The sequence below is a fragment of the Mya arenaria genome, chromosome 1 (genome assembly GCF_026914265.1).
Source record: "Mya arenaria isolate MELC-2E11 chromosome 1, ASM2691426v1".
NCBI lineage: Eukaryota > Metazoa > Mollusca > Bivalvia > Myida > Myidae > Mya > Mya arenaria.
The window spans coordinates 923,388-995,476 of NC_069122.1; the positions used below are offsets into that span (position 1 = coordinate 923,388).

At 35.1% G+C, this 72,089-nt stretch overlaps 4 protein-coding genes across 4 annotated transcripts; 2 read left to right on the top strand and 2 right to left on the bottom strand.

The window, feature by feature from the left end:
• Window positions 1–5,663: 5,663 nt before the first annotated feature.
• Window positions 5,664–24,312, bottom strand: LOC128234950 (transmembrane channel-like protein 1). The gene is made up of 19 exons (XM_052949604.1): window positions 24,233–24,312; window positions 23,931–24,018; window positions 23,356–23,452; window positions 22,418–22,514; window positions 21,904–21,973; window positions 21,573–21,645; window positions 20,850–21,022; window positions 20,319–20,449; window positions 18,286–18,430; window positions 17,771–17,874; window positions 17,125–17,203; window positions 16,122–16,214; window positions 15,153–15,285; window positions 14,327–14,394; window positions 12,642–12,755; window positions 10,748–10,953; window positions 8,601–8,780; window positions 6,337–6,415; window positions 5,664–5,784 (listed from the first exon to the last, which is right to left on the bottom strand). Exons 1-19 carry the CDS (start codon window positions 24,310–24,312, stop codon window positions 5,716–5,718), a joined length of 2,079 nt encoding a protein of 692 aa, XP_052805564.1. The 3' UTR covers window positions 5,664–5,715.
• Window positions 24,313–25,628: 1,316 nt separating this feature from the next.
• On the top strand, window positions 25,629–36,671 carry LOC128236803 (alpha-aspartyl dipeptidase-like). The gene is made up of 7 exons (XM_052951917.1): window positions 25,629–25,789; window positions 26,031–26,119; window positions 28,274–28,348; window positions 31,282–31,535; window positions 31,773–31,832; window positions 33,643–33,725; window positions 34,690–36,671. Exons 1-7 carry the CDS (start codon window positions 25,698–25,700, stop codon window positions 34,754–34,756), a joined length of 720 nt encoding a protein of 239 aa, XP_052807877.1. The 5' UTR covers window positions 25,629–25,697; the 3' UTR covers window positions 34,757–36,671.
• Window positions 36,672–40,620: 3,949 nt separating this feature from the next.
• LOC128235201 (uncharacterized) lies at window positions 40,621–49,938 on the bottom strand. Its single transcript, XM_052949961.1, has 6 exons — window positions 49,817–49,938; window positions 46,171–46,202; window positions 45,694–45,825; window positions 45,198–45,438; window positions 44,837–44,909; window positions 40,621–44,159 (listed from the first exon to the last, which is right to left on the bottom strand). The coding sequence occupies exons 1-6, from the start codon at window positions 49,874–49,876 to the stop codon at window positions 44,005–44,007; spliced, it is 693 nt and encodes a 230-aa protein (XP_052805921.1). The 5' UTR covers window positions 49,877–49,938; the 3' UTR covers window positions 40,621–44,004.
• A 783-nt stretch (window positions 49,939–50,721) lies between these two features.
• On the top strand, window positions 50,722–51,528 carry LOC128234967 (uncharacterized). The gene has a single exon (XM_052949626.1). The coding sequence runs from the start codon at window positions 50,722–50,724 to the stop codon at window positions 51,526–51,528; it is 807 nt and encodes a 268-aa protein (XP_052805586.1).
• The last annotated feature ends 20,561 nt before the right edge of the window (window positions 51,529–72,089 follow it).

The window sequence follows — 72,089 nt, forward strand, 5'->3', positions numbered from 1 at the left end:
GATCTTTAAGTCTTAACGCATCACGATGAGACCATATCTAACAGTAATGACAAAACCCATATTAATTCTCTTTGAAAAAAGAATTATGTAAGATCAGTCATCTTGCACAAAATCACACTACAATTATTGGGCTGGTTAGACTTACCAGTATCATGACCTCCTGCTCCACAAATCAAAATGCCTGCATGAGTGGGATTGATTTGAACCACTGCTTAAACCCCATATTTTTTTAAAACACAGCCATTGTGATACCATCCACATGATCAGTAGCTTCAAGTGTTCATATGAATCCCTGAAACATGAGAAATATGTCCATTATAACTTAGTCTGAAATATTATACAAGTCTCAAACCAAGAGGATCTCAAGTGGAAGCCAACATCAAAGATGATAATCAGTCAGATTTTAAATTTTTGACATTATATTTAAGCTTTAGACTAATATTCAGGAAATGGACACACAATACTGGAATTATAAATATTCTGGTTTTTCACTGAAGCTAATCTTCTGGTACAAACAAAATTTAAGCCTGGAATTACAAATATTCCATTTTTCCCAAGCTAATCCTCCAGTACAATCAAAATTATACCGTTTTAATATACACATGTTACTTCAAAAACATAATAAAGAGTCATTGTATTGTTACATGAACATTAATAGCTAGAATTCACCTTTTATTTGTACCGGCATGGGAAAACCCAGTTATTTGAATTCCAGGATATATATATATTGTAATGCTATGTAGTCTATTCCATTCAAACTGTTAGTTTAGCTTATACAACTCAGCATAACCAAAATACACATTAATTATTCTTTGTTTTAACAAAATACATTAACCAGCTGAACAATTCTTGTATAAACAGAATGACATGTGGCTTTAGTCATTAGAGTGTATGCTGTACTTAATACTGTATGAGCTTGTATGTAAGCATAAGTAAATCGGGCCACAGACATTACGACTATGGTTGGGGCATAAAAGACCATATTTCGAGAGATTACGTCGCTAATTTATAATTTTACTTTAAGTTTGTTTTAACTTTATAATGAACCATATTTGCAGACATTACAGAATACAGACCATGATTTATAATTTTATTTACAAGAATTTTATCAATTGGAATTTTACTGGAATTTTTCACAATTAAAAGACATTAAGCAGGTGTCATATCAAAATGGGCATTCATTATACAAGCATTTTTAATGTATGAAGACTGGGGGAGATTATAGTTAAAAACAAATGTTAATTACATAATAAATCATGGTTCATTATTTTTCTCTAGAGTGTCTGTAATGTCCCGAAATATGGTCCGTAATGTCCCAAAATATGGTCCGTTATGTCCCAAAACATCGTCCGTTATGTCCCAAAATATGGTTCGTTATGTCTGGTCCATAATTCAATAATTCATATCAAGGATGAATTAACTAAAAGGATTGTATCGATGAAACAGAAATTATGCACTCCTTTGTACCAAAGGTTTAAAGCCAAATTTTGATGAATAAAAAAGGGGAATTTGTACAGTCAACAATTACCCTCTTCACAGATTAACAAATCACTGACATAAATGTAAAGCCCGTGGGCAAGCGCCTATGACAAGACTAACAACCTGAATTTTATGTCATCTGAGTCTGCAAAGTCTTATCAGTTTTCAAACAGCAAGAAAAAACTAGAACCTGACCCAACGACTTAGCCGGAGACAAATAACGACACTAGCTTTATGGCAAAAACATAGCTCCTTTTAACACATAAAAGATATTCAGAACTAGTCATCGTTAAAACATACCGATACGGACAAAAAAATAATCTGCTCTACATTATTGTGGCCACTTAAATTTCATGTAAACATTTCCGAGGGCATTTCAACAGTTATTCATCAAAAGTTCATGCTATAATTCCATACCATTATTTATTCCTAGAACAATCTAGTAGATTTTGACATTTCTGTTCTGAATTGTTTTTATTCCAAGGGTTTTAAGCATTAGACATCAACATTTTGATCTCAACATCTCACAATATTTTAACAATAGCCTGCTTGATCAGAAAAGATGACTCACTTACACAGTCTCAGTTTTACATATATATATAAAGGGAATAGATATTAAAAATATCATTCATTTCTTCCATTTCTCAAATTGTCATATTTGTTTTACTTCGGTCATTTTTACAAATAAATGATCATTCTTATTTTAAAATTTGATGATCATGTTTTCTTTCTGTCTTTATCAAATGCAACAACAGAAATATTGATTGCAATTCATAGTTATCCAAAACATACATGTTGGTTGATTTGCTGCAAAAATTCAATTTCATAATTAAGAAAAAATATATAAAATCAGGGGTATACTTGTCCGCCACTGGAGAAACCATGAATAGGATCAAAAAAATAAATAATATCAAGGAAAATATATAATTCATTTGATAATTTCATAACCACTTAACGGTTAAACCACATGCCAATATTTCCAGTAAGATTCTTTGACAAAAATCATAGAAATATTTGAATATATAACAATATTCAATCTGTAAACATTTATACAATATATGGTGCTCACTTACTTGCACACTATTATTTTTTCCTGTTTAGATCTTAAAACAATATCTTCATTTATATTGAAAACAATATGTGACAAATTAAAATCACAATTATTTATAAACAAAACTCACCTGTTTTAACAGACAGCTTTAAAATACAATTTCATTTCCACAGACTTTCACAGTTGCTTTTAAGTATATCACCACAGTATGTTGAAATCAAGTCTGACATGACAAACAGCTCAAACACCAATAAACTAATAAAGCATCCCTAGAGGTTTAACTCTCTGGGCCAATCAGATACTACAGGAAATGGTAAGAAGAATGTCTGGCTGCCTGGCATGTTAATCCTCTGCATCTGTATGACCCCTTTATGGCCCTGTTCTCACAACATGGTGCATTCCTTTACTTGCATGGGTTTTACCAATTAATAGTGCTATGGCAACACTGTTTTATTGCTATATGGCACTCTTAAATCAACAGGGATTTATAAATCTCTTCCTGTGCAGTGTCAATCAGCCAGAAAATCTCCTACTTGTGGGAACAATATGACAAGTCAATTTACATTATGATGTTTGTTTCATCATTTGGACAAAATATAAACCAAATATATACAAACTATTGTATAGAAAATTACATCAAAATGCAAATATTATTATCTTTGATATGTGACACTACTCAATCTATGAAGACACAAAAGAAAAGAAAATTTAACTATTTTTCCGCATAAAATATTGTTATTTCAATTTAAAACCAGTGTGAATAAAAGATTCTGATGTCCTTCATATGAATTTAATTCCATATTGTATTTTGTCTTTCACAAATTAAAGCAGTTATGTTTATACCCAAAATAAATAAATTGGAAACATAAATATGAACAAGACGCCAAAACTCTTGATTTTATTACATAAAATGAAAACTTAAATGCATAATTGTAAACGCACACCCAATGACCGCCCACCCGCCCAACTTTCGCCATTCTATAACCCGTAATTTTCCAATGAAAAATCCGGCTAAAAATGCAACCTGATCTCAATGTCAGCAGTATTTATTATTTCACTGATTACCGGCATCCAAAAATTGGCTCATTTGAAAACAAAATTAAATAAGTTGTCAAAACAGTCAATCTGTGCCCCCCCCCCCGCTATTCCCTTGACCTGGGGGGGGGGGGGTTTAACCTGGTCCAGTTAATGACTAACTTACTAGCATGTATGATAAATCACATCAATTACACTTTTAAACTAGAAAATAGACACCATTGAACATAAAATTTATCAAACATTATCATACAAAAGAAATAGTTTCTTACATTTATCATACAACTATCTGCAGATATAGAAGGTCAGTTGATATTTTATGCAAATAACACTCCACACCAATTCAACACTGTCCATGTCAAAATTAAAACTAAGGGAAGTAACTAACAGATAAAAACTCAGATATAAAACTCTATTCTTTCGGTTGGAAACAATATTATATGGGGTGAGGTACGGATAATATCCCCCCCCCCCCCCCCCCCGGATGATTGCCCCCCCAGACATTAGCCCCTAGGACCACAACCAGAATGTATTTGGTTTAAAATGTTGGAAGGGGGGTTTGTGGGTGCTCCCCCTTGTTAACAATTTCTAGTCTGAAATTCTGAAATGGTGCATTTTGAACATATTATTATTACTTCTTATCAACATCAAAAGTTAACTTGGACGATTTTGTTTGGGGGGGGGGGATAGGGGCTTACATCTGTGCACTGCCCAGCCCCTCCACAAATGGATAACTCCCATGAATAAGACCTAGACTATCGTTTTTCATCTTATAGGTTATTTTTGGCAAAAAATACACCGGGTATAAATTCAAAATATAAACAAGAAATGGTTATATATGTAATTGTACTAAATTGATTTCTTGCACGAGGGTGACAAACCACTTAAGTCAGATATAATATATGAACTTGTTAATCATATGCCCTATGCCGATAATTGTGTATGTGTAATCGGGTATTCAATGTGTATATATAGCGGCACTCTGGCTATTGAGCTATAGCTTTTATAGCGACACGGTAGAGTACTGTCCGTCTGCAGAGCGAGAGGTCGTGGGTTTGAACCCCGAAAGGTTCACATAGCAATTTGTGCAGTCTGTTACATATGTTTCACGTTTAATTCCTCATACTGAGTCATGACCAATGTTCATTACGACATCAAGGCTTTCTCAATACATCTCCATACATGTATATCTCAACATTTATATTGAATAACAAATTGGCAACTAGAACTTAAAGATTGTCAGCAATACACTATTGAAGCATTATAATAATTGTATACACAAATGTACCTAAGTTTGTACTAGTATGTCTATGAGGTGAAATAAGCAATTATTTTGAATGTCTTTATCTTATATCAAGTCCGAATGTTTAAAAAACATTCAAAAACAATTTCAGCTCCAAAACAGGAAAAATAGCAATTTGTTCATAACTGCAGATGTTTACAGTGTAAAAGTACAGTGTCAATGTTAGTCCACAACTCAAAGTTGTGACTAACATAGAACAAGGCAGTTAGCATAAGAATGATACATGTTCATCATTTCCAAACACATGAGTCACATCCTCTCCACAACTACTCCCTCATGCTGTGACTTCTTCAACAACTCAATTTACTTCTTATATACATTCAATGTTAAAGCTGCACTCTCACAGATTAAACATTTTGGCAACTGTTTTATTTTTTTGTCGTGGAACGACCCAATTTGTTCGAAAATGCATGTAAACCAGTCATTTAAGACTGCTGACAAAAAGAGATTGCAGATTTTTATATTGAAGTTCAAAAAATGATTAAAGCCATAAACCATTAACTTAAGAACAGATAAATGAAAATCTGCAATCTGATTTTTTGTCAGCCATCTTTTATCATTGGTTTGCAGATATTTACGCAAAACTTTGCTCTTTCCATGACAAAAAATAAAAGAGTTGTAAATCTGTGAGAGTGCAGCTTAAACACAGTCTCTCCACAACTTCCCCCAATGTTTTCAACAATCCCATTGATTTGTTAACACAGTCTCAACACTTGTACTCCCATACTTTGTTATATATTCAACACCTACATTTACTAGTATTATTCACATCTGAAGTCAACACAGTGTCTCAACATCATTTCAATATTTTCTTTTTGTTCTTATTCACGTCCAAGGTCAACACGAGTCAAAGTCTCTCTACAGCTACCCCCATACTCTGTAACTTCTTCAGTAGTTTTTCATTCTCTTCTCTTTCCTGTCAGAAAAAAAAGACATCAACCAAAATATATTTAGTCTTTACACAAACAATAAATGAGACCTTTAAATTTCAAGGAGTATCCTAGTTACTGCAGTCATACCAAACTTCTACACTGTGGTTACTTCCCTTAGCTGGCAGTATTGAGTAATCTTGTGACTTCCATCACTTATATCACGTGATGATGATTGTCTATATATTCAAGTCTTAGATATGAAAAATGCAAAATGTCTTCAACAAAACAGCTATAAGGTAAATGAAATGATTTCTAAAAAAGTATGAAATCCTGATTTTTTTTTTCAGAAGTTGTCCTGCTCGACAAGGGAAATTACTATGAAGGAAAAGGGGACACACCCTAAACAGTTTAGCCAACAAAGTTTTCACTAGTGCTGTTGTTATTATTATTATCATTGTAATTATTATTCCATTTTTTTTATTATTATTATTATTATTATTATTATTATTATTATTAGTTATTATTTTATAAGTCCTGAATGGGTTTGGTTTCTAGCTTGTAGTGGATACATTTTGAAATAACTTTATAACACAAACCTGTTGCAATTCAGTATGAATTATGACATTCTGCTGTTTTTCGAGGCCAATCCGCTGGTTCAGGTGAAACAGTATTGATCTTGAAAAGACAAAATGATACAATATAAACATGAAATATGATTTTAATATATATCAAAGAGTATCATTAATATCATTGCAATTATCACTCTAGTACTAAAAGTCAGAAAGACATATTTTGAAGGAGTGAGAGTTGTTTAGGTGGAATGATGACCACCTCTCACCCAACTAATGGTGGAATTGAGCCTTACCAGGGCAAGAGCGGTCTTATGGTTAAGGTGTGCATCCTGGATGATGATCAAACATAATAAAGCAATCTCTGGAGTGATCAATGTCAGCCTAAAGCTGTCTTCACAATCCAACCAAAATAAAATAGTATGTCTTAAAGGGACTAGACACCAGACAATACAATTGCAAGAACAAAAAAAATGCCAAAACCTTGCATAACATTGATATTATTGTGTACAATGCATTGAATCTTACCAACAAATGTATCACATAGCTTACAACCCTCTGTCTGTTACAGTATTTGCACAGTTTTCCAATTCAAAATTTACTGGGGTTGTCTCCCACGTAAATCCCAGTAAGTTTAACAAGAGTTGTCATATGACAGCGCACTCAACCATTTGTCTTAGAAATGAATCAATAATGATGTACTATATGCGCCTTTCAAAAGCAATTATAAAAAAGATAAATTAAAAAGTAAGCAAAAAAATGTTGCAATGCAATAAAACCAGGTTTTCAATGACTGACAAAAGAACTTCAGTCTTCATTGTAAGATTCAATTTTAATTGTTTGGTTTTTTACTATTTGTATTCACAGTGACCTTGTCCTTCGTCCAAGGGGCCTCAAATGCAACCAAATGTTAAGCATCAATAAACACTTCCTACATTCAAGATTGGTCAACCCTAACAATATGTCAACCCTAAATCAGTTATTCAGTATCAAACATCTATTTTAAGTAAAAGTTAACTTGACGTTGACCTTGACCCTAGGGTCCCAAATGCAATCCCATTAATGGTATCCATAAACTCTTCCTATGTACCAAGTTTGATTGCAATATGTCAACCCCAACAAAAGTTGTTCAGTACCAACAGTTTTTTTTACTATTTCCAATCCAAATGTTATTCCATGAAAGTCTGCATACTGCATAATCTCTTCCAATATACCAAGTTTGGTCACCATTTGTCAATCCTAACTAAAATTACTCAGTACAAACTACTTTTCTATTGTTTAGTTACATTGACTTTGACTTTAGGGGCCCAAAGCGTAATCCCATAAAAGGTTGACATAACCTCTATCTGTATACAAAGTTTGGTTGCAATATGTCAACTCCAACGAGTTATTTAGCGCCAACCACTTTCTATTTTTAGTAACCTTGACCTTAGCCTAGGCTTAGGGGACTCGACCACAAACTCATGAAAGGTCTGAGGCGAGTTTGACAGCGCCCTCATGCCGGCACACTCCAACAACAGCATAGGGTACATCATTCTAATAACCAGTTTTCACTTTGGTTGAAATGTAAAAAAATGTTCCTGTCAAAAGCAATAAAAAAACAACACCTATCAAGGGTTATTGAGTAACCTGATTGCTTGGTGGCAGTAAACAACTTTGTGAAGTATTCAGTCAATTGATTGAAGGGTATTGAACAAATTAGTGAAAATGCCAACTTGCCCTAAAACTTTAACCTGACACATTGTGCACTAAAACTTTAACTTTTATCCTTTAGTCAATTTTGGGCAATAACTTATTTAGGATCATATGGAATGATACAACCTCAAAGTGTGATAGTCCTGAACAATTGTGTGAAGTTTTAAGGGAATTGAATGAAGGGTATTGGAGTATTAAGTGTAAATGCTGACCTGCCTGATGCCAACGTGGATGAGAGTAGTAAAGCCTCCTTATTCTTTGAATAGTCAATGCACAAAGTGTCAGTATATTTATCTGTAATCATATACAGACATGATTTAAACTGAGAAACCATTCTACGCTAGTTTTAAATAGGGAAGTATAGATGAGACAACATCTATTGCATTTATTAATTTAGTTATGAAATATCATGTAGTATACTATAATCAGCCTCTAACTAGCTCGCATTGCCAATTCTATGCTTGTTTTGAGCAAACACTGTGTATGCTGTTTTTTTTACCATATGATGTCCTAAGTCCCTATAGAACTAAAGAAGCTTAAGAGCAAATACTGACAGTAGTGTTCACGTTGATAGTACAAAAAACATAGGCACTTACAACAAAACGAAGAAAGCGGGTATCAGCACAATCTCCGAAACGAGGTATTTCAGAGTGGCCTGTAACCAGGGCACCTGCTGTTCCCAGAAATTTGTATAGGACCTGGTTGGCTTGTCCGCGCCCCAGGGGCCGCAGAAGGAGTCAGGTCGCTCCGTGTGACCTAGATTCACTACCTCTGAACTGGAAAAGTAGTTCAGGAATTTCAATGCAAAGGTTGAGCATCATATTTTAGCAATGAAAATAATTATAGTATGTGACAGTTCAGCAAGAGCATCAAAGAAAACAGTAGTGTATAATTATACACTTATACACATGTCTTTTCAGCAGGAGCATAAAAAGAAATATTAGCTTCTTTGAATTTTTTTTATAAAAAGAGATGAATTTATTTTTTTTACATATATATATTATTTTTTTACATAATGTTTGCAAAAGCTTAAAATCAATTATCAATAAAGAACAGGTCATGAATACTTCAAAACTTGTTGATTTTGCTTTAAAACTTCAGTGTTCCAGTTTTAACATGGTCAAAACAATATGTTACAATTTATTGTAATACTATAATTAAATATATATGTATTGTTATTTCAGTCCAGTTTGATTACATTTGTTAACGAAGTGTATTATTTCTGAAAGCAAGTATGTTTCTTGTTACTCTGATTCCAAATTATTACCAAAATGTTGAAAAATACATGAAATAAAAAATTCCCACTTGTGTGATGTCCTTTTTATCAAACAAATCTAAAATGGGGATACGTCTTCTCCAATAAATATTCTTTTTTGCCCCGTTCGTCTGTAGGACTGTATGTCACACTTTGTTTCCGCTCAATAAATTGAGAATGCTATGACCCAGAAACTTCATATTTGGGATGCAGGTTGGTCATGCTCAGTAGATTACCGCTACCAATTTTGCGATCAGAAGGTCAAAGGTCAAGGTGAAAAATTGGTTTCTGAGCAATCACTGAAGATCTTTTGAGCCCAGGAACTTCATACTTTGTATGCAAGGTGGTCATGACCAGTAGAACAAAGGTCAAGGTCCTGGTGACCTTCAGGTGACAAACGATATGTTGGCGGGGACCTAAAGCAGAAAAGTGTTTACCACTCAAGAACTATAGAATGCTTGCACCCAGGAACTTCATACTTTGTATGTCAATTGGTCACGATGGGTAAATGACCCCTATTGATTTTTAGATCAGAAGGTCAAAGGTCACAGTCGCAGTAAAAACACAAACGGTTTCCGCTTAATAACATATGAATACTTGCAACCAGGATCTTCATACTTGGTATGTCTGACTTGTCATGACTAGTTGATTATCCCTATCAACTTTGAGATCAGTAGATCAAAGGTCATGGTCATGACCTTGAGGTGAAAAAATGGTTTCTGGCACCCAGGGTCATCATACTTGGTATGCCAGTTGGTCATGACAAGTTGAAGATACCTATTGATTTTGAACACTTGCACCAATGCAGTATTTTCAAACTTGGTATGCCAGTTGGTCATGACAAGTTGATAACACCTACCCCTATTGATTTTGGAAGCAGTAGATCAAAAGGTCAAGGTCAATTCAGGCGAAAAATAAACAGTTTCCTGTTTTATAACTAAAGAACGCTTACACCAAGGAACTTAATAGGTGATATGCCAGTTGGTCATGACTAATTGAAGACTCTTCTTGATTTTGGGATTAGTAGGTCAATGTCACAGTGACGTTGAGGTGAAAAAATGGTTTCCGCTCAATAACTAAAGAAAGCTTGCACCCAGGAACTTCATACTTGGTATGCCAGTTGGCAATGACTAGTAGATGACCCCTATTGATTTTCAGGTAAAAGGTCATGGTGACTTTGAAGTAAAATAACTGTTTCTGCTGAATTATTAAAGAACTGTTGGACCCAGAAACTCCATTGTAGGTTTGCTAGTTATTTGTGACTAGTAGATGGCCCAATAAATTTAGAGGTCAGTAGGTCAAGAACACTGTGAACTCATTTTTTTTTATTTGGGGTTAAACTGGTTTCATAGCACTTAACCACACATTTCCAAAGTATTTATTTGGGGCTAAACTGGTTTCTGAGCACTTAACAGAACATGTCAAAAGTATTTTAGGGGGGTAATCAGTCTTTATGCAAATATAACCCAATACTTTGGAAGAGCCTACCTGCCTATGATGACGGAGAATGGCAGAATGAGTAGAACCACACTGGCGAGGAGGAAATAGGAGAAAAATGCTGTGTTTCTTGACTGGTTCCAGCGTTTTATTGGGGGTTTACACGTGTAGGAGACAACTGTATAGTTCACGGCCATGAAGATTAAGTTTGATAGCAATCCTACCAGTGGCATCACAGGGCAGGCCACAGTACCAACCTGCAGTTGTAGAAAAAAGGGTGAGTACAATTTGTATGATAAAACAAAACTAGAACTCCGCGAGTCGGATGTGTCGCCTGACGAATTATTTACTGTCGACATTATAGCTGTTAGATTGGCATTTTATTCATTTATAGAAAATGATGTTGCCATTTAACTTTCAAGTGTAGGTGGCATTTGAACCCTCAATCAGATATACCTACGGAATAAGTTTCAGGTTGAAACCTCCTATAGTTTACGAGATATGCCACGGACAAAACCTAAGCAAGAAAATTAACAAAAAGCCCAATAACTCTAAAAATATGGCAGCAAGAGTAACGGTTCTTGTGCACTGCACTTGCCCTCAATAAGATCTATCTAGCTATGAAGTTTCAAGTTGATACCTCTTATATTCTTCAAGATATGCCCCGGACAAATCTTTAAGCATGAAAATTAACAAAGGGCAATAACTTTAAAACTAAGAAAGCAAGAGTTACTGTTATTGTGCACTGCACTTGCCCTCAATGAGATATATCTAGCTATTAAGTTTCAAGTTGATATCTCTTATATTCTTCAAGATATGCCCCGGACAAAACTTTAAGCATGAAAATTAACAAAGGGCAATAACTTTAAAACTAAGAAAGCAAGAGTTACTGTTATTGTGCACTGCACTTGCCCTCAATGAGATTTGTCTAGCTATGAAGTTTCAAGTTGATACCTCTTATATTCTTCAAGATATGCCCCGGACAAAACTTTAAGCATGAAAATTAACAAAGGGCAATAATTTTAAAACTAAGAAAGCAAGAGTTACTGTTATTGTGCAGTGCACTTGCCCTCCATGAGATCTATCTACATATGTAGTTTCAAGTTGATAACTCTTATATTCTACAAGATATGCCCCGGACAAAACTTTAAGCATGAAAAATAACAAAGGGCAAAACTCTAAAAATATGGAAGCAAGAGTAACAGTTCTTGTGCACTGCACTTGCCCTCAATTAGATCTATGTACATATGAAGTTTCAAGTTGATACCACTAATAGTTTAGGAGATATACCCCGGACAAGCGAAAATGGGACGCGGACGCCGCCGCCGCCACCGCCGCCGACAAAAGTAACCCCTATATGTCGTCTTTTCAGGCGACACAAAAATTGTCCTTAAGAGACCATGGATATACATCTAAGACGTGTCTTCAGCCTGTTACTGAAAAGATTTCCATCTTGAAGAACTTAAAACGCACTCCAACTGATTTCGCGTTGGCAACATATTTTTTTAAACATTGTTTAAATTATTTAACTTACTTTTACTTTTCGTCACATATTTAAGAAAGAATCAAGTACTGCAGCCACGTTTATAAAGGTTTATTGAATGGTCAATATTCATTGAATAATTACTATTACCAATAAAATGATGTGCAAACTTATCGAAAGACAACCTGTAGACAACTTAACCAAGTCTGAAACAATTGTCTGCAGGGCTCTTTTATAAACTGTTAAATAATATGGTTTATGATTTATCATTCAGTTAAGCACTGTGGTCGAATGCAGACAAAAACATGACCCTATAAAATGTGAGTCCCGGCTTTGAACAAAGAAAAGATTGATTTTCACTTTGGTTGAAAAACAAAGCAATATCACTTACGATAAGTTATTTTTGAATTGTTTAAAAACAAAAACAACATCAACAACTGACGAAAACCAAGTTCTTCCTACCCACACTAGAGCCTGTCTATACACAAGCACCAGGACTGCAGAGGAGATGTCAAACTCAGTCTTCTGTTTTGTCCATAGGTACTTGCCGAATGTTACTGACAACTGTGTCACTGTCTGATGAAGAGAAGCATGGCTTATATTAACACAATGTGAGGCAGAGTGAACTTCTTAATTTCCTCCATAAGTCAATGAAGTATTGGAAAACACTACAGAAAACATTTTCCAAAAAAAAACTGAAGAAAAAAACACATATTTTTCCCCCCTTTCACAAGAAGAACTGGAAAAAAAGGCCCTGAAGAAAATGTTTGATGGCAAATTATAAGTTAAACATGCACATTTCCTTATAATATACAAAAATTATCCCCTTTCTTACTTAAACGTTGTGAATGTTTACCCTTCCCAAAGGCTGCAGACCCTTTTCCCAATTTCAGAAAAAAAGAACTGAAGGTGTCGATTTATTTAGGAATCCTTGGATCAAGTTCATGCCAAAGGGAGAAAAAAACAGTGTGATTCAATTGTTAAACAAGAGATTGCTTTTTTGAAAAAGCACTTGTCTTCCTCATTGTGTGGTCGTAGATGAGAAATAATCAATGATGGACATAAAAATTGTACTTTTGGACTGGAGACGAACAAACATAGCAGTCATCTACTGGTCATGACCAACCTGCATACAAAGTATGAAGTTCCTGGGTCAAAGTATGAAGTTCCTGGGTCCAAGCTTTCATTAGTTATTGAGCGAAAGAAGTGTGACGTATGGACTGGTGACCAAAAAATTGTTTTTTACCTGAAGGTCACTTTGACCTTGACCTACTGACCTCAAAATCAATAGGGGTCATCTTATAATCAAGACCAACTAGCAAACCAAGTATGAAGTTCCTTGGCCAAAGTGTTGTTTAGTAAATTAGCGGAAACAGTTATTTTACTTCAAGGTCACCTTGACATTTGACCTACTGACCTGAAAATCAATAGGGGTCATCTACTAGTCATGATCCACTGGCATTCCAGGTATGAAGTTCCTGGGTGCAAGCGTTCTTTAGTTATTGAGAGGGAAACCGTTTCTTCACCTCAAGGTCACGGTGACCTTGACCTTTGACCTACTGAACTCAAAATCAATAGGATTCATCTACCAGTCATGACCAACTAGCATTCGAAGTATGAAGTTCCGGAGTACAAGTGTTCTTTAGTATTGAGCAGAAATCATTTTTAAGCTTAAGGTCAGCGCTAACATATCGTTTTTTTACCTGAAGGTAACCGCGACCTTGACCATTTGATCTCAAAATCAATAGGGGTCATCTACTAGTCATGAACAACTAGCATAACAAGTATGAAGTTCCTGGACCCAAAGGATCTTTAGTTATTGAGCGGAAACTGTTTCTTCACCTCAAGGTCATGGTGACCTTGACCTTTGACCTACTGATCTCAAAATCAATAGGGGTCATCTACTAGTCATGACCAACCAGCACACCAAGTATGAAGTTTCTGGGTCTAAGCGTTCTTTAGTTCTTAAGCGGAAATGAAGTGTGGCGTACAGACTGACGGACTGACTGAGGGACAGGGCAAAAGCAATATATAATATGTCTCCCCATGAATGGGTCTCCTAGGTACGAAATTGCTCCTAGGATTCCTGATGAATCGACAAAGAAGGAATACGGTATATGGTAACCCAGGTTTCAGTAGATACGTACATGCAGAATGGTGTCCATGATGACGACCTTGTACATTTCCTGCCCAAGAATGGTTCCAGCACAGCCTTCTATGGACTGAAACAAAACAGACTGAGTAAACTCCAAAAGTAAAAGCCACTTGCTTAGTATACTTTCAGGTTTATTCTCCAATTAATTCTCCTTATTTAGCAGGAACTAAATAAAAAACTGTCTTGAAAGTGTGAATTATTGAGATGCAATTTTACATTCTATAATGCAATAGCAGCTGCACCCAAAACCAGTGTTATGGTATTGATATACCAGGTTAGTGGTTGAGGTGACTGTTTTGTACCATGTTGTCTAGGGCAACTGCAATAACTAGCATGCAGATATATGTTTGTAGCATTCTTATTTAGCATCCCTGTAGATATTGCATGGTTAATCTCAACCTACATGTTGTTGGCCTGTTATGGGAGTTATAAATTTAGACAAAAACAAAATAAACTCTATTAAATTGCACAAATATATTGCACCCTGCCCCTTTTTGTTAACAGACACCAGACCATTTGTGGATAAAATTTCGGTAGTTCCTAATGGTCCATAAAGAGACATACATGTACTGGTTTTTATACTGCCCTTAAATTAACTTTGACAAAATGATGAAAGGTTTATGGTGAAAATGATATTCAAACACAACTAAAACATCAATAATACAATGAACACTACAGGGATCAAACCTTAATTTCTGTTTTTTATCGTGATCTACCGACCCCATTTTTTGAGGTCAGTGAAATCTAAACTAACTTATTTCTGGCTTTATAAAATTGTGAAATAGCACTTTCACCACAGGCTTTTCCCTAACAAATACTTACTGTTAACGTAATAGTCTCATACAGTGATGTAATCAATGCAAACAAGTTGGCCGTTCGCAGGAAGAAGATTCGTGTGAGGGTGATGTTTAACTCGACTTTTCCGTGCAGGTAATGCTCCATCTTTGGAAGCTGGGATGTGATAAGTGAGGAATTATAAGACAGCTAGGAAGTATTCCTTATACATTTCGATGAATCGTAGACTTTATGACAGTATGTTTTCTTTCAAACAAATTTAAAGCTAAATCAAATTCAAAACATTCATTTATAACCACACAAAATATAAGCATTTTATCAGTTTTAAAGTGTGAATGTTAAATTTTGGATGACAGTTACAATTCAGGAAGGCCTGTTCTTATAAAAAATATGCGAGAAGTTTAAACAAGGGGCAAATTGAATGATCATTAAAGCCAGAGTTATTGTCCTTGCTTCAATTCTACACATTGTCAGTCGGGTAACTTGTAAGCTAAGTTTCATGTGAAAATGTTCAAGGCTTCTTAAGTTTTAAAAGGTAAAAAGTTATTTTAAAGACAACCTTATCACAGCTAACAAAATACCGTAACTTTTCTTCTTTGCCAACAGACAAGCCAATAAACTCTTTTTTTTCTTTTTTTTTCATGGATACTTTTATTTATTCAAACATCAGTTCACAGCATAGCAAGCAAAACAAGATATGTACATACATACATCTAAGGTAACCTTACTTTCTTGTATATAATTATTGTTCTGAACATTTATTGATCAATGATATTGTGTAGGTTGCTTAAAAATTTAAGTAGGCACTTTCTGCTATAGAGCTAGTTGAAGTGCACTAAAAGGACACTACATGTAGCCCAAAAATGTGACATAACCCCATTACCATCATACATGTAAATTGTTTATAACTGATTTTAAATGCTGATCAAGTATTCATGGGTATTGGGGAATCAATAATTATTTAAAAGATAATAAAGCCAATAAAATGTTACCTGTCGAATGCAAACTGGCACAATGATGTTTATGAGGCTGAACACAATGGTGGTCCCATAGATGCTGAGAAAGTTGGATTCATTTTTACCACCCTGAAATAAAAATACACATGAATGAGGGCTGTAACCCCTCCCCTACCTACACAATCACTCCCTTCAAAACCAAATTCTCGTAAATGCTTGTTAATAAAGGTAATGTATTTAAACTTTGACAATTATGATAAAATCATTCAATTGTAGAATACCATTTTGAAACAAAACTGTAATTGATAAAATTTATTTTTAGTGGCATATGATTAAAAAAGCAAATAAATACAGACAGGTTAAGTTTCTTTCAAAGGCACCAATATAAACTCTGTGAAATCAATTAGTGAAAAGATTGTGTAATATCCCTTCAGAGATTGCGAAAAGAATCTATTCGATGAATGTTCTTACGATATTTTAATTGGCATTTATCAATTAATTAACTTTGATTGAAATTGATTGGAACACTGTTTATGCAAAAAGCAGGAGTATGCCTGGAAAGTTAGAATCTTACGCCTTACATTCTTTATTGAACAACCCATGGGTCACTAGTGAGATGCTAGAACGGTTGCTATACATACAGGGACGCTTATATCCACGATCCTATCAATATGATTATTCTTTGAATTCGAAACCTGAGGCAATAGCAATATGAATTTTGAGACATTTTTTTTTTGATTGGTCATACAAGACACATCTTGTTTGAACTTATGTCCTTGACATTTTGTTCAACCAAAACTATTATCTTTAGGCCGTCAGGAGTTTGTATTAAAGTTTATCCACAGGTAATCTTTTGGTTAATTTGCAGGAAGCAATCTCATTGATCAACAGCCATTATTGGATAAAAAATGACCAATCAATGATCTTCTCAACTAAATTTAACCAACAAATTAACCAGTTTTATACAATTAGCAGCCAATATTTTGTTGTATGCTTATTGAGATAGACCAAGGAGACAATGCGTTGAGTGAAAGCTTACTGTATTTGACACCATTTCATCGAAGGTCATGAAGACAACGAGAAACACAATGAGCGCACAACCACCGCCTATCAGGATTCTGGAAAAGAAATCATCCCATGGTACAATGGAACCTGCAGATACAAGCCCAGGTAGCAGTCTCAAGTCTCAGACTCAGGAAAGCACTTTTATTGAATTACAAATAATCTTTATTCCAATTGGTGTGCAAATACTAATGTCAGTTTCAAATATATCTAAAAAAAATATCAGCAAATGGTATCATTAATGCTCAATTAAAAGGAAAGTTACAATGAAATTAATATTTTCAGTTATGTCACTAAAGTCTGACTGTTATTGTTATCATGGCCCCATAATCCATGCAGATTCTTTTAGACACTGTTTAAGGCAAAGGTCAAGCAGACACTGACCAAAAGACATACAATTGGGGTTGAAGTTGAATAATGTTTACACAGATTACATTAGATGGATGAACCTCATTTACAACATCTCACATTATATAAAATTTGACAAATGAACCGACTCATTTCTAGCAGAATTCTAAGATAAAAGCTGCGGATGATGCTAGATTAGTGTTTGAATATAAGGCTCCAGAAACTTCTAGGTTTGAAACTTTATCAATAAAACACAGGAAAATATATGTACCTACATGGTAATTAGCCAAGCCAGGATTCGCAGACAATAGATCTTGCATTTCTCCTTCCGGCTCCACTGTTTTACATCCTGTGTGGCTTTAACTTCATACAAGTTGTCCTAGAAAGGAGAGAAACTATTTTTTAACAACAAAACAGTACACATGCAGTCTACATAGACATTAACCAGTAGAAGACTTGAAGTTGCTGTAGAGTAGAATTAGTAAAACAGGAGCACCAGTCAAAGCAAACATAAACATTAGCAAGTTGTTGTTTTTCAGTGGAATAAGAGGCATAAGTCAATATTTGTTGAACCTTGAGTTGCATGTGTGTTGTCTCTGGCAACGTGAGTGCACAGTAACAATTGAACTCTTAACTGTTTTTCATTTATTGCCTTTACACTTAGATGAATGACGAGGCCGATGCCAACATTGCCTGACTTTTTCTTCAAACAACAGACAACCTGAATATGATTTTTCTCCAGCCTTACTATTACTAAACCATGTATGAATAATAAATATTTCACTGTTACCTTCAAAACACTGGTAATTCCTTTTGACAAGTTGATGGATGCCTCCTCGGACGTGATGGAGTGATCCCAGGATGTCCATAGTAGCAGGTTAAACTTGAATCGCTTATCTTGCTCACGCCTTCTACTTCCAGACCCCTGGCGGAGACTGGGAAACAAATGTTAAATGTCAGTGTAGTCTGACAATGGGTATTCTAAAATAAACTTTAAATCAATTTTTAGTAGGCTGATATTGAAACATGATCGCTTTGCATGCCTTGATCCATGAAATAGTCCGGATGTAAGTCAGGGCTGGCATTCCTACAACAGCTGAAGTCATTTTTGGAAACTTAAGCCATTTTCCTTATTTAAGTGTCTCACTCACCAGACATATGATATGATGTAAGTTTATAAATGATACTTTCTGGAAGACTCTTTTCTATGACTTCTTCTTCAATATATGCACTTTTATGTAAATTATCTTATACACTTCTTTTAATTTGACGATTATAATTTTCTTTTACAGTTGACTTAAGTAAGGAAATGTCTTAAAGTAGCACACCCCTAATGAAAACCTCCACTTGAAACTCTTCAATCACACCCCTAATGAAAACCTCCACTTGAAACTCTTCAATTTTAATGCTTAAGCCTATGTTGTTAAGCACAGGACTACAAATCTTTTGAGGGTTTCAAGGTAATGGTTCAAATCCAGCCAGAAGCACAAATATATATTTATTGTTTTCTTCTTTGTTTTTATTAGCTAACATTTTTTACCAACGTTAATATTGTATTTTCATTAAAAAGTAATTAAATACATTTTTATACATAATTACTAGCTTCTGTGAAAATTTTATAACTTGCAGGCATGTCTGAAATAGGTGGTTGGGAATTGCAAACTTTATTTTTTTTTAAATGAGACGGTAAAACATTTTGATTTTTTGGCATGATGTTCCATAAAGATTAAAGATAATTATTAATAAGGAACAGGTCATGAGTATTTCTAGAACTTGTTATTTTTGCTTCTAAACATCAATGTTCCAAGTTTACGCGGTCAAAACAGAATGTTAAAATTGAAATACCATATAAGGCTATTTCAGTACAGTATGATTATATTTGTTGGTGATGTGATCAATAATGTATTATTTCTGAAAGCAAATATATTTCTTGTTTCTCTGATACCAAATTATAACCAAAATGTTGAAAAATAAAGGATTGTTCTTGTGTCTAGGGTGATTTCGTTTTTATCGACAATTCTGAAATGGGGGTAGGGAAATTCCAATTTAAATAAAATTGTTATTTGTCAATTGACGGTAAATTTCTTTTAAATTTAGTTTTTGAGTCCAGGAATTGATATACATTAATAAATTATCAAGCTGATCATAGTTTGAAATGGTGCCCATTAGGGGTGTGCTACCTTAATATGTTTCAGGAATATGGTCCAATTTTATTACCAGTGGGGCAACCTTTCATTGAGCAAGTGAGCTATTTTGTCTATATCTCATGTCAACAAAGTGTCTGACTATCATAAGTTCAAACAAGAAAGCCAAGAAACAAATGCGTGATTGCTCATCTGTCATTTTTCAGTTGAAAAATGGTCATAAAAAATATTAAAGCCAGAGTTATGGGCCTTGCTTTACATGTGCAGTGTTTCAGACAGTTTTTGAGTTATGGTCAATGTTACACGTTTATACGAAACCAATGACTACATCAAAAAGGCTTTGACATTAACCTTGACTTTTCTTAGATGAGCATAACTTTTAATTTCAAAACACGCAATTGTTTGCATAATTACAGTGTCCATCCCTGTAATTTTTTGAGCTGTTAGCACCTTGTGTTGAAATTTCATTTTGGTGTTCATTCGACTGTTAGCACTTAAAAACACACATACCTGCTGCAAGGGATTACGCAGAAATTTCAAAAGTATGTGGGCAGGCATATGTACATACATATAGGTAGACGAGGCTCACATTCTTCCGAAAAAATGAAGGTCAAGTTCAATGATAATAATGGACTGTCTAACCCAGTATGTATTCTGAAGTGTCCGCACTAATGCTTACCTGCTGAGGATGACAAAGAAACTGCCAAAGTATGTGAGCAGACACATGAACAGGTAGACCAAGCTGACATTGTAGCCAGGAATATCGAGGTCATACGAGCCATAAAAAAACCACATCTGGGCCAATACTCCCTGGAAAAAACATTACTTTCGTTTAAAGTAAAAAAAAAATTGAAATCATATAAATATTTTGCTTGTTTTTAATGCCTTACTTTAAAATGTTTTTAATTACTAGTAAAACTTGTTAAACAGTATAACTCAAGACCCAATTCAGGCGTCATTTGTCAACGTTTGTATATTCTTCAAGTTTACAGTCATCGAAATTAGACTTTTGGATGAACAAGCCCGAATTCTTATACTATTGCTTGGCATCAAATTTTTGAACAAGCCCTGCTATATAAAATGCAGAATTTGAGCAAGCCTGGAAGACATTTTACCAGTACAGGGCTTGCGGGCTTGTGCTAATTTCGACCACTGAGTTTATGGCAGATCATTTGAAGATGTCCATAATTCCATCGCCTTATATACTAGCCTTCCCATCAAGCAGGTTTTTGAAGGCGAAGCTCCCCTCAATGGCATCGTAATTAAAGAACACAGCTGTGGGAAATACAACAAAACCGAGCCACATCCCTGCCATCCAGAAGTCCAGTACAATCACCCAACGCATGAATACAAACAGCGAACCGATAGCTGAACCAAAGTTACCTGAAGTCGACAAATTGCTTTACTTACAGTGTGTCTTTTCATCATTTTAGGAATGCGGTCAGGGCCTTTTAGATTGTGTAAATGCGTCATTTGGACCAAATGTGGGAATTAAATTCTTGCGTAGAAATGAACAAGAATGCTTCTATAAATAAACAGAAGAGATATATATAAAGCATAAATGTGATAAAGTTTGTTTCTTTTAGAATACGCCAACTATTCCATACAAAAATAAATTTGGACAATTACGAAAGAAATTATATTTTTTTTATCAGGGATTCTAACAGCTTGTAATTGTCAATCCTGAAATAGCCTGTGGTCTGAATTGAGTATGAGGGATTCATGCCCGAATCAGGATAAAGGGGTTAAGACCCACTTTAAAAAAGATATTCTGAAGTCATTTCAAGGTACTTCCAACTGTTTATTCATGCAAATGTGAGAGTAAAAACAATATTTCCAACTGTACAATACCGATAGCCTGAAGTTTAAAGCTCTCAGTTATGATATCATGATTAATCGTGAACTTGAGAACCCTGTTAACAGTTAGACATACTTTCCATCTTCTTTATGTATGACTTGAAGATCAGAGACTCCTTTTCTTTTACCCTCCATCTTCGGTACCACACCTGGCAAACATCAACAAAAAACTATTTGTCATGCTGTATGATTCTCCCTATGTTTCAAAATGCAAGGTGGATTCGGCTTACCACCTGCTCAGTACAGGCACAATTTTCTTGGCATCTTATGTTGAACATTATGCATAAACATAATTATGCTTTTTTTTCAAAAATCAAATAAACCACTTGATCAACCGCTAGGGCTTATGGTATTTATATTCTATGTAATTGGATATGCATATAACTTAAACATTTTATTGTCTATACCTTGAGGTCATGGCACATCAGTTTCCAAAATCCCATGGCCCTCCGAATATTCTGCTGCTCCGGGGCGGATCTGTAAAACAAAAGAAAAGTAATGGCCTGTTTTTTTTTCTTTGTGGTTTACTATTACAAGAAAGTGCAGCCTTTTACATGTTAGTTTTCTGTATGTAAAATACTAGAATTAGTAATGAGACAGATATTTATTATTCTAATTTTACTTTGATGTTACCAGTTTTTTTTTATTGAATGTAGAAAAGTATTTTAAAAAGTAGACTCTTGGATTTTACAATAGAAAGTATGCATTTATACTCCCCTATATATTTTTAAAACTATTGTCTGCAAACTGCACACAATATTAATTGACTTATATTGCTTAAATTGCTTTAGTCTCATTTTTCCCTGTGTACTTAAAAATATATAGAAGTAAGTTTGACCAGATTTTTTTCAATATTTTCTCTTGCATACTATCTATCCTAGCAAATTGTATACAGTAAAATCGGGCATGTTTCCCCCTCACTGTTTTTTCTGTTTTGAGGCTGCCAGTATGTCCTCCAAATACATGTCTTCGAGCTGCTCTGCTTCGTTAAAGTTTGACTTCTCACATAGTGACAAACCTGATCCAAATAAATACAACTTGTTTAGTTAAATCTTATGATTATCTTCTCCTTTTCCGCACTAAATTGTTTATCGATTTTGAATATTGGTGGCCATTAAAAGATATCAGTCTTCACCTTTAAAAATCTTTAAAAGATATAATTAAAAGTTTTCTTCAAGGTTTAAGCATTAGTTTTGAAAATCTTATTCCCCTTAACAAATTTCAGAAGCAGTATGTTTTCATCCTAAATTGAGGATTAAGTGTTTTAGTATCTATGCATGAAAACATAATGGTCAGTGCACCTTTAGTTAAGTCTAAAGGCCTTTACAATTATCTGTGCACTGACCAAATATTTTTATACACATATGAACCATAATTCTAAATAATTCAATATTTATATATAAGCATTTATTATTTGCAAACAATGCTTAATTTTTCTGTTTGAATAGCTTGTTAAAGCGACAACACAAACATTTTTACCATCATAAAACGTCTGACATTTGACCAATCACAACTGTTGTTTTTGTACTATGATATCAGAAGAATTTCGAAGATTATGTCAATATGTTCAACCAAAGTTTATCCAAGAAAGCCCAACAGGAGTGTAAAAAGGTGATAGCCATTCCCCAAGTATCCACTTCAATATTTTTTTTTAAATATTGGCTTTCTTCTATGCTTTAGGAAACCCCTTACTGCAGGATCAAGTGTGTTTTTTGGTGACTTATACTGGATTAAAACTATATTGTCCATCAAATCTATAAAATTGATCATTCCCTCTCCTCCCCCACAACCCTTTACTTTATACTTTATAGAAATATAGTATAATATATTACTGAAATGTTAAGTCAGTTGTAAATTACCTGAAGCCTGCCTATGAGGTTCATTTTTGCCACTTATGACAGCCTTTGTGAGCGATGCAGCTTTGGACAATTTCCTGTGCAATGTTATGGGCTCCTCCTGAAATACAGGGAAACAAAATAGCATTTTATTTCACAGTTTTGAAAGTCTTGTAACAGTGCATGAAATTGGTAAAAACAGGTCGTAATTGGGAACTACAAACTCGGCAATGTAATGAAAACCTGGTGAAAATAGCGATAAGCAAAAAGATGGATAAAGGAAACTCAAAAAGGTTTCTATGGGCCTTCCACATGTTAAAAAAAGAGCAACAATTTTGACCAATGTGAGCTTTAACATACAGAGATAAGTGTTGCTGGTGACACAGTCTTGTCGTGGGGAAAAAGTGCCTCCAGTTATTTTGAATTTTCAAATAGTTTTCTCGGTCAATTAAAGTTACTGTATGGACATAAAAAGAACAACTTCTTGGGTTCCCCATCCCCTAACCCTACCCCATTCCACCCCTTAATCTGCTTTCTAATGTAATCATTAGAATTTCCACCATTTAGTTGATTTGTTGTACATGAGGTGGTATACTTGCCTGATCATACCAGTCTGCACTATGAAAACTTGACACAGGCTTTGGATCCTGGTCAACCATTTCAATGTTGTACCCTTCCTCATCATCTCTGAAAGTGAATGTTTATTGAATTTGTTTGACAGACAATAAGATTGCAATATTGAGGGCGTAAAATATATTTTAAAGTTTTAGGGCCTGCATACATGTACCAACAATTACACATTTTTGTGATTTTGCATACCGCTCTTAAGGCATGGTCAGTAGATCTAGCACCGGGTACATTTTGGCCAGTACCCATGTTGTACAATTTCAGTATAACTTGCCTGACTAATACAACAATGAATTTTAAATTATGCTTGTTGACGTTTCTTCTCAGTAATGGCAAGACCTTCAGAAAAGACATTATATTACCTTTTGAGATGTTTTAATGTGTAGCAGTCATCGAAATTAGACTTTTGGATGAACAAGCCCGAATTCTTATACTATTGCATGGAATCATATTTTTAAACAAGCCCTGCTATATATTATTCAGAATTTGAGCAAGCCCGGAAGACATTTTACCAGTGCAGGGCTTTCGGGCTTGTGCTAATTTCGACCACTGGTGTAGTAAAACAAACACACAAAAAACAAGGAATGGAAGCCAGAACTAGGTCTCAGTGCACTTTTTAAAAGATAACTTTACTCTTTCTGTGGGAATGAAATTCAACAATGCATTGTTAAATATTGTGGAGTTACAGTTGAAGAATAAAAATGTTAAAAAAAAAGTTCCCTATATGTGCATTATTGTTGCTATTTGGTACAGTTCTATACTGTACTCTAAATTCACTGTACAGTACACAGTGTAACGTTACTTTGTTTTTTCTCCAACTAAAATATTTATACAAAAAAGAATACAAACTGAAATATTTTTTATGAAATTTAAAAAATATATATATTTGATCTCTTGGAAAAACTACATGTGTATACATATTTGTTTAGAACACTTTTATGGCATTTTGAATAAATGCCCTTTTTTTATTCAATCAACGTCAATTTAACCGTCTCCGTGGCCTAGTGGATAAGCGTCCGCCTACGGAGCGGGAGGTTGTGGGTTCGATCCCTGGCCGCGTCATACCAAAAGACGTTAAAAGTTGGTACAAGTAGCTCCATTGCCTGGCGCTTGGCATTTAAAGGGTAGTGCTTGGAAAAGTGGTGTACTCAGTACTGGTTTAACCCAGGAAAGTTGTACCCCGTGTATCGGTGCTTTACACCGAGCACGTAAAAGAACCAAGGGGTCTCTTCGAAAAAGAGCTAGGGTCTCGCACCCGGACTTCCTTGTATCCCACCACTGTCTCTTCAGCGTGCTGTCCCTTCAGCAAAAACAAAGGACCCCGTTGGAAATAAGTGCTTGCACTTTCACGGGTTATCCTTGATCGCAAGGTCTAAAGAAATACATACAAATACATACAACGTGTTTGTTTTTCCCTTCGTACATACAAGTTCGCCTTAGACTGGTTTTCGTTCTACCTAACCTTGGTCAATATATAAATATATAGAGTTATTAAATTAAAATTCAAAATAATGAATCTAAAAGATTAAAATTACCGAATCATTTTAAAAAATCAACAATTTTGTTTATGTTTTGAAATTTCGCGCTCAGCTCAGATCAACTTTTACCGGAAGTTAAGGATAAAGACTGAACACTCCCGAGCGTTATTATACTTTATTTATTTCCTGTTCCGGTGGGGAGTTTTTTTTCGGGAAAACCTGACAAACAATAAGGCTTAGTTGCAATATACAATTAGAACCATGAGAAGACTTCTTTTAATTTCCAATTCAACATTGCATGGCAGTGGATATCTTGACCATTGCAAAGACACCATCAAATATTTTTTGACAGAGTAAGTCAAATTGTGATTGTGAAAGAAACATGAATAATATCAGATTTTCTACTTTCACTTTGAACATTTTATCTGTTTAATTATATTTGTGTTATATATATTCTTTTACCCATCAATCAGACTCTTGTATAAGCGGGTGGAGGCTACCACAATATGCAACAACCTTTTTTATTCATTGCTATGCAGGTTCTCAATTTGGCTGTCAGACCATCCCTAATCCACATGCCCATTTTGATTGCAGTAAAGTGAAGACTGTTCTGTTTGTGCCTTATGCCCTACAAGACAGAGATAACTATGCATCCACAGCCAGGAAGGCATATACCGAAATGGGTAAAACTTTTCATATCTTTTCCGTATAAAGTTAATATTCTTAATAATGTATGGCTTTAATTAATCAATTATTTAACAGTGGTTAAGACATTTTTTACATTAAATATACCATGCTTAATGGCATGAGGCTATCTAAGAATGGTGCCTTATGCTGTGGTTGAGCCCATAGTACCCAAAGGAAATCTTATTGGCTGACAAGGTGGCCGGGCACCTCCACCAGACTCACTTATGACCATGGAAATGGGGATGGGGAAATAAACAAACTTCTTTTCACAACTTCCATAATTAGTAACAGATGTATATTGTATATATAAATGTATAATACGCAGGGCTTTTTCAGCAAATAAGGGCGAGTAAGAAGGAAATTGACATTTGGGCTGCGGAAGGGTTGGGCTCGGGAGGGGTGTCTCCTACCGTCAATATTTTTTTCAATTTTAAGCATTGAAAAACTCGATTTCCAGTGGGTTCAGGTTTTATTTTCATGTTTTTATCTAAACCTTTTTCAGTTAAAATAGTTGATAGATATAAAACTATTATCGTTTAGTAGCATTTATTCATATTTGCGCAGTTTCACAATGTATGTTAAATAACAAATTAGCGCAGTTTACCTCTTCATAGTGAAACAACGAGTGACTTTGGAACCATTGCGAGTTGAATGGCATGTGTTCAGTTTTTTTACTGCCAAAATATCTCTTTGGAAATTTAAAACTTTTAGGCCGATTTGGAACGTCCATTTGCAAGTCAAACTTTAATGTAACGAGTTTGAAATAATACAGTAACATATTGCTGGCTATTTAATGACAATTCTATTTTAACAAGTAATTTCAATTATCACAATGAACTACAGTTTTTGAAAGATCAAAAACGATACAAATAATTATTGTCTTTTGCCTCTTCTTCCTCTTACTCGTCTTTAATAATCCGCCGAATGTTTTCACGCCATTCACTGCCAATTAGCTAGATGGTCACAGGTTTAATTATGACATGGTGACCTGTTTATTCAATATCGTGTCAGACTGGTATTGATCTATATGCACGAAGCTTTATTAAAAATACGATTATTAAGAAAATCGGTATCAAATATTCGCGGCCCCATTGCTGTTACAAGCCAGAATATTGTGGCCCCAGCTCCTACGCACCATGGTTGGCCAACTTTGGGAAATTTAAATGGTTAAAAGCTTCAAATTTGGAAAATTAAATATGATAATGTCAAAGAATTATAAATGTTTATGATTATTTATGTGTTTCTCAAAGAAAATGAATTGGGAAATATGAATAGCTTAAGCATTTGTTTGCAACTGGCCACATGTGGAAATCATAGATACTAATTACTATGTATTGTTAAAGTCAAGTGGGTAAATCATAGTCTTTGAAATATCAGTTACAGACACCTGCTAGACTTGTTCTTAATTACTGGACAAACTGTATCTTCTATAATTAATTGAATGAAACTTGGAAAGCAGTTGTTCTACTTAACAGAAAACAATTCTTTAAACCATACTTTTGCCATTGGCCAACAAAACAAAAATTTATTACCCTTTTGTCCTCAGACAGCAGAAAAACTATGCACAGTGTTAGTAAATATTTATATCATGCATCTTTGTTACGATCGAGAACCTAATTATGTTAAGAATTTGATAACGTTATATGAGCGTGGCATAAAAAGAAACTGTATGTTGTAAAGTAAATGGTAGACAGTTCTTGTAAGGCCCTCAGTGGAGAGAAAAGGTTAAGATACAAAGTTAACGAATAGAGTGGATTATGAATTAAGTGTGACATAGCAAAGTGACTTTATAAAATATACACCTCACAATAATATGATTATGAAATGAATAAAATATGGAAAGTGTATTTGGTGTTACATGATAAACAATATAATAAATTGGGAAGAGAAGAGACCTGGTGACATAAACACAAAAGCATCAACCTATTTATTCAAAATGATTTTTTGGCAAACAAATTTACATCTTTCAGTTGGGAAGTTGGTGAAAGTTGACCTCTGCTAAAACAGGTGAAAAGTACATTTATACATTTCTGTTATGTCCTTGATGGAACATTTGCATGTAAAATATTTGTTCGACACAGTCAACAAGAACTTGATCTGGTCAAGTGACAGTCAGTACATCATCTTGATAATATCGTCTTTTCTTTCAGGATATGGACTAGACAGCATACATGAGAAACCAAGTGCCATCGAGGCTGTGCGAAAGGCAGAGGCCATATTCATTGGTCTGTTATTCTAAGTATTAAGTTATCATGTACATCATGTACTTGTTTCCATGCATAATGATACTTGGAGGTTATGTATTTCTCATAGGAAATCTTTCATGCCTGATGTGGTTTGTACCTCCTGTTTTTAAAAACAGTAAAGAATATATTTCAAAACTAAACAGGACTGTATGAAAGTTTATTTGTTCAGTGCTATATTCAATCTTGGGAGACTAAAAGCTTGCATACATTTAGGGTTACTTTCCTCATGAATCCTAGGAACTGTTTGCTTGTGGAAGAGTAGTTGAAATTCTCTCCTGAGTCATGAGTATGATATTGCTCCTAGTATTCTTGATAAAATTAATGGCCCCCAGTACTCCTGTAGCAATCTCTACTGAGCATGATATCACTCATAGGGTTTTTGATGAAGTGGCCCCCAGTACTCTGGTATGAAATTGCACCTAGCATCATGGTGAAATGGTCCCTCAGTACTCCTGTTGAATTTCTGTCCAGGTGCAGGTAAGCTCCTAGCATCTTGGTGAAATGGTCCCTCAGTACTCCTGTTGAATTTCTGTCCAGATGCAGGTAAGTTCCTAGCATTTTGGTGAAATGGTCCCTCAGTACTCCTGTTGAATTTCTGTCCGGGTGCAGGTAAGCTCCTAGGATCTTGGTGAAATGGTCCCTCAGTACTCCTGTTGAATTTCTGTCCAGGTGCAGGTAAGCTCCTAGCATCTTGGAGAAATGGTCCCTCAGTACTCCTGTTGAATTTCTGTCCAGGTGCAGATAAGCTCCTAGGATCTTGGTGAAATGGTCCCTCAGTACTCCTGTTGAATTTCTGTCCAGGTGCAGGTAAGTTCCTAGCATCTTGGTGAAATGGTCCCTCAAGACTCCTGTTGAATTTCTTTCAGGTGCAGGTAAGCTCCTAGGATCTTGGTGAAATGGTCCCTCAGTACTCCTGTTGAATTTCTGTCCAGGTGCAGGTAAGCTCCTAGGATCTTGGTGAAATGGTCCCTCAGTACTCCTGTTGAATTTCTGTCCAGGTGCAGGTAAGCTCCTAGGATCTTGGTGAAATGGTCCCTCAGTACTCCTGTTGAATTTCTGTCCAGGTGCAGGTAAGTTCCTAGCATCTTGGTGAAATGGTCCCTCATTACTCCTGTTGAATTTCTGTCCAGGTGCAGGTAAGTTCCTAGCATCTTGGTGAAATGGTCCCTCAGTACTCCTGTTGAATTTCTGTCAGGTGCAGGTAAGCACCTAGGATCTTGGTGAAATGGTCCCTCAGTACTCCTGTTGAATTTCTGTCCAGGTGCAGGTAAGTTCCTAGGATCTTGGAGAAATGGTCCCTCAGTACTCCTGTTGAATTTCTGTCCAGGTGCAGGTAAGCACCTAGGATCTTGGTGAAATGGTCCCTCAGTACTCCTGTTGAATTTCTGTCCAGGTGCAGGTAAGCTCCTAGGATCTTGGTGAAATGGTCCCTCAGTACTCCTGTTGAATTTCTGTCCAGGTGCAGGTAAGTTCCTAGCATCTTGGAGAAATGGTCCCTCAGTACTCCTGTTGAATTTCTGTCCAGGTGCAGGTAAGTTCCTAGCATCTTGGAGAAATGGTCCCTCAGCACTCCTGTTGAATTTCTGTCCAGGTGCAGGTAAGCACCTAGCATCTTGGAGAAATGGTCCCTCAGTACTCCTGTTGAATTTCTGTCCAGGTGCAGGTAAGTTCCTAGCATCTTGGTGAAATGGTCCCTCAGTACTCCTGTTGAATTTCTGTCCAGGTGCAGGTAAGCACCTAGCATCTTGGAGAAATGGTCCCTCAGTACTCCTGTTGAATTTCTGTCCAGGTGCATGTAAGTTCCTAGCATCTTGGTGAAATGGTCCCTCAGTACTCCTGTTGAGTTTCTGTCCAGGTGCAGGTAAGCACCTAGCATCTTGGTGAAATGGTCCCTCAGTACTCCTGTTGAATTTCTGTCCAGGTGCAGGTAAGTTCCTAGCATCTTGGTGAAATGGTCCCTCAGTACTCCTGTTGAATTTCTGTCCAGGTGCAGGTAAGTTCCTAGCATCTTGGTGAAATGGTCCCTCAGTACTCCTGTTGAATTTCTGTCCAGGTGAAGGTAAGTTCCTAGCATCTTGGTGAAATGGTCCCTCAGTACTCCTGTTGAATTTCTGTCCAGATGCAGGTAAGTTCCTAGCATCTTGGTGAAATGGTCCCTCAGTACTCCTGTTGAATTTCTGTCCAGGTGCAGGTAAGTTCCTAGCATCTTGGAGAAATGGTCCCTCAGTACTCCTGTTGAATTTCTGTCCAGATGCAGGTAAGTTCCTAGCATCTTGGAGAAATGGTCCCTCAGTACTCCTGTTGAATTTCTGTCCAGGTGCAGGTAAGTTCCTAGCATCTTGGAGAAATGGTCCCTCAGTACTCCTGTTGAATTTCTGTCCAGGTGCAGGTAAGTTCCTAGCATCTTGGAGAAATGGTCCCTCAGTACTCCTGTTGAATTTCTGTCCAGATGCAGGTAAGCTCCTAGGGTCTTGGTGAAATGGTCCCTCAGTACTCCTGTTGAATTTCTGTCCAGATGCAGGTAAGCTCCTAGCATCTTGGTGAAATGGTCCCTCAGTACTCCTGTTGAATTTCTGTCCAGGTGCAGGTAAGCTCCTAGCATCTTGGAGAAATGGTCCCTCAGTACTCCTGTTGAATTTCTGTCCAGGTGCAGGTAAGCACCTAGGATCTTGGTGAAATGGTCCCTCAGTACTCCTGTTGAATTTCTGTCCAGGTGCAGGTAAGCTCCTAGGATCTTGGTGAAATGGTCCCTCAGTACTCCTGTTGAATTTCTGTCCAGGTGCAGGTAAGCTCCTAGGATCTTGGTGAAAAAGGCCAAAAAGAGTTTTCGAATCATATGAAAATAGATTGTAATACATATTTGATAATTGAAATTGTAGTAATCTATTATTATAATTATAAACTTCACGTAGGTGGAGGAAATACCTTTCGGCTTCTGAAGACTCTGTATGATGAGAAAGTTGTAGTCGAAATACGAAAGCGTGTGCTGGAGGATGGAATTCCCTACATCGGCTCCAGTGCTGGTACCAATGTTTCTACAGTCAGCATTAACACAACCAATGACATGCCGATTGTGTACCCACCTTCATTTGAGGCTCTCGCGCTCGTGCCATTCAACATAAACCCTCACTATCTGGATCCTAACCCTGACAGCAAACACATGGGGGTAAGGATTGGTGCATTTAAGCAAAAATGTTTATTAGTGCAATGAAGTAATGAGGCAGAAAATTCATTTATGGCTTGTAATATGCAGTGTTATTGTTGTTATTTGTATGAGAACAAATGGGGTTTGGTAATTGTAATTAAAGTAGAAACATTTAATGCTACAATATGTTAAAGCTATCATGTAAAATATTAATGTTTTGTCAAGCATTCAGGTCATCATGTGCATTATGTTCTACAGGAGACAAGAGAACAGAGGATCAAGCAGTACCATGAGTATGCAGATACCCCTCCAGTCTTGGTAAGTAAGAGAACAGAGGATCAAGCAGTACCCTGAGTATGCAAATACCCCCCCAGTCCTGGTAAGTAAGAAAACAGAGGATCAAGCAGTACCACGAGTATGTGCAGATACCCCTCCAGTCCTGGTAAGTAAGAGAACAGAGGATCAAGCAGTACCACGTGTATGCAGATTTCCACCCCCCCCCCCCCCAATCCCCAGTCCTGGTAAGTAAGGGAACAGAGGATCAAGCAGATCCACGAGTATGCAGATACCCTACCAGTCCTGGTAAGTAAGAGAACAGAGGATCAAACAGAACCATAAGTATGTAGAAATGCCGGTACTGGTGAGTAAGATGTTTTACATGACTGTTAAATTAACATGACGCTAAAGGGAGCTAAGCTCCACCAGGTCACTTGTCAGAAGTGGTCAAAGTTATCCATTAGATTCTCATTTTTGGTCAGTTGCAAGATATCCAGCTTCATGTTAATTTTGTAGGTGGTAAAAGTAAGTACAAGCCATCAAGACTCGTACTCTGGTAACATGAATGAGGCCTTTTCATTCATTTTTTTACAAAACTAGGCTTGTTACAATAGTTTAAGCCAGGAACTTAATTGATATAGAACTGGAGTCTACTTCATCTGAATGTTCAATTTTGATGACTAACTTAGGTTTCGGTCTCTCATCAAGAGGACTGTTGGTTTGAACCCTAGGTTTGGGTCTCTCACCAAGAGGACTGTTGGTTTGAACCCTAGGTTTGGGTCTCTCACCAAGAGGACTGTTGGTTTGAACCGTAGGTTTGGGTCTCTCACCAAGAGGACTGTTGGTTTGAACCGTAGGTTTTGGTCTCTCACCAAGAGGACTGTTGGTTTGAACCCCAGGTTTTGGTCTCTCACCAAGGGGACTGTTGGTTTGAACCCCAGGTTTTGGTCTCTCACCAAGAGGACTGTTGGTTTGAACCCTAGGTTTGGGTCTCCCACCAAGAGGACTGTTGGTTTGAACCCCAGGTTTTGGTCTCTCACCAAGAGGACTGTTGGTTTGAACCCTAGGTTTGGGTCTCCCACCAAGAGGACTGTTGGTTTGAACCCTAGGTTTGGGTCTCCCACCAAGGGGACTGTTGGTTTGAACCCCAGGTTTTGGTCTCTCACCAAGAGGACTGTTGGTTTGAACCCTAGGTTTGGGTCTCCCACCAAGAGGACTGTTGGTTTGAAACCCAGGTTTGTGTCTCCCACCAAGAGGACTGTTGGTTTGAACCCTAGGTTTGGGTCTCCCACCAAGAGGACTGTTGGTTTGAACCCCAGGTTTTGGTCTCTCACCAAGAGGACTGTTGGTTTGAACCCTAGGTTTGGGTCTCCCACCAAGAGGACTGTTGGTTTGAAACCCAGGTTTGTGTCTCCCACCAAGAGGACTGTTGGTTTGAACCCCAGGTTTGGGTCTCTCACCAAGAGGACTGTAGGTTTGAATGCCACTGTGGATGTTTTAATGGTCTTTCAAGAAGGAAGGCTAGGTTAGCTATTAGTATCTCTCACCCATAAGACTGATGGTTTGAACTCCATGCATGAACTGTGGATGTTTTAATAGTCAGACTGATGGCTATTTCTTATGCATTCTAGGGTAGGTTTTCACTCAAGAAACACTGAAGCATGATCCATATTACTCTCTTCACAATAAACCTAAATTGAAGTTTCAACTATATTAAAATTGATATTTTTCTTTGAATGGATTTTCTTGTGGTCTAATAAAATATGTTTAAAAGATAAATTAAAGAAATTTAATCATTAATATATTGCTTGATATGTTTAACCATTTAAGACTGCCTGGACTTTTATTGCAGGGTCTAAGAGAGGGCTGTATTCTGCATGTCGAGGGTGATAAAGCCACGTTGAGGGGAAAAACAGATGCAAGGCTGTTTGTCAGGTACAAAAGCAACCAAGCCCCTTCTCAAAAAATAATATGCTTTTACCAAAGTGCACTCCAATAAAGAAAAAAAAATGCTTTTAATGTAGAAATAATGCGCTTTAACAAAGCTAAAAAACACCCTTTAAACGGAGGAAATATGCACTTTTTACACAATCAAATGCACTTAAATGCATTAATGCGCTTTAAATATGCTTTTAGTGCAGAATGATTGCGCTTCAGTCACAAGAAGTGCTCTTTTTTCTAGTTTATGATTTACTTGGAAAGAAAAAATATGCTTACAAATACAATATGTTGCCAATATCGCTGCATTTAATGGAGATTTATTACTTATTTAATGTGTATTTAACAAACTTTTTTAAGAAGGGAAGCTATGGATTTCCAAATGTTTTTAAACAGTGAGATAACATTTTGATCTAGATCAGTAACAAATTAATTTGATTCTGAATTAAAAACCCTATGATAAATTATTGTGGATTCAATATTTGTTATAAATAACAATTTAAGGTCACAAATTAATTAAAGTTCTACTTGTAAACTCAAATATTTTTATCTCATCTAGCTGTTAAGTTGTTGCTTTTTGAAATGAATTTTTATCCCCAAAAAGAATAAAAGTAGGAGGTGATCTTGTGATACTTTCATTGATAAAATAGAATCTAACGATGTTAATAAGACCACCACCAAATTAATGGACAACATTGTTTGTCCTTTAACATAGTATAGGGTAAGAGACTGCATAACTGAACAACTATTTGAGCCATGGTTATGGGATTTAATTGCAACACAATAGGTCATGATTGTGCTTATTATCATACAAAATGTGACTATTGGATTTCCCATTAGTACGAAAAGGCAATTTTGCAAAATGACAACAAGAACCTAAAAAATGCCAATTTCTGTATAGGTAACACTGTAGATTGTATGCAAGCCAACTGATCAGTTATATCATATGTCTATATTGCAGGGGAAAAGAACCAGTGGAGTTTACCCCAGGGGCTGATATGTCATTCCTTTTGAGTGCCACAGAATAATCAGGGACGTTATTTCTGTTGAGTGTCACAAAATAATCACTGACATCAGATCTCTTAAGTGTCAAAATATTATAAATCCTTGGCATCTTTACTAAGTATCTCGTGGATAAGAGTAATAATGTACTGTTAAGTACCGGAACGTGAGTGTTATAAATGTATCAGTTGACAGCACGAATAAACAATAATCAAAGAAATCAAAGTAGAAATATAAACATATTTATATATGTCCAATATTTTTTTATCAGGTGAAGAATATAGTATTATGTCAGTTTGTAAAAGAAATATTAAATATGTTTTAATGCTATCAATACATATGTCCTTAATGGAAAGAGCAGTAAGAGTTGTTCTTATCTTATTATATCACACAAAAGTCATGTTTGTTTAAAGTATTGTTAGATATATGTCTCTCCCTTTTTCTTTTTTCTTTGTATAATTAATTGTATATTGCATGTTCTTTTCTTTTAAAATAGCTTTGTTTGGATTATGGATGTTCTGTCTCATACGCTCATGCTGTCATTTTATCATGAACTGGAATCTTTGAAAATAAACTTGCAAACTAGAGAATGGATCATGCACAACAGGAAAATTTAAAGTGGCATAATTAGGGTATTCTTTGGTATTTATGGTAATTCTTATTCATTGTTACTGTCCATTTTATGTCTCCTTCATAAGTGTGCAGACATGTAGGGATCATGTTGTCTGGCATCATTGATGTCCATGTCATCATTGTCATTGTCTGTGTCATCATCAACACCGTGACATGTCCATTTCAACTCTCTAACTTTTGTAATTGTTTTCCAATCTTGATTGGTATACTATCTTGACTTAAATGAACAGTCATATCACACATTTCAGTTCAAAGTTATGGCCCTGGAATCGTCACAATTTCTTATTCAGTCTTTACCAAACTTTGCTACAATGTTTATGGGAGTAATTTCTGCACTGAGTTCAATCAACAGTCAATTAAAATTAATGAATTTGGAGTTATTGCCATTTATGTGTGAAATTTGAAACAATTTTACTTTGTCCACTCTGTTACTTGAGCATCTTTTATCCCGTCTTTCCAAAACTTGTTCACAATGTTTATGTGCGTCAAATTTGACTGACAGCCAATTATTGCAATATTAACTCTGGAGTATGGGTTATTAATTGTCAAAATTTTGACTGATTTCTTATTTGAGCTTTAGTTGTCCAATCTCTGCTACAATGGCTTACAATGTTAAGGGCATCAAATCTGAAACTAATTTGATCAACAGCCAGGGCAACACTATTCACTCCGGAGTTATGGCCCTTAAATTGTCAAAAACTGATCAAGTTTATCCATTCATACTCAAGCATTTCTTATACAATCTTATTTAAGCATGTGGTAATTGGGATCGTATATTATCATAAAAAGCAACAAGGAGATCGCAAAAGTTATTCCAGAGTTATGGTCCATAAAATTTTCAAAGTTTAACTAGATTCACATTGTTAATTCAAGCCATCCATGATTCAGGCCCATGATTTGAAGATATCCCTTGACCAATCAATGGTTGGTTCATGGAAATGATCTAGAAAAGGCATATCAACTTTCTTTCAAATGTTTACTTTTAATATACAGCCATGTTCCATGCTTTTTTGAAGATATGTCAGGAAAAGATGCAATACAATGTAATTGATTTGATGTGATATTTTACTATTTTAAGTCTTTGTAAAAAGGTATTGAATCTATTTGAAAACATTTGTATGAACTATGGCTCATAAATTATAACGGAAAGATTTGGTTCAACAATGAACCAATGATGATCCTGACATATAAAATATGCACAAAATTCTAGTTAATTGAATATTGGTGAAAATTTAAACTGAAAATTTAAATGATTTACCAACCAGGTTAGGGCCTCTGCATTCATCTATGAATAAATGATTATTTCTATTGATGTTTTTGCTTTATTAAAAAAAAAAACATAGAAAGAATATTTGGGTTGCTAATCATAAGCTGTCTGCTTACTTTTTCAAACTCTGTGGATAATAAAGTAAAGTACAATGCAGTGTACTATTCTGTACTATTATTATTTGTATTTTAAAAAATTCTTAGTCATATAATGTTGTTCACCTCTTATACAACACTAAAAGTCACACAAGATGGATTTTTCTTGTATTCAAGCGAAAAACTTTTCTGAAAAATTCAAAAAACATATCAAACATGAACTAAGTCTTACAAAGATAATGATGAAAAAGAAAATAAGAAAATTAAAAAGAGCTGAAGAAGTGATGCTGTGGGCACCAGGATTCGAACATGGTTCCTCCAAGTCTGCAGATAGACCATGTCCACTACACGGCAGTGACAGAAGACTTCATAGGGTTTTATGAAACATATATACAATTTGTTATTTTGGAAGAATTTTAAAACATTGGAGCATAAAATTGTTTACTTTGAAATATTCATGTTTATGTTCTGTATTTTACTTTAGCATAAGTTTTTTAACCAAGTTCTCCTTTTTGTCAACTTGTCTTCGCAATAAGTCAGACTTATTTAATTTCTTAATAAATAAGTATATATAAACAAATAAATAGATCAATATAGAATATTTGCCTTTCAAACACCATGGCAACAGAAATCAATCAGCTTACATGTCTCTAGCATATGATTATTATAGTGTTTATGATTGATTTGTCTGCATTCTTCTGCTTGTTAGATACTATATAAATAGTGATCATAAAATATAACTGTATGTATCGGAAGAATTCTGGATGAAAAAGAACTTCTCCACTGAGCACGGCCATATCAAATAGATTGTATATGTAGTGTCTTTCACTGATTTCACCGACCTACCCGGCTAAAAAAAACTTTAAAAATGCCATTGAAGAATAATTCTTAATCTATCAATCTCTTTCAACCAATTTCTTTATACTGGATTTTATCAATTAAATAATTTATAAAAGCATAAAGGTACATATATGTGCATTAGGAAGATTTAACGTTTCTTCAAATATTTTGTGACTCATTTCTTATTTTAGTTTCACCTGCGGCATACAGCGTCCAGTATCTTGTCCAAACAATAACTTTAGATGCATCTGTCCAATCATCATCAACTTTCGTCAGAATGTGTATGGGCATAATATTTCAGAGAGACTTGATAACCAGGCATTTTGCTCAAATCACTCAAGAGTTATTGCCCTTTAATTATAGAAATTATCTAAAATCAGGCTACACCTTACAATACTGACAAGTTGGGGCAAGAGTCCAGTATGTTTGCAGGAATGATGCTACTTAACTAGGATACAGTAAATGCTTGCCTAATAGAACACGGTCCAAGGTGACTTTGGCGTGTTTGTGTGAGAGACCGATATTTGAAACACAACAAGGGGCAATCCAAATGAGACAGATGGAACAGTTTGATACACTTGAACATCAAATTAACTTGTGCAGATGAGAACTAATGTTAAGAATGAAGTGAATATTAGTGTTTTCATTCTGAATGCTGATGACCTACTTATCAGAAGAAGCTAACAACAGGATTAATTTGGAATGGCCTTTTTGTTTTTTATTGATCATTTTTGTCATGAAATATAGCCCAGCTTACAGCATCATTAACATCAGAGAGTTCATACATAGAAATAACCAAATAACCAATTGCTATGTAGTGTGTCTGAATGACTGTAATCCTAATCAATAAAGGCTTTATTTTCATAACTTGAATCGGATTTAACAGTAAATGTTCTAGCACAAAACATTTTTCCACAAAAAGGCGTCTGGTTCTGAAGAATGGACTAACACTGACCACTTTATAGATGCACTTGCTCCAAAATAAGACGTAATTCCACAATTAATACAATTGTTTTAATTTACCAAAAAGGATAAATAAATATCAGAAACAATAGTTTTTATGAAGGATACAGTGTTTAATTTGAAAGAAAGGTACATAAAACACGGTATATCTACCTTATCAGACGATAGTTGATCCCAGTCAGGACCCACCAATCATTTAATATTTGTGCCTCTTCAGCTATTGAATACACGTTTACAATCATGTTAACAGTAATTATTATTTTCTAAGTAGCTTATTACCGGTACTCACTATATATGCATGTTTGTTATACATGTGTATGTATTGATTTTAAAAATGAGTGTCACTTTAAGCTCATCTATGTACAATTATGTAATATTTTGATGCCTGGTATTGCAATATATTACATATTACAAATTTGCTCTTTTCCACTGAAAGATTACAGAGTTGTTTAATTTCCCTTCACTATTGCAGTCGAAAAAGGGAAGAATATTTCAAAACTTAAATAACTTTTATCTGTTATGTATGTTTGGTAACGCATGTAACATACAGTCAAACTCTGTTGGCTCGAACTAACAGGGACTGGCGAAAATACCTGGAGCCTCAGAAAAATTTGAGTCATGCAAGATTACTTCAAGGAAATAGGTCCTTTACATCCAGTAAGAGCCGACGAGGAAATCGGGCAAAGCGAGTTCCAGCCAACGTGGTTTGGCTGTATAGGTAATCATCACGTTCAACCCTTTCAAATAATTTCTACAAGTTATGGGGTCACCAGGCAACATGCTTCAATGTGTTGGCTACTTAAACATTAGCGTTTCCGCCAGTCCTTTATGACTTGTCGGGGCCAACCTCTCTTCATAAGGAAAGGCTTATTACCGACACACGCTTATCACACCGACATGCCTTAATTCCCGCACCAACATGCCTTAATTCCCGCAGTGACAAGCCTTAATTCCCGCAGCGACAAGCCTTATCAAAACAGTAATCAATATTAACAATACACCGCTTATGTTTTTGTAATAGTTGATTGATAGTAAGAAGGCCTGTCCGCCTTATAATCGCGTGCTGATCTTCTATTGTAATGGTTGGTTAATTATAAATGTTACTTTTCTTGAGGGAAATCGAAAATCTTTGTTGATAAATGAAGTATATACATAAACAGACAGTTTCTATTTCTACAAACAAACTAAAAAGAATTGAGAGGAATATCCAGTAACTACTCTGGGACATTACATGACCGTTGGTTGACCAGGTTTAACAATTAAAGCTGCACTCTCACAGATATACCATTTTTACAATTTTTTTATTTTTTGTCTTGGAAAGAGCATTTTTGCGTAAACATCTTCAAACCAATGATATAAGATTGCTGATAAAAAATAGATCATAGTTTTTCATATTTCTGTTCGAAAATTAATGTTTTATGGCTTAAACTGTTACTAACGGTTTAAGAAAATTGCATAAAACATTAATTTCTTTACTTAAATATGAAAATCTGTGATCTGACCTTTTGTCAGCAGTATTATATAACTAGTTTCCATGCATTTTCGCCTAAATTGGCTCGTTCTAAGACAATTAATAAAAAAGTTGTCAAAACGTTCAATCTGTGAGAGTGCAGCTTTAAGAGCTCATGGATTTGTTTGTGAGCAATTGACTTAGTAATGAATAAAAAATAGTCCCTGTACTGCACAATTGGTATGGGTAGGGGCTTTAGAACTGGCTGAAAAATCTGGAACTGCCCACTGCCTGATGGGCATACATTTATATAAATCTACATGGCATGGTCACTGCATTAAATGGAGACATTGATTTTGGCTGTCTATGCAAAAATTCCCTCAGTTAAGTCTATAAAATTTACATCACTCTTGCATTGATGAGAAAGGCGATGATGTATATGTGTCAACCTTTCTCAAAGACGTTTTAGGTTCCAACCCAACCTGAACAGCACTTTCTCTTTCTTCTCCAAATGGACACCAAGACCGGTTTCTACCTGGGACCAATAATTTCATCCTACTTCCTCCAGCCTCTACCAGGAAACGGACTAAGATGTCAGCTTTTGTCACAAATCATGCTTATAAACCAACTCACAAAAAGACATTGACAAGGACAAATTTATTATTATAAAACAGAGAATTTTAACATACGTGTATATAAATGATGAATAAATTACAACCATGTAAAAAAGAGGCAAAATTGAATAACTGACCAGTTCATGAAATTTATAATCAATTTCATCAGAAAACAATATGTGTTATAGACATAAAAGAAAGAAAACATTGTCAATTGTCCAAAATATTGGTACCGGTCTTATAAGCTGAATCAGAAAAAAAACATCTAAAATTTAAAAAACAGTTTAGCCCTCTTTTTCAATTAAACATGAACTTCTTGAAGTTAAATGAAAAACAACCATTGTGGTGTTTTAGACCTATTTCATACACTTCGAAATCATTCCATGAACATAAAAATGTACACTTAACATCCAGAATTAAAACTTTAACAATTATTCTTGGATAATATTCAAAACTCAAGATCAAATTTTAATAAATGCAAACAATGATATGAAAGAAATGTAACATATTAAACATTTGGTTCAAGTTCTGATAAAATGATAACCGCCAACCCATAATAATTTGTTTAAAGCATCAAAACACTTCTTATCTGTTAAAAACATCCATACACTGATTAACTTTTAAAAGTAAAATTGCCATTTAAATACAAAGACTGCATTTAATCTTGCTTTTGACATGTAATTTTGAAATTGAAAAAAAAAATGCTCATCTCCACAAAGGTTTAAAGCCAGATTCACGATACTTGTTACACAATCATGTAAGGTGTATTTCTTAGTAATCTCACTCTGCATACAACAACAACACAAGGCCAATATATAACAAAAATAATTAGTTATATCTCATTAATATCTTATTATTTTAAAACATAACATCAAAGTAACTGAACATTGATCGTGTTTTTACCCTTCTAACAAGGGCATTCTTATTTATATTCATTACAAGGTTCGTCCTAAAATAACTATTTTGATGCAAAGGATGAGAAAAAACAATTTTACAACTGGACAATAGTCTTAAACAATGCTCTCAATCCTGAATGAATCCCCTGACCCAAATTATTGAAAATTCGTAAGCTTATCAAGCTTAAGTATCTTATTTGATTGAGCCCAACTACTTGCTTGAACTTAATTTTACATGATCAAAACCAGCTTATTTTAATTAACATTAAGATTAATTCATTATTCTGTGTAAAGATTTGTCAAAACGGGAACATTACAGAAATGATACCAAGACAAAACACAATGTGTTTATAAGGGAAGATACCAAGACAAAACACAATGTGTTTATAAGGGAATTAAGATTGTTTAAGTAATTTGGGCTCGATGTTCTTATGTGTTAAACTGAGATTGAGGTTTGAGTATTTCTATGACATAGGGGCCAGCACAACAACAACAACACCAGCACAGCAACAACATAAGTGTAGACGATTTAACGACTTTTCCAAAATCCATAAAATCATAAAAAGTAATTCTTTGATCTTCAACAATGCTCAATTGTAATGAAAAATACTAATTAATGTTGAAAGTACAGAAATGAAACAAAACAACAACATAAAACGGCAGTTTTCGATGTTATCAGAATCCAAATCTATATGTTAAGAACAATCCCATTCAGGATTTTCATGTGGTAAAAAGAAAACATGGCATATAGTTTTAAATGTAAGCAAAGAAAACCAGGACCTTAAATATCTTGTCGAGCGATAGCCCTACAATACAAAATTGATTGTTAACATGACCATAGGTGGGTAAACAGCTGTACGGATGCAGATTTTGATAGACTTACCAAGCCTGGTGCTCTAAATGTGCAAAACTTCATAAATAAGATCACTTTGGGCTAAGCCCAATCCCCATTTTATATCTATTTTTTACCAAAAGAAACATGGGTGATTTTGATCAGACTGTTTTTGGTACGAGAGCAATATTTGAGAATGTTGAAAATGTATTGAAACAAACTAACCAATATACAATGAGATTACAAAAGCAATGATCAACACCACTTAAAGGCATATAAAATCAATATAAAATTTTAATTTGTGAAAGTGTATTTAACAATAAAATTGATTAATTCAATATTAAAGTGTTATGCAGGGTGCATTAGTATCATTAGCAATGCAAAATGCAAGCATTTGCTTAATACAGTTTAAAAGCTAAAAATGCTTGATTTCTGCGCTTTGTAACACATGATAAAGACAACAAGTATAGAATTCGTGTAGTCCTTAAAGTCATTTATCAAAAAAAAAAAATTCATACTATTATCACACCTAAATATGACTAGATACTAACAACAAAACTGTCTCATTAATACATTACATGTACACTGTTATATGAAATCAATAACATATTCTGGAGTGGATAATTGTTTCTTTCTGAATCAGTGACATATTGTTTATATTTAAGTTAGTCAAGACCAAAAGGCAAATTTTCATGGAAATATTGACTGTTTGTGTTGACGAGATGAAATATAATGAAACAAAATATCTCACTGAAATGTTGTTTTTTCATGTATTTTGATTATATTTATGTTAAAACTCATCTGAAGTAACTGCACAGCAAAATCTTTTGTGATTGTTATGTCCTTTCAGAAATGACATCTTCATTTTTTGTCCCAACTGAATGTATACTGATGTTTGATTGTATGGCAAATCGGGACAAATATTAAAAGAGTGACTTGACATAAATATCTCCATTCGCTGTACTATATAGTATATCAACAATAAATCTTTAAATATGAAATAACTTAACACCTGTATAATCTTTACAAACATATCATGGTGTAAGTGCTGGAATATATCTAATATTTTAATGCAAAAAAATGCAGTTTTTACATAACATTTTCACTATCATAAAGCAGAAAATGGTGCAAACACCAGGTATATGCTCGTCAAAGAGAACATTTATTACTTCATTTACTAGAACTACTGAATGACATTGCACATGATCAATCACCAGGACTACGTAATGATGTACCTCCATCTGTATGTTTTGATGAAATCACCTCATCCAATATTATCAGGGCATTAGACCTTCTTTGACAGAGGCCTAAAATAAACTTCTTCCATTAATTTTAGAAAAAAAACGTTTACACATTTAAATTTCCCAAAGTTAAAAGGCCTGACCTCATTCAAATTTGTGTTTAAAATGCCCTGATTATGGATTTGTAAAATGCCTGCATAGATGTGTTGTAAAATGTAAATGGATATTTTTGTAATGTGTAAAATTGGCTTACCAAGTTAGAAAAAATATAATTTAAATCATTAGGGGATTTTTTTACATGTAGTAAATAATTGTTTGTGAATATGTCTACACAGTCTGGTATGCATACCCTGTATAAAAAGTAAATCAACTTTCAACAACTGTTCAATGGTGCGTAAGAAAAGCAGCTCTTCACATGTTTATATAACACAAGCAAACAATTTTCACTGAGCTTCATTCTGATTGGATGGCTGGTTTTGATGTGGCACATTTTGATTGGCTGCTTGCACATTAGTTGCGACCTGATTGGCTACTTCAGAATAAGGAGGTGGTTGAGGCATTTGATTTGTTGGTTCATTGTTTGAAGAAACAGGATAACCTGCAAAGAAGTAAAATCACAAAAATGAAACCTTTACACTTAAGTTAAGACACCATACAAAGTTTAGTTCAATAAACTTCCATAAACCTTTGTTCTGTTGTGCATCTCAGTATGTTCTTCATGATTCATATTAGTATATGCATGAAATTGTGTTCATTTCACTACAGTCAAGATAATCCATTCCCCCCCCCCCCCCATTCAAGCTTTTATTTATTACAGCAAAATTTGGTAAGTCTATGAGTAATACTTAAGTTTTGACACATCACAGAATCGATATTGTCAATTTTGTTATGAAAAACAGCCCACAATTAGATGCCATTTGCTCATCCAGTTTTCTTATTTGAAAGAGGGGGCAGACCTCATGAAAATATTTTGCACACAAGTGCATTGTCAAAATAAACTTGTGTACCAAGTTCAGTGTGAATATTAACAGTTATCAACTGAGTTGTGGCCAACATGACAATTTCAGCATGATGTTCATGTAGACATCAATCACCAACCTGCTAGAAACACAATTCAGGCTGTGCTCATAATGATCATGAGAAAAACTCACAATCAGTTACATGGTGTTTTAAATACAATCCCTGCCAGATATGATCCAACTATAATGATATAATAAAGCGTAAAGAACAAACTTAATAAATCAAAAGATTAATTTTAATAAATCAAAAGATTACCTGTATATTGCGGTTGTGTGTTAGGCTGGGTGGTTTTGGAGGTGGGTGGGTACAAGTCTGAGTGATTTATAACCTGAAATAGGAACAGCATATATGACATATATCAAGAATTATCACTCATAAAATCCATAAGGAAATTAATAATGTACAATATTGTTTTTATGTGGAGAACAGTACCTTTTGAAATTTCAGTCCATGTGCTTTTACTTGTAAGACGTTAATAAATTTGCTTTTAAAAGTATATTTTTTATGAATATAACATATTTCTCATCAGAAGGCATATGATTGATTGATAATGACCTAGATCTGGATCCTACATTTCAGAATCTCTGAAGCAAATAAAGACAAAGAGCCTTCTTACCTCAGCATAAGGTGGTGGAGCAAATCCAGCTGGCACCGTTGGCTCAGCTGTCGGGTACCCAGCGTAAATCATGGCTTCTGGGTATCGGTCCATGGGCATTGGACGCCGTCGGGTTGTCTGGAATATGGATATGAAGCTTGGGCGAGTCGCCCCAGCCCCATGGGATTGGATGATACGCTGCCTTTGCTTGTAATAGCCACAGCCACCGAAACATGACATCATCAGAAACAGAATCACAAACCTGGTGAAAAAAAGCTTTGTTGATTAATATAGCACTTTATTGTTTTCATGTAAAGAACAGAACCTCAAACTTTAAAAAATAATCAAAATCCATCATGATAATATCTTAATTGTGACACTTGTCTTCATTTCATGGCTATCAATCATGCGTTATGTACAACCCACAGAAGATTATATAGTTAAACTACTGTCTTTGAGATAATTAAGAGGTTTTATTTATTCGATTGATGTTTTCATCAATTTACATCACTCTTACCAGAAATACCACATGTTCCATATGGAGAGACGGTAACTGTAGGCGTATCTCCGCTCATCGTCATCATCATTGGCATGGCTGTCACCCGGGACACAACATCCATGCATGCAGCACTCACGACCGCCAGTACATCTGCAACATTACAATAATACATTTTATGGTGTAAACAAAAATGCCAGTGCTTTAACATGCATATTTTTCGTCATTGATCTCTGGTACTCGGACAGGCAATTCCGATGAATGCAGCCAGACTGGAAAATTTCCAGGCTGTACCAGGAATGGAAGAAGCTCATGTTTAATGTACGGTACTAATATTTGTAACAAATACTAGTTAGACCAAGATTTTTTAAAAATGTGCACATGGCTTTGATTTCAATGAAACCTCGAAATGCTTGACATGTTTCATGTAAGTATGTAACATACTCAAGGTATTTTTCACATAATGTTTCATGGGACACTTATGGTTATAATACTTACACAGATCCATCACTGCATGTTTCAGCAATCACCTTTAACATAGAACAATAAGGAATATTAAATTAACAAAAACATAACTGTTTGTAAATCTCAATGAAATATACTGGTAAGCTTAAACAACGGATCTACTTAATATTTTTGGGCTCAGGATATACAGTTGAGAGTTGTCAAGATACAGCATAGTTTATATCCCAGCATAATAAGACATTGCTTGTAAAACAATGACTTATTTTCAAGATTCCTTCATTGCAGATAAACCACCTCACAGGAAGGCACTAAAAAGCTAGGACCTGTAAGGCTTTCCATGCCTAGTAATAAGTATACATAATATATTTATTATTTCTATATCAAACATTTCGCCGAAAGCCATTGAAGTGACTGATATCAGTTGTAACTAAGAAAGGTGTTCAATAAAGTTGTGTCCATGTTGCTTTAGTACCGTCATTGCGGAAGTTGAAAATTGTTCCAGGTAACCTGTAACCTGATCAATGTTTCACAACCTCACACAATTTTACAGTACCGTAAATGACTGGGTATAAGACGATAGGGGGTATTAGACGCAGGGAAAAAAATCTGTGAAAAATCCGAGAAAAAAACCTTTAATCTATGTTTTTGGTTAAAAGACGCATAGAAAAAATGTCAAAATCGTCCGGCATTTTCAGCCACCATGTTTGTTGACAGTGACAAAAAAAATTTTTTTCGTGAAAATGGCGATGGTTATCTTTAAAACCATACTGTCGAGAATGAAAAGTTATGTTAAGCAAAAAATATTTTGACAGTGCCCAACTTTGCTTTTTTATATGTAAGTTTGATTATTGTTTAATTCAATTTATTATTCAAAATAATATTGAATACCGTAATTCACAAGAGTTCGGACACCATAAATTAATTATTTTTTTCGCTCTCCCAATACATAGAAAATTATTTTATTTACATGTTTGTTTAACCTGCCTTTTTTCTTCATGTTTGCTTTTTACCACTTATTAATTTATCCGTAGTAATCAATGGTCATAAACTTATTTATTACGCCTATAAGTGTAAATCCTTCATGAAGTTAATTAAAACACCATTTTATACATGCACTGAACTGAATAAACACATTCTATCGGCTTCAGATCAAAGAGTCACACTGTGTGACGTCACATAACTTACAGTTATGCCCACGAGGATCTCGTGGAGAGCATGGACATTGCTATGCAGGATTAATGTATAACTGTACGATTATTGCTTCATATAGTCTATAAGTGTGGTACAAGTTTGAAAGCTTATTGGCAGATCGTTTTACAAACATGCCATGTCGATGTTTTCTTAATCCCTTGATTGCCCTTGTTGTTTGTTTAATCCTCAAATAAATATATCACACTTCCTTTTCAACAGGCAATAAATCGTTTAGGATGGGTAGTAACTAATTAAATTGTCACAGTGGTGTATACGGTTAGGTAATCTAGCCAGGCAGTGTAAAGATAAAAATCAATATTCTTCGTCTGTGAAACTTGGTAACTATTAAAGTTATGATTGATGTCCTTTGGGTGTCCGAAAATTAGCTACCCAAAATAAATTATTTTGGGAAATAATTATGGGTGTCCAAATATAAAATATTTTTGTTGAAATTATAAACGTCTTACGATATACCGTATCCCGATCTTCAACTGCCGTTTTAACCCGTATATACTCGATCAATATGACGCGATTAACATCCCTTTCTACATAAATCTAAACAAACTCTCGGCTTGAAATTGACATCAGAAAAAAAGTTCAAAAAATTGTTACTGGGTATTATACGCAGGCATTTTTTTGCATCAAAATCTGAGGAAAAAAAGTGTGTCTAATACCCAGTCATTTACGGTAATATTGAATAGTAATAATGTGTTGTTATATATGCCCCATTTTGTGATAAATAATGTGGCTCTGAATCATACACTCTGGTGTTTGTGCCATGGTTTACGTTAATACAGAGGATCTGGAAGTATCCTTTTTAAAATTTTCAGACATTTTTACCCAAAGTTACATCCAATGTTACAGAGAAGTTTTCCAATGTATTTGAGTATTACTCAACACTCTTGAAAGAAATGGGTAGCTCATATTATAAATTTATAGTATTTCAAGTTTCTATTACCCCATTGTTTTGATTTTAATTGAGTATACATTTAACAAATGTCTTTGATTAGTGTGATTGGCAACAATAACTGGTAACAACTAAATAATTAAAATAGAGTGAAACCGAGTGTTTAAAGTTGCTGTATAGGGTATTGTTCACATTACAAATTAAACTAGAATTTCAAAACAAATTAACACTTAGTATAACTAACAATGTCTAGAACAACTATGCATGTCATCAACAATCTGATCAATTATTGACCCTGCGATGCCTTTAACATGTTCGTGGGAAAGCTTGCATATGAACTAGTGAGTTTCCGTCTGCATCCGTCAATAATTGTATATCATGGTATTCACTTGTCAATCAACTGAAGTGTTTAGTCGAACAAAGAGGTATTCGATTCTATGCAACTTGCTTCCGAAAAATGATCGGCCAATTACAGAAACCATAATCTATTTTAAACTGAGTTAAATCAATTGACCAAATTGAAATCGCCGAATTAGATGAAATGAGTTTCCATTTTCATTTTTTATTTTATTACGCTTCTCATTTAAATCAATTGCATATTCTGTCTTTTCTTATGCGTTTTGTTCCTCATTGAATTTTAAACCAATTGCGTTTTCTATGATTTTAATTACGTATTTACGCAAATACGCAGCTTATCTGTAACTCAGAAACCCCACACAAGGGAAACGGATCTAAATAAATAGTAGACAACTGTCACAACAACAGACAACACACTGGCACTTGACTAGTCTAAAATAATAGACGTGTTATACGGGATTCTTCCAATCCCTAGCGTCTAAACGGGAATGTGCAAAAAACGGGGGTGTTTTAAAAATATTGAAATTGTTTTAAGTGAAGTATTTTATGGTTGAAATTGATCATAAAGAGTTATATTCATATTTTACCATGTAAGTGAAATGTTATTTTGCACTAAACAAGCATTAAGTGCATTAAAACAAGTTGTTTACCTTTCCAATAAAACGAAAGTTGACTGACACAGACAACAATTATGCGAAGGGGAACAACTCGATACAATCGTAATAGCTCGGCCTCCTCCGAAAAAGCTTCAAGATAGTCCTTGTTATACAATGGTAACAACTCGGCCATGGCCAAAATGTTCCGAGCGATTTAAAACTGTGCCCTAAAGCCTTGCAGGTGCCCTTCATGTATATATCGTTATGTTTTGACAGAATGAAATGAAAAAAAGACGTCAAACTCATAATTATAAGTTGGATATTTATTTTTTTGTGTACGGAACTAATATAAAATAACATTATCTGGTAATATTTCTTGTTTTTATGATATTTTATAGACGCTATATGCTTTAACCCGGAATCCTGAACGGAACAACTACCCACTTTTGATACTAAACAATTTGTATGTGAAGGATTTGCCATATCAAAAATCTAAAAAAAATCCGTCAACGTACAATTATTTGGACTAGCACTTGACTAGCCATCATTATGTTAAACAGTTGAATCATCAACCTTTAAAAGTGACATCGACAAGACAAAATAATGAACTGATAAAGAATATGTTTACCTGTGTAATAAAATATGCCAACAGCACAAAATAGTATAAAATATATTGAACAAGTGACATTGTTTTCGTTCAATAACAACTGGAAAAAAATCAATGTTTTGCAATGACGTCATGGATACGAGTTCGATTTACCAGTTGATAGGTCGATTAAAAGGGATCAAGACAAATCGGCCCCTTACCAAATCGGCCTACAAATCGGCCCCTAAGATGTTTCGGCCCTGCCATTTCGTCCCCTTAATTAAAATGACTCGAGACGTTTCGGCCCCTTAGTGATTTTCAACAGAGACATTTCGGCCCCTTAATTTTATTTTATTTTTTATCTTGAGTATAAAGTAAAACATTGTAGGTCGTCTTATAAATGTAAATGAGATCTGTAAATAAGTTGTAAATAACATATTTAAATTTACAAATAGACAAATATGCATGAAAAACAATGATATGACTGACATAAAAAAAAAATCTAAATAACTATTTTTAATGATTTTTAATATAAAATGTTAGAAAATCTAAGAAAGTTTATTTGTTATAATTGTTATTTTGTGCGCATGGGTGTAAAATGGCGGTTGGAAAATTCGAGCAGTGATAAAAAATGGATTTCTTTTTTTTGTTTTATGAAGGATATAATTATTTAAACTAGCTGAAGTGTAACTCTATGGACTTATTAAGCACTTTTAATGACAAGGAAACGAAAAAAATCAAAAACTTCGCCAGGAGAACAACGACAAGAGACTCCAAGTAAAAGGCGGGAACAAAAACGAAAACAAACAATGGACATTATCAATGATAAAAGCAATGACAAAGGTCAGAGTAGTAACAGTGGTATTACAAATAGCCAATATCAACTACCGCAGACCCCACAGGCACAGTATTGCAGCCCGGGTTACATGTACCCCCAAAATATGAGCATGGCCGCAAGCCCATACCCGGTCTGGGGATCGCTGACCCCTGGGGTAACAAACAGCGGACAGGCAACGCCCAATTCACCAGGGTCAGTGAACAACGACCTAGTTACTATGATAATTAAGCGATTAGATAGTATGGATAGTAAACTTGCTCGCCTAGATTCCATACAGTCTAGTGTAAACACTATAAATACCAGAATACAAAGCATGGATACCAAGATCAATGATCTTGAGAGCAAGGTGCGTGACATCGAGCGGAGTCGCGAATTTGACAGCCAAACCTTATCCGAAATAAGTAAACAACATAAAGACTTAGACAGCTTTACCCAAAAAATGAAAAAGTTTGAAGAGGAGCATAGGGTAACAGAGAATACCCTGAAATCTGAGATATTAGATCTCAAATGCCGCAGTATGCGTGACAATTTATTGTTCCACAAAATACCTGAGGAAAAAGATGAAATCTGCGAGCAAAAGATACTACAGTTTATTCAAGAAAAGCTTAAAATAGACAATGTTACAGAAGTAATACGACTGCAGAGAGCGCATCGGATCGGTCCCTACCAAGGTGATAAGACCCGGCCGTTTGTGGCCAAGTTCTCCGACTTCCCTGATCGTGAGAAAGTTCGTCGGGCGGCGAAGGAATTTAAAGGAACACAGTACGGGATCTCGGAACAGTTTCCTAAGCAGGTTGTGGAGCAGCGCCGGAAACTGGTTCCCATCATGCTCCAGGCCCGGAAGGACGGCAAAGAGGCTTTTATTAAGGTCGATAAGCTATTTATCAACAACCATCTCTACCGCGGACCCTGTTAGGAAGTGTGTGAGAATGTTTTTAAGTGCCTCTCCTGGAACATAGAAGGACTCACTCCTCAGAAAAAGTCGTCGAAAGATTTTGTTGATCTCATCTGTGAGTATGACATAATATGCCTGAGTGAGTCGTGGACAAATAAGAACTCAATTATTGACATAAAAGGATATTCAAACCCTATTCATTCTTACCGTAAATACCAACATCGAAGAGCGAAACGGTCAAGTGGAGGCCTAATTGTATATATTAAAGATAATATTAGAAATGGAGTTAAACTTGTACAAAATTCAACAGACTGCATTATTTGGGTTAAACTAGATAAGAATTTTTTCCATATTGATGATGATGTATATATTTGCTTTACTTATATTGCTCCGGAGTCATCGCCGGTCCACAATATGTATAGTGTTGATGTTTTCACACAGCTAGAACAAGAAATTATATTGTTAAGTCAGCGTGGGAAAATATTTTTGTCGGGTGACTTTAATAGCCGTACTGGTAGTAAAGGCGATTTCATTCAATTTGATCGTAGTATTGATGACAATGACGTAATTACTATAGATACTCCCACGCCTCGCACCTCGCGAGATATGACTTCTAATCGTTTTGGCGATTTTTTACTTGACCTTTGTAAGGCAACCAATCTGCGAATAGTTAACGGTCGATGGCCGGGAGACCGTGGGAATTTTACCTGTATGACCCATAACGGGGCTAGTGTCGTTGATTATTTATTGACACATCATGATAATTTCAATCTGCTTGACAATTTCTCAGTGGGTGATTTTAATACGTTTTCGAATCATGCACCATTGACGTTTTCATTCAAGGTAAATACAGTACACAGGGATCCGAGTAGCAGCAATACTAAAAATAAATATTATAAATTTGATATAAAGTATAAAGACGCTTTTGTGAGTGATATTTTAAATAATATAGACAATTTGGTATTTGATTTAAATTCTGAAATTAGCGGGGAGGGGGATGTAGATAGATTGACTTCGATTTTTACTAAATATATATGTGATAAAGGAAATAAGTATTTTCAAAAAAAAATCTCAAACGCCAGTCTTTTATTTCCAAGACGGAAAAGTTAAACAGGATTGGTTTGATGCTGAATGTAAACGCAAATATGACGTGTATAAAAACGTTGTATGCCAATTTAACCTTACATTTTCGGATACTGATCGAATTTCGCTGTATGTGGCAAAAAAGATTATAAGTATCAGTGTCGGAGGTCAAAAAATTCATTTAACTTTACACGTAGTCGTAAAATGAACGATTTAAGAAGGAAGTCTCCGAGGGAGTTTTGGAAAATATTTAAAAACGGGAAAAAAGCAAATAATGGTGATACTATTTCTAATGAGGAATTTCAAACTTTCTTCAGTAATCTTATGTCAGGTGGTGATTTCAGAGGCGAGGAAGAATATAATGATTTTATTGGGGAATTTGATTCTGGTTTAGACCATAACTCTACGTTCGAGTCATTAGATGTGCCTATTTCAGATGATGAAATTTTGAAAGCTATCAAGAAGTTAGGTTCGAATAAGGCTATTGACAACGTTTTATATGAGTATTTTAAGGTATCAGTACCACACATTATTAGACCATTGAATTCCTTTTTTAATCATATATTGAACACGAAATCGTTCCCTCGATCATGGGCAACTGGTGTTGTTATTCCAATCTACAAAAAGGGAAACCAATCAGACCCTAACAATTACAGGGGGATAACTCTTACTAGCTGTTTTTCAAAATTATTTACTATCGTACTAAATGAAAGGCTGAAATTGTGGGCTGAAGAAAATAGTATTTTCACAGATGCTCAGTTTGGTTTTAAAAATAAGTATAGTACGGTTGATCCTGTCTTTATTTTGCACTCGTTGATTCAAAAACAGTTTGAAAGAAAAAAGAAGCTGTTTTGCTGTTTTATTGGTTATAAAAAAGCTTATGATTGCATTGATAGAAGTAGGCTTTGGTATAAGTTTATAAAATTGGGAATCGACGGTAAAATTTTGTCCATTGTTCGATCTATGTATAGCGAGGTGAAACTTTGTGTTAAACACCTGGGAACATTGTCAGATTTTTTCAACAGTAACCTTGGCTTATTTCAAGGGGAGATAGCCTCTCCGATATTTTTCTCACTTTTCTTGAACGATATTGAAATGCATTTGCAAGAAAATATAAATGACGGCATTACTGTCGACCATATTTCAATACATCTACTGTTATTTGCAGACGATGCTGTTATTATTTCAGAGACAAAGGATGGTTTGCAGAACTCTTTAAAAAGTTTATATTCATATTGTCGCAAATGGAACCTCACGGTTAACATTGATAAAACTAAGGTTATGGTGTTTAGGAAAGGTGGTAGGTTGGGCAATAATGATAAATGGTTGTATAATAATCAGGAAGTTGAAATTGTTGGTTCTTTTAATTATCTAGGTGTTGTTTTTACCAGTGGCGGTTCTTTTATTCAAGCTGCAAAAACACTTGCAGGAAAGGGGTTGCGATCACTGCACGCACTTATGGGGCTGGTTCGTAATATTAAAGTTCTAATTAATATCATGTTTAATCTCTTCGACTCTTATGTGTTATCTGTTTTAAACTACGGCTCTGAAGTGTGGGGTTATATGAATGCGGAAGTCTCAGAGAGAGTACATAAGAAATTTTGTAAATGGGTGTTAAATGTTAAACAATCCACTAACACTTTGGCCTTGTATGGAGAGTTGGGTAGGTTCCCATTGTACATAGAACGTCATATTAGAATGGTGAAATACTTCTCCACTCAGTAAAGCAAGAAAACTGTATTTTAAATGCTATATTACTTGATCAAATTTATAATGTAGATAACAACGTGTCAACCAAGAGCTGGGTGTCAAGAGTTCGTGACATCCTTCAATCATCTGGTCTTAATGAAGTATGGCTTTATCCTGGTTCTGTGAAAATTGAATGTTTTGTGCCTGTGCTTCGGAGTAGACTTCGAGATATTTATATTAGTAATTGGAGATCTGGGTTAGATTTATCCTCTGCTCTAGATGTATACCGTGAAATTAAAACTAGTTTTGAACAATCAGCGTATCTCAGTCTGGTAGAAAATACAAAATATAGAAATGTTTTGGCTAAATTACGTCTTTCTTCGCATAAATTAAATATAGAGATAGGTCGACATAATAAAATTCCTAGACATGAAAGAAAATGCACATTGTGTATTTTAAATGAGATTGAGGACGAATTCCATTTTGTTCTTAAATGCCCTGTGTATGCAGACCTTAGACGCCAGTATATTCCTTAGTACTTTTATACTCATATTAGTTTGATGAAATATATTTTATTGATGCAAAGTAGTAATAAAATACTCATTAGAAAATTAGCAATGTATTGTGATAAGGCGTTCAAACTTCGTGATTCGTTGATATAAAGTATGTGTCATGGATGTTTTCTATCTTATTTTTGATAGGGTAAAAACTCATATTGGGTTGGTGTATTGTCCTTATGTTTTGTTATTTCGGTACATGTTTGCATTATTTTCCTGGTCCTTACGATGAAATCAAATATACTTTCAGTACCTATTATACGCAGTCATATGCGGCTATATACATAACCAATGCATGTTACTGTTTGATCAATCTTAAATAATGTCCGACAGTATGTAATATTCAATTAAAAATTATATCATATGATATTTATTCATTCTCACATGTATATCCCAGAAACAATCAAATCAAATGTATTTAGCGTATAATATGCTATGTGTTAAAATTGTTGCATGCCATATATATATATATATATATATATATATATATATATATATATATATATATATATATGTGTATTTTTGTTTGTATATGCTATTATGACGATAAGCTTGTTATGCTCAAGTCTAATAAATATTCTGTTCTGTTCTGTTCTGTTAATTATTAATTGATCATTAAAGACATCAAAGAAAAATTGTCTTTAAACCATGCGTTCTTTGCAAGGCAAACTGTAAGTGTTGTGGGTGTGAAAAAGACATTCAAAAACGTGTGAATGAATAATTGTCTTTAATTTGTTAATGTTATTTACAGTTGATTAAAGAAGATTTGAGTAATATAAACAACGTAAGTATATATATTAAATTGTTTCTAAAAGTGGGTACCATTTGTTTTAAACGTGTTGCTGTGCTACTGTTAAATTTTCGTGTATTGGACCTTATAAACGCGTTGTTGTGCTACTTTTATTTTATTGTGTAATGAAATGGATTTTTATTAACAATTATAATGTCTGATTCTGATTTGTGTATTGAGTGTGATAAGGTTGTGAAGCCACTGCAACATGCCATCACCTGCGATGTATGTGACCGTTGGCAGCATAGAGTCTGCGATACAGGTAGGTGCAAGTAATATGTTTTATAGACACAAAAACGTATAGAAATGTATAACACTTTCCCATAACTCATGTAATTTAGATTAAAATGCACGTACCGCCAAAGGTATATCAAAGCTGTTGTCATTGACACACACACACACACACATTGACTTTTTATTTTGTCACGGTAACATATCGTTACAACAGACATGTAATAACATATACAGGCAACTGGGTAAACAACATGACGGAAAATAACAATTGAGGTAATTTTACCACCGGGTACAGTGACAAATCGCTAACAGGCATGATTAAGGAAATCAATGTAATACAAAGTTGTACAGCTTAAAATTTGGCATGTATACTAACAGATCTGTTGTAAAAACAAGTCCCTTAAACTCGGGATATTTTATGAATGGAAATTCGCCTCGTTTCGTTGGCTAACGGTACAAAAAGCACGTGCAGAAAATGGTCTGACTTGTGATTCCCTAGTATAAAATTTTTGCTATGTTTCTTTGTTATGTTTATTGTATCATAAACAGTAGTGTTTAAACATAATTCTGTATATCCATAGGACAGACGCGATGTACATATTTGTGTTCCTTTTGTGTTGTATGTACCACGCAGCATGAACCTTGCGGTATATAACACCGATATCATTACCTTTTCATATTATACCTGAATAATGTTTGTTTTATGGATATGAATTGCAAACAGGTGACAATTATTATTATTATTATTAGACCAGATTTGTTGAGCGCCCTTTTCATAAAAAATACGTTCAAGGGCGCTTTACAATTAAACATGTGACATATCGCAGATATGTGGAAATCACCAAAAGTGACATATTTTAACATATTAAACCAATTCAAGTGAAACTCATATGTTGTCAAAAAAAACACACATACATAAAGTGTCTAAAATGCTATATGCAATAAAATCAGCATAAAAAAAAAGTAAAATAAGAATAAGAAATCAACAACATGAAACCAAATATATATATATACATATATATATATATACATATACAGTTACTGTAGTTCTGTATCGTAAAAATAAGTAGGGATAAAAACAGCCACAGTTGTTATCTATACGTTGTAGGAAGTTTTGAAAAGTTGTGTTTTGAGAGCTCTTTTGAATGAATTAAGTGATGATTCTTTTCTGAGAGTGTCCGGGAGAGAATTCCATAGTTTTGCGGCAGCAACTTTGAAACTCCTATCACCGTAAGAGACCAGTCGACATTTTTGTGGCACAAGGGTGGTTGCTGCACTTGCTGATCTCAGGTTTCTAGTTGGCACGTAAACCTCTACTAAGTCGCTCATGTAAACCGGTGACTGACCATGCAAAGTCTTGAAAGTTTGAATGATAATTTTATATTTAATTCTATCTTGTATTTGAAGCCAGTGAAGGTCTTTAAGGATTGGTGTTATGTGTTCAAAACGGCTTGTTTTCGTAATGATACGTGCAGCTGTGTTTTGAACAATTTGCAGTTTGTTCGTTGTTGATTTCGGCACGCCATACAAGAGAGCATTGCAATAATCTAACCGTGATGTCACAAGCGAGTTTATGAGAGTCTTGGTGGCATCAGCGGTCAAATATGGCCGAATGTGACCGATCTGTCGTATCTGACCATAGCATGTTCGAGTCACCGAATTAACATGCTGGTCCATGTGCATGTTCGAATCAAGCGTAACACCAAGGTTTCGAACAGTTTTTGATGGTTTTATGCTCGTATCGCCAATTTCCAGTTCTAGATTTTCAACAAGTTTGGAGTGTTTTTGACTTGAAAAAATAATTAATTCAGTTTTGTCTGCATTCAATTTTAACATGTTTGAATTCATCCATGATATGATTTCTTTTAGGCAACAACTTGATAGTTCTACATATATTCTACAACAAATATGCATTTTAAAAAGAGTAAAACAATATATCCGTAATAAGAGTGAAATAATATTCTGTTCGACAACTTGATAGTTCTACATATATTCTACAACAAATATGCATTTTAAAAAGAGTAAAACAATATATCTGTAATATTAGAGTGAAATAATATTCTGTTTGAGGTGCGAAGAGATAATCGGTATTATTCTGTAAGTGTGAGAATTAGCGGCTGGGAAAGTCGGAACAATCCTTGTAGACGTATTTATAAGCTTGTAAACACAAAGTGTCACAATTCCAACGCCTGATACCTCTGTGGAATGTGACAATTCGCCATAAGACCGTATGTCTAAAAACACCTTTTAAGCCAGTATGGTTTTGCATACGTATTCAATATAAGATGAATAATAGTTTTTTTCATCCTTACCTGATTAGAATATAAATTACTGAATTTCATAAAAATTAAAATGTATAACTTTCTTTCCATGTGTTTGTTTATTTATTATTAAATTGTAGTTAATAAGAAGATGTACTGTATAATAGTTCTTATAAAATATCTGTTCTCTTCTGTTCAATCATTATCCATCAATATCCATCTTAAAAGGCATCTCCAGAGAAGATTACTTCAAAGCCAGGAAAGAGTTAACCACAGTACAGTTCGTCTGCAAGCCCTGTAATGTTACGAGGGACGGTTTGGTACCTATTGATGTAAGTATAAAATTAAAAAAACCGTCACTATTTATATATATTAATAGTATGAATTTATAAGGAATATATATTTTATATGTGTTCGTATGCCTTTGTTATTTATTTTCAGTACCAGTACGCGATGTTCTCAGTGTGACGTCAGATGCAACCTACATCGTAGGCCCCAGCCTCAACGACAGTCGCGAGCAGCTATTCGATGTAACCAGAGATGGACCTGTTGACACAACTGTAATCCATGAAAGGTAAATTTAAGTTAAGACACATGAACACTTCTCTATCATTGTATCAGAATGAATGGCTGTTAAACATTTTTTATGCAACACTAATCTTGTACTTACATTCCATCTCAATTACTTACAATGTAGGTCGATCGGAGAGCCGATGCTGTCGTGCAACGTCGTTGACGAGGCCGAAGTAGAGTACGAGGTCGTCGAAGAGGGTTCCAACCGGAAGCGACAGAAGCTGGTGTCATCGGATGGGTTTTCGTACTGTGTCAAGGTATGTTCATAGGATATTGCAGGCGAATATAGCATTTGTATTATTGAAAAGCTCAGAAATAAGTGCGTGCAGACATTCCCTTTTCATATTTCAGAGAGAGACCGATTCCAGTAGGCAGTGGAGATGCAGCATCAGACGAAAAGACATGTCTTGCTATGCGTCGGTTAATCAGCGGGGTGAGGTTTTATCAGCGGGGTGAGGTTTTTTCAAGGGGCGCTAAGGAGCACTGTCACCCGGCTGACCCACTCATAAAGAAGCGGGTCTTACTAACCAGAGATGTAAGTGAAAGTATAAAAAGCAATATTCAATTTCGAAAAACGCATAAATATATATGTGAGACGATGTCTATTTTGAAACTGAAATGTTTTCAGGTGAGACAGGAAGCACTGCGAGACGTTCACGCTCCCGCTGGGAGCATCGTCGAAGGAAACATGGTAGGCGTTTTCAAGGACGGTGAATTCAACATACCGCGTCCCTCCAACTTGCTGAGACGGGTCAACCGATCGCGCCAGAAAGTCCGCCCGAAAGATCCCACGTCTCTGGACTTTGAGGTATATAACAAGTCAATATATTTCGATATTTATATAAAAATAATTGTGATATCGTTACAGGTCGACACTGACTACCCGCAGGATGTATATAAGGTATATAACAGGTCAATATATTTTGATGAATACATGAACAGAATGTAAACATAATTGTAATATCGTTACAGGTCGACACTGACTACCTGCAGGAGTCTTTTTTCATCGGTGATGTGAGGGTCGGCGACGAACGTCATCTGATGTTCTCCACCCCTAGTCAACTACAGTTTCTGGGACAGGCGCGACGATGGTACCTTGACGGCACCTTCAGGGTCGTCAACAGACCATTCACACAACTTTGGTCCGTGCACGCCTTCCTGCAGCAAGGCGAGTCGGTGAAGCAAGTTCCACTGCTATACGTGCTAATGTCGAAGCGCAGGAAGCAGGATTATGTAGCTGTAAGTAAATCAGATAATAAATGCAATACCATTTTAAAATATCTACGTAAATATAATTATTATTAATAACAAAATATAATGAAATATACGTTTTGACCAAAATGGGGAGGTTTTATACCATGGAACGTTTTTGACCTTCGTACATTTCAATAATACAATTTAATAATGATGTTTGATAACTGCAGGTGTTGCAGAAACTGATCGAGATAATGGAAGAGGCACCGAAAGTCGAAGGTTTTGTGATGGATTTTGAAGCAGGTAAGGATATAGCAAAATGAAAAAATAACAATTCATCATGGTAAAATTGAATATCACAATATATATATATATATATATATATCATACAATATGTTTCCTTTCAGGTCTATGGCAGGCCCTCCGCTCCGTTTTCCCGGGTACCCAGCTGAAGGGATGCGCATTTCATTGGTGCCAGGCTGTTCTGCGCCACGTCCAGCACCTGGGGCTAAAGGCAACTTTAAAGCGGAGAGAGGGAGCCCACCAGCTCATCAGGAAGCTGTTGGCGCTTCCATTTCTTCCAGGACAACACATAGAGCGCGCCTTCATCAAGCTTAAAGACCGGGCAGAGGGGAGTTCGAACCAGATGAAGGAACTCTTCACGTACGTTGAAGATCAGTGGATGGAGAGCTCCCTCTGGAGCACCACTGAGTGATCTGTGTACCTACAGACGATACGAACCAACAATGACACCGAAGGTAAATACAAAATTGTTGTAAATATTTATTTATTATATTCCCCGTATCATTTCCGGTAATAGCATTCACTAAAAATAGAAAATCAGTAGTATATAAATGAGGGGAGTAATCTTCCAACGGAGGAATTGGCTCCGACGGAATGAGGGGAGCGGTCTTCCATGTTTGCTATCGTATAAACATAATACATGGTGTATGGGAAGTTACTGGTAGAGTGGAATATATCTAGGTGTATACAAGAGTGACGTGTTTGACTTCATTGTTGTTTAGTTCCAATGTATTTACTGTGGGTATAAATACAATATATAGTCTACGGGAAACAACTCGTACATACGAGCATAAGTGTATCTATATTTGTGGTCTTAAAATTAGCCCTTGTTTTTGATATTAAGCTTTATATACATGCTGCTGCAATTTTAATAATCTCAATCAAGTTTTAATGATATCTATTATCAAGAAAACTGAGTATTATCTGAATTTTCCCCATGTTTCAAGTAATGACTTGTATTATGAAATAAATTAAGGAGATAATGATATTGATATAGAAACTTAAATTAAGGGTGTTGTGACGAAATGGATAGGCATTCTATCCTGACAAAATCTATTTCAATTTTGTAGTAACGAAATGCTTAGTTTTACCAGTAAATATCTATGCATTCTTGTGTTTTTGTTTATGTGCTTATACATTTATATGTTTTTGAAAAGATTGTATTATTAATACAGCTCAAAACTAAACCTTGTTTTGGTTAAGTGTGTGTTAAGACATGACACACTTTTAAAAGTCTATTTGACCTACAATGAAAACGAATTCATTATGTGAAATTTCTCACGTTTTCAGTAATGGCTTTTTATTATGAAATTAATTTATGAAATAGTGACACTGACATTCAAATAATTGAGGGTGGTGTGGGAAAGACGCCCTACCCTTACAAATAAGAAATATATGTAAATTACGAGATTTTGTCCTTAGAAAGGCCCTTGGGAGGGGGCTAGACTCGCATTGTATACTGTGATGGTCCTTTACGATATAAGTAAACGAATTGACAATAATGCGAGTGTGTATAAGTTAACGTGAATGAAAATTGTTGTAGAACGATATTGTTTTTTATAGTATAAGGGAAACAACTGCTACACTACACGACGTGGAAATACGGAGAAGCGTTATTCTTCTTAATCACCGTTGCTGGGTTGCGTTAATACTTTAAATTAGTACTTGGTGTTGCTAATTCCTGATCGTTTGTTTATATTTAAAGGCTAGGTTTATAAAGACACTTTTTTTGTAGCTAAATGCTCATTCGATGTAAGACCAGTACTCGCTTCACAAACCGAAACGACATAAAATGTAAGAAAGCGAGTTGCTTCTGCACATAGGGGAAACAAATTATACGAGTAAATGCGTAGTTTTGTAGGGAATAGTTATTTCTCTTTGATCAACTGGATACGCTTTTTTAACAGTTGGTTTCCTGCCTATTACCGAATACCATTGATGAAAGCCGGGACAAAAATCGTACATGACTATATCTGGTCGAGCTATTTGTTACAAGAGCTTTTTTCACATTTTACTCGTCCATCTAGTTGTAAATGAGGAAAGTCGAGCACTGTTTTTTTTTTAACTATGATTGTTTAAAATGGAATGCAGATTATATACGGACTAGTACTACTAGTTGTATTTTAATAAAGAACAAAAAAAACACCTTGAATTTTCTTTGTAAGACATAACACATGTACAAAGTCGATGCTTTTACGATATAATGTTAAATGCTAACATTTGGCTATTTAAATGATCAATTATAGGTTCTATAGCTGCTTGATTTATATGTATTATTAGTAGTTCATGTCGGAGTTTCACTTTCAGTTTTAGTAGAGTTAATGGTGTCCTGGATAGCATTATAGCGCTCTCCTTTTCCCGTAGGAAATTGCTTTTAAAGGAAAAGTTTTACACAATTTCAAAGTTATATATTTTTCATTTTGTATTTTTTTTTGCAACTCTTTGTAAAGTACAAGAAGTAGACAACAGACTACAAGAAGTGCACAACACACTACAAGAAGTGGGCAACAGGTGTGTTTTAAATATTTTATTAGGAATATACTTGTAAGAAATATAACAACTTTTCAAACTTATAACTGTAAACAAACAAAAAACATTCTCGTGTGTGTAAAATTTTGTATAAAAAAATACCCTTTTATACCAGATAATACTTTTATTGGTAGATAACTAACAAAATGAATGTGGTTGATTTTAGAATTATTGAAACTATTTACATAAGTAAATGATATAAAATGTACACGATGACACTATGAGGTAAAATATATATGACATGCAAAAATATATGAGGTAGTATATGAGGTTTTATGAGGTTATATACGAGGTAATACATGTGGTTATATGAGGTAATATATGAAGCAGAATATATATGAAGCAGAATATATAAGATAAACAACAGTTTAAAACGTACAATAATTAATTTACAATCACAAAAGATGAAATAAATGAAATGTGATTTTATTGCAGTATGAAGAAGAAAATAGCCTGTGGGTTTTCTCCGGTATGTACACAAAAAATGTTATATTAAAAATAGAATTTCAACCCTTTTCGAGCAGAGAAAATCTGTGACACCGCGTATGACAACTAACTTGAATTGAGCTTATTATCGTTTTATTTTTGATAAATAAATATGTTGCGTGTATTAATGTAATATTGTATTTAAGTTACGAAATAACTTTTTAAATTTAATAAATGTATAAGAAAATTTAAAGTTCGAACTGACTCTGGGATTATCAAATACTCATAATAAGAAAATCACTTTGCAGTTTTGGCTTTTGTCCCCTTACTTATAGGTTCTTGTTCTTTTTCAGAGTCTTCTTCCACCCTATCAATATATACCTCAAATACAACAGGAGACAGGAGGGATTGACGAGGACACAGGAGGCTGGGAGGAGTGCTGAGGAGGCTTAAATGAGTGTCTAGTAGTGTTTTCCCAGCATTTGAGAAACGTGAGGGTTGCTATGTGCGCATGCCTTTAACAAATATACTTGTGTCGAATCAAAATCAGTGTCCGGCGACATACCGTTGACAGATCTGCATTCATAATGGAACGAAACGAGAATGAAACTCGTCTATATTCGTGCGTCAAATGTAGGTACTTTTTTTCCTGGAAAAATCTGTTGCACCATTTACGAGTATGGCATACCTGCGCGTATTATTCCTACACATGTATATGCTGCGAGTAGGGATGCAAACGAATGGCAAAATTGATATTCGAATATTCGGTAATTCTTTCGATCGAATATTCGAATATTCGATTACCGAAATACGTATTTTAGAAGATGTATTAAATATTATTATTATTCGCTAAAGCAATAGCCGGGGCGTTTTTTACTCTACTTTGTCGTAGCCAGTACGCGCAACGGACCCTGATTTCCCCAAATGAGCCTTTGAAATTCTCCATTTTCAGGAAGAAAAAAGCAAAACATTATAAACAACAAATTGAATAATTCAATTCCGCTGCCTTTTGTAAACAATGTGAAATTAGATGGATTCCTAGTCAAACAGTGTTTTGCGCCTATGGAGGGTCTTTCCGTAGGATAATCAGCCTCGTTCTGAGATTGACCTCTAAATTGACTAAATAAAGATATGGAAACCCCAAACCAACTCGGTTCTAGTAAAATAATTAAACGAAAACATAAGTGCATTGGACTCAGCTATTGTACAACAAGAGAGGAAATATATCCTAAAATCCATTTCAAAGCACGAAAATTGTATCGAAACATGGAAACAGTTTATTTAAAAAGCACATGCAACAACATTTTTGTAGCACATGGCATTCATATCATCACTTCCATTTGCGCTTTGTTGTACAGTAGTTGCAGCCAAGACAATACATTGGTGTTAAAGCCGATCCCTAGCTAGTTGTTGTAAAAGTAGGGGGACCTTTTATAGTACCCGGCGTTATGTACCTAAATGACACATGACGCGTGTCTAGTCATCACATTCACACCTCTGGCATAAGGGGCCAATCGTTGTAAAAACAAGACAAACGAACTTTATAAACAACATCAGCGTTGTAGGCAAAATGTGTTTTATTCTCTTTATTGAACTTTTTTCGAATATTCGAATACCGATTTTGACATTCGAATACCAAACGTTTGATCGAATATTCGAATATTCGAATATTCGTTTGCATCCCTAGCTGCGAGCAAACGTTTCAGGATCGGAAATTTTTTTTGCTGCATTTGAAGAAAAAACTTGGTACAAACCCGCGCGGTTAATGATGCTACTATAAAATCAAGTGTCATGAAGTTTTCAACCTCAGTGAGTGTTTGGATGACAAGTAGTCAAGTAGTACATTAGTGGGAAAAAATGGATCTATTGGATACACGAAAATATAAGATGAGGAGAAAATTGAAAAGCAGTGCCTCTCGAAACAGACATGAGCCTCTCTCCAAAATGTATATACGGATGGTTCTCCCGGCTGAACAGACGACAGCTATCGCCAAAAGCATGCTTGACCGTCAGTCGAAACCTAAAGGGACTTGGATTGACTTGGAATTACAAAGAATGAAAGAAGCCAGCAAAAAACGAAAAGGCAAAGTGCTCAGTGCGGGTGTTATCGGTAATAAGGGCAACAAGAAACCTAGAAAGGTGACACCATCTAGACAGAAAACGCCGAGACAAACTTCAGAAAAGTCCGAAAACATCGTTACCATCGGGCAGGTATAAAGCTGAATGTTTCACTCACTCCTCCTCATTAGCGCTTAAGGATTTTGTTGCGATGCACCAGTGTGATATTTGTTTGAAAAGTTTCGGAAGACGCGATAATATGTTGCGACATAAAAGGTCTGCGCATTCAAACGAAGATTCGGATGAAGACGCTATGTCTGACGTTACTGACCAAGAGGATATTTTTGGATCTGTTGATGAAAACGAGTCTGATAACAGCGACGACGACATGTCTGTAACCTCGGAGAACTCTTCGGGTATTGATCCTTGGCAAGAGGTTGTCGATGAGGCTTTTCAAGAGTGTCAATCGCAGTATGAGGAGGAAGTGCGTGAACTTATGCAGGATGATACCGACCTTAGTGAAAGCGAAGCCAAGAAGGATGTCTTTGAGAATATGCGAGGTACTTACAGAAAGGCCTTGATGAATAGTTTTGGGGCAAAGCTGATGTGGTTTGACTCTATCAAGCGAGATACCATCTATAAGACCATAAAGAAAACAGTTAATCAACTTAAAAAAACAGAGGACTACGACGAACAGGAAGCCGTAAAGTACGCCATCCTTAAGCGGAGATTTCTGTTCAATAAGTTCTTGGACAGTTACGACGTTCCACAGTTGGATGCAGAGCAAGAGGAAGAAACAAAACAGTGAAAATCATTCAAAGATACTTTAATTCGTTCCGACTAGAGTGCTTTGGAAAATTATTTGTTTTCAATCCTTACACAATGCAGAATACAGACGCCATTGAATTCCATAACACAATTGTATCTGATAGTTTTGCAACGCGTACTTGTTTTTAAGTAAAATAAATGTCTTTAATGATGTAAAATAAAATGTCTAATAATACGAAACGGAGTTGTTCTTGTGTGTTTTAGTTGTAGTTTTATTTATGTTTTAAGCGTTTTCCATATATAAACAAGACAAATGTTGATGCTGGGTATCAAAGACGCCGCCAGATCAGTTAAAAATAATAAAGATTGTATTAAAATATTATGTTAATATTGTATTCAGTCATACCTCTTAGTTTGTAAAAAGGTGTGCTAAAATTAAACATCTCAACTGTCCAAATAATGAACTCATTTCATTGTACTGAGCATTAGGTTTAAAGCTACAATTCCTACAAAATTAAATCAAGTAAGTTTTATATCTGGTTACAATTCATACATACTACATAAGTAATATTCTCGATGACATTTTATTACCCAGCTTGTATGTCTACAGGTTATGTTCTATATTTATATCTCTATGTTATATGCGTTTACTAACACATTAATTGTGTATGTCATCTGCAACAGTGCAAATCCTTCTTCGCCTTTGATATCTGCAACACTATATCTATAATATGCGTTTAAATCTGCGCCCGTAACCAGACTGCTGTAAATGTGCCTTTTCGACTGGTGCTTCGAGTTCTTTTTCAATCCTAGTTTGACTATTGTTATCAATTTTAAAATAAAGCGAACTGTGCTGATTATATCCTTGTACAACATTGCTTGCAATTTCTTGGTGAAAAATATAGGGAACCAATAGCGAGAAATGTCTATAATACTTCCGACCATCGTGAATTAAAACTCTGCTAGCAATCACGCGATCTCCGTCGGATTGTTTCAATCGAACACATCCATGATATTTGATAAACTCAACACTCATATTTTTTTGTTGTATTTTATACCTGTTCTTATAATACTGATACTGCATATTATCTTAGCTCTTACTTGAAGATAAAAAAATATCAATTTACCTTCTGTTTGGTTTTCTGATTTTCCTAAAGCTATAGAATGGACACGTCTAAAGAAAAGGGTAAACCAATCAGGTCTCTCTTACAGATCACATAATCCTACATGGGGGAGGGGAGGGTTACCTAAATGTATAGAATGGAGAAGTCTAAAAAAGAGGTCAACCAATCAGATCTCGCTTACAGTTAACATGATCCTACATGTTCCCATATGAAATTTTCGTCGGCCCGGAACTACGTTGACTAATTACATGTAAATTGAATCCAATGAATAATTAAGAAAATCGAATGTATGCAATTTAAGTTAAATATGTTGTGCTGCTCTAACGAGGTCATCCTAACAGACATATTCATATAAATATATATTGCTTAAAGGTAGATCTAGGGTTCTTCAATACATGTTTCGTGGAATGCATACGTGTGACAATACGAAACATCAAGTCTGTTACACGCTTCACGTTTTATATAGTTCAATATAGCGTATTATAGTCAGGTGTGGCTATACAGAAAAGATGCGTTCTGTTGAGCCCTTCTATATCTTTATAAGTCCGCCATCTTTATTAATTACTTTCCAACGGGAAACGAGGCTCAAGGAAGGGTAAGACGGTCATCGGAGTGACTCCGGAGGTTTGAGGAGGGTATTTTGAGGCCCTCGGAGTGACTCCGGAGGTTTGAGGAGGGTATCAGGAGGCTCTCGGAGTGACTAAGGAAGTTTGTGGAAGGGGTCAGGAGGCCCTCTGAGTGACGAAAGAAGGAGTCAGGATCTTGTTCAAGTGTTCGGGGAGAGCCTGGTTTCCCGTTGGAAAGTAATTAATAAATCTTCAAACCACATCAGCTTTGCCCCAAAACTATTCATCAAGGCCTTTCTGTAAGTACCTCGCATATTCTCAAAGACATCCTTCTTGGCTTCGCTTTCACTAAGGTCGGTATCATCCTGCATAAGTTCACGCACTTCCTCCTCATACTGCGATTGACACTCTTGAAAAGCCTCATCGACAACCTCTTGCCAAGGATCAATACCCGAAGAGTTCTCCGAGGTTACAGACATGTCGTCGTCGCTGTTATCAGACTCGTTTTCATCAACAGATCCAAAAATATCCTCTTGGTCAGTAACGTCAGACATAGCGTCTTCATCCGAATCTTCGTTTGAATGCGCAGACCTTTTATGTCGCAACATATTATCGCGTCTTCCGAAACTTTTCAAACAAATATCACACTGGTGCATCGCAACAAAATCCTTAAGCGCTAATGAGGAGGAGTGAGTGAAACATTCAGCTTTATACCTGCCCGATGGTAACGATGTTTTCGGACTTTTCTGAAGTTTGTCTCGGCGTTTTCTGTCTAGATGGTGTCACCTTTCTAGGTTTCTTGTTGCCCTTATTACCGATAACACCCGCACTGAGCACTTTGCCTTTTCGTTTTTTGCTGGCTTCTTTCATTCTTTGTAATTCCAAGTCAATCCAAGTCCCTTTAGGTTTCGACTGACGGTCAAGCATGCTTTTGGCGATAGCTGTCGTCTGTTCAGCCGGGAGAACCATCCGTATATACATTTTGGAGAGAGGCTCATGTCTGTTTCGAGAGGCACTGCTTTTCAATTTTCTCCTCATCTTATATTTTCGTGTATCCAATAGATCCATTTTTTCCCACTAATGTACTACTTGACTACTTGTCATCCAAACACTCACTGAGGTTGAAAACTTCATGACACTTGATTTTATAGTAGCATCATTAACCGCGCGGGTTTGTACCAAGTTTTTTCTTCAAATGCAGCAAAAAAAATTTCCGATCCTGAAACGTTTGCTCGCAGCATATACATGTGTAGGAATAATACGCGCAGGTATGCCATACTCGTAAATGGTGCAACAGATTTTTCCAGGAAAAAAAGTACCTACATTTGACGCACGAATATAGACGAGTTTCATTCTCGTTTCGTTCCATTATAAATGCAGATCTGTCAACGGTATGTCGCCGGACACTGATTTTGATTCGACACAAGTATATTTGTTAAAGGCATGCGCACATAGCAACCCTCACGTTTCTCAAATGCTGGGAAAACACTACTAGACACTCATTTAAGCCTCCTCAGCACTCCTCCCAGCCTCCTGTGTCCTCGTCAATCCCTCCTGTCTCCTGTTGTATTTGAGGTATATATTGATAGGGTGGAAGAAGACTCTGAAAAAGAACAAGAACCTATAAGTAAGGGGACAAAAGCCAAAACTGCAAAGTGATTTTCTTATTATGAGTATTTGATAATCCCAGAGTCAGTTCGAACTTTAAATTTTCTTATACATTTATTAAATTTAAAAAGTTATTTCGTAACTTAAATACAATATTACATTAATACACGCAACATATTTATTTATCAAAAATAAAACGATAATAAGCTCAATTCAAGTTAGTTGTCATACGCGGTGTCACAGATTTTCTCTGCTCGAAAAGGGTTGAAATTCTATTTTTAATATAACATTTTTTGTGTACATACCGGAGAAAACCCACAGGCTATTTTCTTCTTCATACTGCAATAAAATCACATTTCATTTATTTCATCTTTTGTGATTGTAAATTAATTATTGTACGTTTTAAACTGTTGTTTATCTTATATATTCTGCTTCATATATATTCTGCTTCATATATTACCTCATATAACCACATGTATTACCTCGTATATAACCTCATAAAACCTCATATACTACCTCATATATTTTTGCATGTCATATATATTTTACCTCATAGTGTCATCGTGTACATTTTATATCATTTACTTATGTAAATAGTTTCAATAATTCTAAAATCAACCACATTCATTTTGTTAGTTATCTACCAATAAAAGTATTATCTGGTATAAAAGGGTATTTTTTTATACAAAATTTTACACACACGAGAATGTTTTTTGTTTGTTTACAGTTATAAGTTTGAAAAGTTGTTATATTTCTTACAAGTATATTCCTAATAAAATATTTAAAACACACCTGTTGCCCACTTCTTGTAGTGTGTTGTGCACTTCTTGTAGTCTGTTGTCTACTTCTTGTACTTTACAAAGAGTTGCAAAAAAAAATACAAAATGAAAAATATATAACTTTGAAATTGTGTAAAACTTTTCCTTTAAAAGCAATTTCCTACGGGAAAAGGAGAGCGCTATAATGCTATCCAGGACACCATTAACTCTACTAAAACTGAAAGTGAAACTCCGACATGAACTACTAATAATACATATAAATCAAGCAGCTATAGAACCTATAACTGATCATTTAAATAGCCAAATGTTAGCATTTAACATTATATCGTAAAAGCATCGACTTTGTACATGTGTTATGTCTTACAAAGAAAATTCAAGGTGTCTTTTGTTCTTTATAAAAATACAACTAGTAGTACTAGTCCGTATATAATCTGCATTCCATTTTAAACAATCATAGTAAAAAAAAACAGTGCTCGACTTTCCTCATTTTCAACTTGATGGACGAGTAAAATGTGAAAAAAGCTCTTGTAACAAATAGCTCGACCAGATATAGTCATGTACGATTTTTGTCCCGGCTTTCATCAATGGTATTCGGTAATAGGCAGGAAACCAACTGTTAAAAAAGCGTATCCAGTTGATCAAAGAGAAATAACTATTCCCTACAAAACTACGCATTTACTCGTATAACTTGTTTCCCCTATGTGCAGAAGCAACTCGCTTTCTTACATTTTATGTCGTTTCGGTTTGTGAAGCGAGTACTGGTCTTACATCGAATGAGCATTTAGCTACAAAAAAAGTGTCTTTATAAACCTAGCCTTTAAATATAAACAAACGATCAGGAATTAGCAACACCAAGTACTAATTTAAAGTATTAACGCAACCCAGCAACGGTGATTAAGAAGAATAACGCTTCTCCGTATTTCCACGTCGTGTAGTGTAGCAGTTGTTTCCCTTATACTATAAAAAACAATATCGTTCTACAACAATTTTCATTCACGTTAACTTATACACACTCGCATTATTGTCAATTCGTTTACTTATATCGTAAAGGACCATCACAGTATACAATGCGAGTCTAGCCCCCTCCCAAGGGCCTTTCTAAGGACAAAATCTCGTAATTTACATATATTTCTTATTTGTAAGGGTGGGGCGTCTTTCCCACACCACCCTCAATTATTTGAATGTCAGTGTCACTATTTCATAAATTAATTTCATAATAAAAAGCCATTACTGAAAACGTGAGAAATTTCACATAATAAATTCGTTTTCATAGTAGATCAAATGGACTTTTAAAAGTGTGTCAGGTCTTAACACACACTTAACCAAAACAAGGTTTAGTTTTGAGCTGTATTAATAATACAATCTTTTCAAAAACATATAAATGTATAAGCACATAAACAAAAACACAAGAATGCATAGATATTAACTGGTAAAACTAAGCATTTCGTTACTACAAAATTGAAATAGATTTTGTCAGGATAGAATGCCTATCCATTTCGTCACAGCACCCTTAATTTAAGTTCTATATCAATATCATTATCTCCTTAATTTATTTCATAATACAAGTCATTACCTGAAACATGGGGAAAATTCAGATAATACTCAGTTTTCTTGATAATAGATATCATTAAAACTTGATTGAGATTATTAAAATTGCAGCAGCATGTATATAAAGCTTAATATCAAAAACAAGGGCTAATTTTAAGACCACAAATATAGATACACTTATGCTCGTATGTACGAGTTGTTTCCCGTAGACTATATATTGTATTTATACCCACAGTAAATACATTGGAACTAAACAACAATGAAGTCAAAAACTTCACTCTTGTATACACCTAGATGTATTCCACTCTACCAGTAACTTCCCATACACCATGTATTATGTTTATACGCTAGCAAACATGGAAGAACGCTCCCCTCATCCCGTCGGAGCCAATTCCTCCGTTGGAAGATCACTCCCCTCATCCCGTCGAGCCAATTCCTCCATTGGAAGATTACTCCCCTCATCCCATCGAGCCGATTCCTCCGTTGGAAGAT

What these genes read in the sequence shown, in the direction of transcription:
- LOC128234950 (XM_052949604.1), bottom strand. Translation starts at nt 24,312, where the DNA reads ATGTCTTTTCTGAAGGTCTTGCCATTACTGAGAAGAAACGTCAACAAG. An exon ending in TCATGGACACCATTCTGCAT is followed by an intron (nt 12,756 to 14,326) that starts GTACGTATCTAC and finishes TCTCTTCATCAG; the next exon opens with ACAGTGACACAGTTGTCAGT. An exon ending in TTCATACTGAATTGCAACAG is followed by an intron (nt 5,785 to 6,336) that starts GTTTGTGTTATA and finishes TTTTTCTGACAG; the next exon opens with GAAAGAGAAGAGAATGAAAA.
- LOC128236803 (XM_052951917.1), top strand. Translation starts at nt 25,698, where the DNA reads ATGAGAAGACTTCTTTTAATTTCCAATTCAACATTGCATGGCAGTGGA. An exon ending in GGCAGAGGCCATATTCATTG is followed by an intron (nt 28,349 to 31,281) that starts GTCTGTTATTCT and finishes AACTTCACGTAG; the next exon opens with GTGGAGGAAATACCTTTCGG. An exon ending in CAGATACCCCTCCAGTCTTG is followed by an intron (nt 31,833 to 33,642) that starts GTAAGTAAGAGA and finishes CTTTTATTGCAG; the next exon opens with GGTCTAAGAGAGGGCTGTAT.
- LOC128235201 (XM_052949961.1), bottom strand. Translation starts at nt 49,876, where the DNA reads ATGTCACTTGTTCAATATATTTTATACTATTTTGTGCTGTTGGCATAT. An exon ending in TGGCATATTTTATTACACAG is followed by an intron (nt 46,203 to 49,816) that starts GTAAACATATTC and finishes TCTATGTTAAAG; the next exon opens with GTGATTGCTGAAACATGCAG. An exon ending in TGGAACATGTGGTATTTCTG is followed by an intron (nt 45,439 to 45,693) that starts GTAAGAGTGATG and finishes TTTTTTCACCAG; the next exon opens with GTTTGTGATTCTGTTTCTGA.
- LOC128234967 (XM_052949626.1), top strand. Translation starts at nt 50,722, where the DNA reads ATGGCCGCAAGCCCATACCCGGTCTGGGGATCGCTGACCCCTGGGGTA.